Consider the following 67,458-nt stretch of genomic DNA (forward strand, 5'->3'; position numbering starts at 1 on the left):
GTATATATATGTATGTATGTATATATATATATATATATATATATATATATATTTATATATATATATATATATATATATATGAAAAGCCAAGTTTGAATTGCTGACTTGTGTATAATTTCAAGAAAATATTTGCTAATATTGGAGTCAGAGATGCCGTGTAACATAGGTAGTATAAACACTTTTGTGTTGCAACAAATGTGCACATATCCAGTGTAAAGCAGGATAATGAACAACAATGTAGAACAGTAATGAATGTGTTATATATCCAAACATTAACACGTCACAACATAATGCTTTTTGGTAACTGTTCACAAAAGCAAAAGCCTCCGTGTACCCGCTCTGCTCGGGTCATCATGGGTTTGGAAACTGGATTTAAGTTACATCATTGTGTCCTTGAGTACTTGTAGTCTAGGCAATGCAGATTTAAGGCTATAGATTAGATTTAGGGTGTAGCTCTTGAGGGGGGATTGGTTCTCACAGATCAAGTGTCTGTGATGAAGGGATACTGTATGTGCTTGTGTTCATTCTTAAGGAAAGTGACGTTTGGTTTGTATGAGCTTTTAAGCAAATTCGCTAAAACTGCAAATGCAAGTGATATGCATACGATGTGAAGACTGCTCTCGTAACATGTAGGCAAAGCTTTTGTGGAACATGACCCACAGGTGGAGTCCCAGCGGTTCAATACAAATGATGTCAAGGCAGCAGTAACACTGGAGTGAACAGCCTGAGGTAAATGCGTCATTGCTGAACACATTTGACTCTCAGTCTGACTTGATATGAATAATATGAAGGGGACAAAACGTGGACAATTCAGGAAAACAAGAACATTTTTAATCTCTTCAGTTTGAATGTAAAGAGAGAAAAAAGAAAAGAAAACAACTCAAGGCACAAACAAATACTGCAAAATGGAATACAGTTGTCTACTGGTGAACACTTCATATGAACTGTCTTAGATACTTTAAGATTTCAGATGAGAAAGGGATTGGTGGAAACAATCTCAGCTAACACTGGGACCCATTGGCCAGACAGTCAACATCTGTCAGAGGCGATTACAGAAACAAACACAAGATATCCAAGACAGGTTATTTCTCAGTTTATAGTATTTGGCATCTGGACCAGAGTTTTGGCTTTGGCCATGCAAACTAGACACTAAGCAGATCCATGAGAATAATGGAGTATAGCCTGATCTAAAGCGCTACATGCTGACCGCCCCTCCACCGAACACCTGCTGGAAAAACCTTCCTCGCATTTAAATGCATCAGTTTATCTCTGATGCTGCACTATGAATATGAATATGAACAGAACGATTCAATCACATACAAGTATATAAAAAAAAAGATGATATAGTCCGTTTGGGATATTTGATGGTTTTGCGTTGGACACATTTTTCGATTAACTCTTGACTGACCTGTTCCATCTAAAACCAGTTGATTTGCTATTATTTACACTCGTCCATCTTCCGTGGCTCATGTCATCAGTGTAACGATATCTTCTCAGGCTTGGAGACGACATAATCAGAACAGTTTGGATTACAAACTGGGAATCTCCATTTGCCAGGCACAGAGGACGTAACTGAAGACACGATGTTTGTGTTTATGGGCAACTGTTGGTTTCTGTATTTTTCAGCTTTGTGCCTATATTCTATTGTTCTCTCTGGCCCCGAATGTCTGTGGAGAAAAAAATTGGACTTGAAAACCTCTTCAATTATATTGCATCCCAAAATCTGAGACCTGTCTTGGGCCACATGTTCACTGTCAAAAGTAGCCGGAGTCTTTTTCGCATCTTACAGCTGTCACAGTTTAGACAAAGTTAAACTTCATTGGCACAGCAGTAGCATGAGTAAAGGTGAGAGGTAACATGCGGGTCATGCTCTTCAGAGTGTGGAGTGTGATGGGGTCTGGGAGTTGTGTGAGAAGGAACGTTAAAATGCACTTTACAGGATGATTCAGTCTCGTCCCTCATGGCGATATACGCTTTGAATAAAATACTTCATGACAAGCAGTAATTAATAATTAAGGCATTACTGCTGAATTGAATACTGTGGCAACAGAACGGGATGGCAGAGGGTGTGTGACAACATGGCACTGTCCTGTCAAGCTGAAGAGTCATGAATAGAATGGTATGACAAAAGTGAGTAGCCAGGCTACAAGAACCACTTCTCAACAACACTTAATCGTACTGCTACACAGCCAGTGTTCTAGAAACAGGGATGATTTCTTCTTCTCTTATGCAAAAAAATGTCGTATTAAGCTAAGAAAGGCAAAGCACAAGAGGATCATCCTCTGAACCAATACGACTTTGAGTCCCCCGTTCAGCAGAAAAGAAAAGCACGGCTGAAAGAGTGTGGACTTCAGCACAACATCAGACCGACGGAGAATTTCTCTCGTCTGTAATCTGAGCCACGTGCTGCTGCGTGTTAAAGCTGTGTGCCTGAACACTCGTTGGATTGGATTGTAGCCTAAGATTAAGTCATTTCTGCTTCTTTTGGAGGAAAAAAATAAACTCTGTAAACACAGATACAGGGCAACACTTGTGTTTTTTAGAGGGAGGGGGCTAGGTGGGACTTTAAAGGACAGTCCTTGCAGTGTTGAGACCCCTGGGTGTTCTGACTGAAATGAAATACCTTGAAACAACAGACAATAAATAAAAAAATATCACTCTGGCCATTTCAAACCAAAAGCTTATTTAACTCATCTTTCTCACATATTTAAAAAAAAAACAACTCAACTGCTTTGGCGTCAGGCTTTCAAAGTGCGCACCACTCCGAATGTGAGCAGCACGCAGACACTTTTTTAATGCCACTGAGGCACCTCTGTGAGAACTAGTGACAAGTCAACACTTTGGTTTCGAGGCTACTGGTGAACACGTCTCACTGCAGCGTGATTTGATCACTTTGAGAGAAAACATGCAGTTTGTAGAGACCCTTTGAGCAAATCAGGACTGCAAACTGCGTAATAGCAGACATCTGACACATAAGATGAGTCTAATATACTGTCTAGTTACCATTAGTGACTGTTTCATATCAATTTGGAGGAATGCCCAGTCAAATACAGCTTTAGAAATACTTCAAATGAACCCACAAAAACGTATGGCTGCAGGTAGATGTTTTTAGATTAGATTCTAAACTAGTGGGCACTTCCTCTTTGAAATTGCTGGCCTTTAAAATGACTATTTCACTGAGTTTGATATGTATTTAATTTGTTTGATTATCTTTTTAACCAACATTTAAACCATTTTTAAACTCACAACACTCCACAACAACCAGAGCCATTGGATGGACCATGGGGTGAGTCATTTTTTGAAGATTTAAAGGAAATGACACCTACAACAATAATGTTAACATACACTGCCTGTGTGGCATCTGTCCAGGAGGACAATGTGTTTCCAGTCTTGCCCTGATTCACTGGTTTATGAACGAGGGTCTTGTGGTTTTGATCACTAAAATCATCCCCTGTGGATGTGGGTCAAAAGTTTGTACAGAACTCCTAATGTTTGACATGGAGCAAGAGCCTCATCAAAAAGCCCTTAATGAAATTTAAAAGCCTGACAGGACAGGAAATAAGATCAAAGTCTAAAATGGCCAGAGTTCAGATTTAACATCTCAGTACAAACTGTATGTCAAAAGAATAAAAAAAACTTGCAAACATACAATTCAATGTCAAATTCAAACTAGAGTTATAGAGGAGAATTGTAACAGTGAACATCTGGTCAAAAATAATCTGCCTTCACGTTCCTCTCCGTCTTTATAGTGCTCAAAGCTTTAAGAAATTAAACTTTTCACAGCGCGTGCCATTCAAGAACAAGCCGCGACCAGCTGACGCTGAAGTTCTCTCATCATGGCCCTTCTGACTGACTCCATAGCTTAGAAAATAATTCATATTACACCACAGTCCAGACACACACAGCATCCAGCCCAAATCCTCGTGCTTCAGCGCACGGTACAGTACAATGAAGAGCTTTATCACATGGTCCAGCACTAAATCATTTGAATAAAAATCAGGAAAATAAAAAAAATACATCTGGGACAGAAAATATACACTCACATGAGACCATAAACCTGCACTTAAGCATGTTGCATGGACATACTCTCGCTGTAATGGCCAACCCTGCTCTCTGTACAAAGTCACAGAGGAGAGACTCAGTCTCCAACCCTCTTAGTAGAGCAGCTCTACTATTTTCACACAGTGCACCTCAAAAATGAAAAGAACAAAGGCAAATTAAAAATATACACATCTCCAAATGATGAAATAATTTATGTCTGAAAAGAACAAAATCTGGTAAACAAAATAAATTAAGGCATGCAAAGGATAATGTCAAATCTTGAGATTTGGATACTTCTTTTTTTAAAGCCAAACATCCTATATGTTAGAAGATCTTCCTGTTAGGAAGAGAACACTCACTCTTATTAAATCCTCAGAACGAAGGTAGCTGCCAAAATAAAATTCAAACCCACTGGAATATCACTGTAATATGCCCGAGCTCTAAAGGCCCATATTTACATATTTGTGTTCTGTGTTCGAGCTGTAAGAGGCCGATATTTACATACATGTTCATGCGTATTCAGCAGCAGTGCAGCAAAACAAACAGCAAACACTTGAGTGACACAGACAAGAGTGCTTCTTTGAACACCCTGACTCAGAGAAAATAAATACCACATATCAAATAATAAAATACCACAAACATTGATGACGACCTTGCTCAGATCCCTCCTTTTGAAAGGAATACTGTGGCCCAACGAAATGATATGTAGAAAATAAATGAAAGTAGAAAGTGAGACAAGATCTTGTCTGTTGGCTTGTAAGGTGACGGTGATACATCAGAAGTGAAGCAGTGCGGAGCCGAGCACAGGGAGCTGTGGTTCTGCCACATTAAGGCTTTGCAGTAAACATCAGAGCTGAGATGCTGCTGCTCCCCCCAACCTAAACCAAGACTCAGGTCAACTTGTAGTAGTTAAGCCGGCACGGACAAAAAAAACATGCAGCAACTCACCCATTCAACATACACACACACATTCACACACAGTTTCACTAACCTGACACACACACACAATCACACACACACACACGCACACACACACACACACACACACACACACACACACACATACATACATACACACACAATCAACAGTTCACTTTGAGAGGCTAGCCACTGCCTCTTCATTTTTTCCTCTTTTTTTTCGGTTTGTTTTTTTTTCCTCACTAAGATTTCTTGGCAGCATTACATGGTGCGCCTCTTCACCCCTCCCGGCCTGTGCCCCCCTCCTCTCCTCTCCTCTCATCTACTACATTGCCGCTCTGCCTTGGAGTGGCAAGGCCGGAGGGGAGCTGGGTCGAGATGGGGGTCTGGACCAGGGGGGCTGGGTTGGGGTCGGTGGGGGCAGTTCAGTAGTCTGCGATAGGGGCGAGCTCAGGGTACAGGTCCACTGTGATGTTCTTGTAGAGGTTACTGAGGGAGATCTGGGGGCTGTAATGGAGGTTGTTGAGGCCGTCCAGGTGTTGCCGCTCTTTGGAGTACCTCAGAAGTTTATACCTACAAAACACACAGTCAACACAGGCATGATCATCAGCATTCATCCACTCATTCTGTAGCACTGGTAAATTAAAGGGATAGTTCGGGTTTTTGAAGAAAGGTAGAACTGGGAAAGCCGTCTTACCTCCCAAGGAACTGCACCTCTCCTCTGTGGTGGTGAGGAATAGACTTGTACTTGCCGATCTCTCCCTCTGGTCGTGTGACATTCAGACCAGCATAGTGAACCCTGAGGGGTAAGCATATCGCATTTCCATTTACTGCATTACACCTGCAGGAGTTTTTTTTTTTTTTTTACATGTGTTTCAAATAGGGATGTAAGGATATGTCGCAGGAGGGTAAAAAATGGATACAAATAAGGGTGGATTAAAATCGATTCAACAAAATTTGTATCAGGATATTATTTTTAAACAGTAGAAGGCGCTATCTGCATTATACTCCGCTTGTTCAACATCATTAAGTCTCTTGCACTGCTCTCTCTTTGAATAGGTGTGTATGTGGTTTCTGGTGTTTCTACAGCCAGCCTCAAGCGGATTCTCGATGAATTGCAGTCTATAACACTTCCGCATGGGCTTTATATTTTGAGACCGGAGGTTTCTGCTTGTTTTAAACATAGTTTTTAAAGAAAATCTGAATGGGCCAAGATCAGAAACGGCAGGTCAGACCTTGAAAAAATTTGAAATTGCATTGAGCCAAAGAAACTGCAATTGGTGCATTGCTAATCTTGTCATCAAATCTAAAAATCATGACAATGTCAATGACTGCCACGATCTCTCTTTTTTTGTGGTTGATTACTCCATGCTTGAGATGTTATTGCTTGAACAAGCTTGTGTGGTGAAACTGTCCCCCCTCACTTCCCAAACAAAAACAACCAGTGGAGTAAAACATCCATTGTCAGTGCATTCAGGAACGGTTCCTACAATTATTTAGTATGTGACTAACCTGTTCCACAAGTCATCATCCTCTCCTCCCCAGCCCCAGAATGCATTGGGAAAGCCATTAATCTTGCGGAACTGCTCCACAGTGAGTCCACTGACACCACCAAAGAACTCGCTGTATGGAAGACTGCAACCAACAACAAACAGAGTTAAACATGGATCCAAGTGATCTTAAGTGTACATGTTTAAATATCAGAATGTTTCTAGATGTATATATTGTCAGAAACGTATCAGTATTTTGTCTGCCCACTTACATGTACATGTATTTGTCGAGCTTGGCAGCAAAGTGGCGTGGCATCTGACCACAGCCGTAGTAGTTTCGGTCGTTTTCGGGGATGTGGTCAACATCATGAAAGATCAAGCAGTCCCAGTCCAAGTCTTTCATGGCCTCCAGGAAGCCCACGTTAAACAGCATGGCTCTGTTGAAGGGCTGGCTCCCGCTCTAAACATTTGCAGGAACACAATCACACACGAGGTCAATCCCCCTTCTGTGTGTGGAGTTTAATATCAGGTTGAATGTTGGAATACCGTACCTGTTCTATGACATAGAAGGCAAACTGCAGCCGTTGTCTCTGCAGCATGGGGATGAGGTGTTGGAAGAGGATGGGGAGATGTTCATGGCGGTTTCTAAATGGAATCAAGATGGCCACCTACAGCAAACAAAAAACAGCGTAAGAATTAAGAAACTGACTTGAATCTTGGATTAGAATTGTACAGAAATGCTCAAATGCACCTTCCAGCGAGGTCTGCAGTCCTTTGGTTTCCAATGGCCTCCAAACTCAATGTCAAAAAACTTGGAGAACTTCAATTCTTTCTCTTCCATAGGGATCTCAGTCATGTTCACTTCCATAAGGCCCTCTGTGGAGAGTAATTACAAAGAAAGGCGTTACTTCACTGATTCACCAACATATCAATACAACAGTGACTTCACAGGAATAACAGGGCTGTATCACAACATGTTTTTCTTCTTTGCAGTAATGGTATTACATCACAGTAAAACCACATGTAAACTGATCACGCATGAGAACACATTCAACCACAATAACCCCCCCCCCCCCGCCCTCTTCCTTCAAAAAGCCTGCAATGTGATATTCAACTCTTATGTATTCTACGGCTGAAAACGCTGCCTTTCCTGTCACAGGTATTTCAACAACATCGCAACTGAGAACTTGTTTGTGAAAATGCCAAAAACAAAATGTATTTTTCATCAAGTCATCCGAGCTTTAGCAGATCTATATTTAGTGGGGACTGTCCGGTGTTACAGTATTTACAGTCACTCCTTTGATCACGCTTCTTCCAACAATCCTGAACTCATGGACTGAGTCATCATTGAAACACATCTTCCAGCAGGTAGAGCAGCTGTAACTGAGATGCAAATCCCTGCCGTGCTGTTACTTGCCGACATCAAACTTAGAGAGAAAAGAACACAAGGTTACCTGATTGATGAGCCACAACACACTTTCACTTGGTAAGTGATTGTGGCTCTGCTCACAAGTGTCAGAGTGGAACAGGGAGAAGGATCAATTCAAGTTGTTGTATGTTTCAACCTCTTCCCTTACACTACTTGTTTTCACTCACCGTTGGCCATGATTATATCAGCATAGGGGGAAGTAAATCTCCATCATGTGTGCATTAAAACCTAAACAACACCAAGACACGTGTTTATGGCGGTATTGCAAAAGCCATGAGGTTGCATAATGTGACACCAGTGACAGGGTTGAAACCAGTGCACCACCCACCCCTACTCTATGTGAGAAGAATTCCCTACCAGGACTAGAGATGTTGTGGGAACTTTGCAAAAGCTTTTCCAGTGTTGAACTTGGTTTATGGAAAGTAATGATTCACAATGGAGCTGGTAGCATAACCTTCCTCCTGTCATCTCATCAACAGAGCTGTATTCAGACACGCACACTGGAAAACTTCTAGAACATTTTGGGAACCGTGGCCCTCAAATTGAACTGACTTTGACTGTTCACACACCCTCTCACAGTGTGAAGTCTTCCCCGTCAGACATGGCAGATAACGGGTTTGTTGTAAAATCTAATCCAAGATTAAAATTGTCTAGCCTTTACTTTAGTCCTCCAAATGGTTTAGTTTCTAAGTGTTTCTCTTTATGTATGTTCCTCTCAACCACTGACAGATGTGTTTGTTGGTTTATTTCTTCAACTTCCAGCTTCTGCTAGTGATTCTGGAACGGTAGCATTTTTTTCACAAGGGAGCAAAACTCAACAGAACACTGGTAGCATGACACTACTGCACTACTCCTGAATGTTTCCTGCTGCGTTGGCTGAAGTTTGTTCAAAGATTGTTAACAGCCTTGAAAGAGACTGCGGCTAGACGTGTACCAAACGCAGATTAAGCAGGCCTTCCTGTGGACTCCTCTCGCAGCGACATCAGGATCCCGGCCATGTCCAACAAAGACGGCGATATTGGACAGGGATTATCACACCAGCGGTCTTGGTGAGATCTAAGCTGTTTTTTTTCCTGCTATACCAGACGTGATCCATCCTTTTTCTTTTGGATGGTTTCTTGTTTTTTTTTTCCATGATAAACTTCTGGGTGGTGGATTAATGGAGGACGGCTGCATCGGCGGACCGGAAACATCCGAAACGAACTTTAAATGACTGTTATTAATGAATTGATGTTTTGTTTCATATAGAATTCGTTAGGATCTGAATTTAAGTTGATTATGAATCTATAAACGTTTGATTTGGGGGCTTTGGGTGAACGTTATTGAAGTTTCATTTGCCGAGATGGGAAGGTTTACAACTTTCCAAAAGAACCCCCTGAATGTATAACATCGAAAAGAAGTCAAGTCTAGTCAATTGTTACATGGGAGCAGATGTTGTGTGGCAACAGTGCACTCACTCATAGAAGGTAATCGCTCTGGGCAGGGGAGATTCTGGGCATAGGTGAAGTTCTCGGGGAGGTATGTGGTGGGCTGGACCAGGTACTCACTGGAGTTACTGCCATCAGGATAGTCTGCAGGAACAAAACATATTACATTACACATAACAGCAGAATACTCCAATCCTCCAAACCACTTACCTACATCATATGATGTAGAAAGAGAGCCTGAATGCTGACAGGATTATGTGACACTCAAAATCACATCACTTTGATTATTCCAATTAATTACTGATGCAACAAACACAGGTCCTGCAGCCTCTATACTCTCCCTTAGTATGATAACTTTATTTCAAAATCTTCACAGTGCAATATAGAACAGTGATTAGGGTTGCAAAATTCTGGGAATTTTCAAAGTTGGAAACTTTCCATTGGAATTAACAGGAATTTACTAAATTGAAGGTTGGCTCCTCATAGGGAACTTACATATAGTTGAGTAAAATATATTTTAGCATAATCCTGACTGAAATAACCAGATTTCATGCATGTACAGTTGAATATCTATGCTTGGCTCAATCACATACACATAGCACACTGCTTACTGCAGGGTTATTGAGACCACACACCCTAAATGCACTGTGCATTCCTCCATCACATGCACAGATGATTTCTATTTTGGATGGATGTCTGCTTATAACAAAACAAATATTTATGCATGGATATGAGACCTTTCCATTAAATTACCCTCAATTCCCAGTCAATTCCCATAAATTCCCATGGACAGTTTCCAATTCGGAATATTTCCAAAATTCACCGGTTTAACTTCTCATGGAAATTTACCGGAAACTTTCCAGGAATTTACCAGAAAATTTCCACCCCATTGCAACCCTAACAGTGAGTACTGGGTACTCTTAATTAAATAACTATATACATTTCTACCAGTCCAGTTGCCTTTTGGATCAAGCTTTGGATTACCATGACCTGGATGACTGAGAACCTTCACAGACATACTCTAAATTAATATTCTCATGTCATGCTACTTGGCTTTGCTTACTTTGCTGGATTACATCATTCCTGCAGCTATCATGACGAGGTACCACGGGGGACAGGAGTCACATGACACCAAGGTGGTCAAATGAGATAAACGACTGCAGCAGTGCAGATATCTCGTTGGCATAATGCAACACTACAAATATGTCACACTTTTTTGTGAGCTAGTGGTTTACATTAGTTAAGTTATGTTGGAGTGATTGGTGTAATTTACATCTTTCTTATGCTCTTTAATTTCACAACTATCAACAATGCACATTCTTTTTTCTTTCTTTCTCCACCACCTTTGCTAAGCTAAGCTAACAGGTACACATCTTTGTCAAGTGTTAGATGTGTTCTTCTCTTCAACACGGGGGTCAATTGCACAGAATATAAACATTTTTAAATCAGACTCAAAACGTACCTTTGTATTCTCTCTTTTATAATTAACTTGTTACAATTTTAGTATATTTTAAAAGTCATACTGTCTTATTCCAATTTATCATAAATACATAGGTATTTTTTATTTTATTTAAATTATTTCATTTATTTAGTATTTTTGTATTTATTTTGGACTAATTTGTTATTTATGTAGTTATTTACTTATTCCAGTGATTTTTCTTGATTACTTATCACAATTAATTACATTATTATGATTTCTGTTATTATTTTAATGGGCTTTATTAACTTGTAGTGTAGCATCTTATTCTCTTGATATAATATTTAAGTATTTTATTGATTTATTTTATTATGGTTGGTTTAGTTTCTTATCTTCATGATAGCTTTCCTCATTTTGTCTTTTATTCATATCGTGTTCTTCACCCTGTTTATGGATTGTGGGGTGGGGTTGTGGTTGAGGGCGGTCTTGTTGTATGTTTACTTTATTCTATTCTATTATTATTATATTATTTTCATACTGTGTATAAAGAGCATTCTGTAACAACTGAATTTCCCCCGTGATAAATGAAGTATTTCTGATTCTGATTATAACTTTATATTTGTACAGCACTTTGTGTTACATTATTGTTGTATGAAAACTGCTTTACAAATAGTCTGATTTATTGATGACTCTAATAAACTTCAGTATATTAATAAATAATAATACATTTTATTTATATAGCACCTTTCAAAACATAGCTGCAAGGTGCTTTACAACAGGGGTTCCCAAAGTGTGAGTCGGGACCCCCTAAGGGTTCGCAAGACACAAACCAGGGGTCATGAGATGTCTTCCAAAATGTTTTAGTTTTTTTTAAAGTTATCTAGAAATATTTCTTCTTCTTCTTATTATTGTTTGTTTGTTTGTTTGTTTATAACCTTGTTTTCTTATGCTTATCTTACTATTTGTTTGTACTGTTAATTATTATTATTTGTTTATTATTATTTTTGTATTTTTTTGTATTTATTAATTTTTTCTTCTCTTTATTGGTTTTTTATTACTTATATATAATTTGTTAACTTGTGGTGAACAAAGAAATACTGAAAAAATGCAAAAAAAAAAGTTGAATGACAAAAATGATCTAAAAATAGTACATTTTACCAATTTATTGCATAAAAATATCAACAAAAATAGTAACTAAACATGAAATAAAACCTTGAAAATAGAAAATGTAATGAGTTTTCTGCCTTTCTTTTTGCCAGATGACTCCTAAGTTTAGGGTTAGTGAACTGTTAATCATCAAATGCATCAGTAGAAGTCAATCAATATTGATTCATCTGTTGCATACCTACACCATTACCACACTTCTCTCTGTAGCTGCTGCTCCTTATCTTTTCTGTATAAATAATCTAATTACCTTCTGAGCTCTGTATGAATAAAATATATTATTATGGCTGCTTAAAACTGTCACAATCATCTACAATTAAACTTGTTACCTGTTAGATTTGGAGGAAAAGTTAAAAATAGTTACATGTATGTGGCAGTAAGTGTGAATCATGTGCATCACTCACCTGTCCCATTGAGCGTATTGTTCTTGTTGGTGTATAATCGGATCATTTGGCCGATGGTCCTCACATTGTCCCTCAACATGATGCCCTGAGCCTGCACCATGAAGAAGTATGTGTTGGCTGGCAGAAAGACAGGAAAAACAGATGAGTTCAATAATATAAATGCACACACGTTACACTTACTTCATGTAGTTGACAGCTAGTCTAGAAGAACTATGGAACATGTTGAAGCTGCTGTTCTAGACACAACAAATGTGCCCCCAAAGCTGCAGCTCCAGTCTCTGAAAACACTGAATGTTTAAATAATTTATGACAACAACAGAGACAACACAGAGGTGGATTCTGAAACCAGCTGCCACAACACTCATTACGTAAATAATTCACTTTAAATAATCAACTGATGATACTGATAAGAGGATACAGGTGCACTGGAAGTGACAAATGTATTCTAAGTGTACTGGTGTTCTAAATAGACACAGGAGAATGGTCAATTTGCAACAACATCATCTGTTTTCTACCCTACAATTATGGTTTCTTTATATTTATGTTTTATTTTACAGATGTAGACATTGAAACTGCAGTGAAAGCTGTGATATAGCTGGTATTATGTCACCACTCTTCCCACAGAACACTTCCATAAAGAGATTTCGATGGGAACCTCACAGCATGTGGGAAAATAGGCAAGACACCTCTTCAATAAATCATGAGGCACTGCAGTTGCCTGTCTAGCGACTCCTATTAATATAGCAGCTAAAATTAAAAGCAAGAGGTTCCCCAAGATAACACATGCTTCTCAAGTATGCAGTTTGGTTAAGGCATTTTTGCTACAGACAGCTCAATTTCAACAAGATTACCTCACCAACAACAACAGAACACGGTCAGCATTAACTCAAATCAACAAACCCCAGACAGTGGAGTGGGAAACCCTTCTCTGTCTGTGTAGTGGGTATAAAGGATTTACCTACAAAGAAACCACATCATTACTCCAGCATTTCATCCTCAACACTGGAGTCCCCCAAGGCTGCCCCCTAAGTCCACTTCAAATCTCTTATTTCACCTTACAAGGATAAAGTGACAATACCACAGTGGTTCTGATAACCAAAAACAATGAAACACCCTACATGGAAAAGGCCCAGACACTGGCTGCAGGGTACAGGACACTGACTCCAACATCAAAGCAGATAACCTCCCAAAACTCAGTCATCTGATTGCCTAAGATAGTCATACAATATTATAAATACTAATGATATATGAGATGTTTTTTCTTCCCACAGCCATCAGCACAATAAAAATACAAAAACCTGCTAATGTGTAGTGCTGCTATTCTTACATCCATTAGGCACTTTGCTGCACTGAGACACTTTTATATTTTAATATTTATAAATGTATTAATGTATAGAATGCCTTATATTTATTTTACTAGGTGTTTCTGTGGTTTTATTGAATGTCCTGTGTGTTGTGTTTTTCATCCGTTTAAGCCTGAGAATACAGCACTCTAGTGTCAATATTAATTTCATTGTAGTCCTATACAATGACAAGAAAGGCTTTCTGATTTCTGACATTATTATTATCATTATTACTACTACTACTACTACTACCAATAATAATACAAATAATAATATTAATACTATACTATTACATGCACTTTTTATTTGCATTTTGAATGGGACTTTGTTGGGATTGCATTTTTGTTCATTTTTGAATGGGTTGGGTTGGGTGTGTAATATTTAACTCAACATTCATGTTTTTGTTCTTCAATGAAATAATTGATTGTTCAATAAAATATTTAAAACGTGATAAACTTCTACTTACAAATAAATTGGATGGATGTCTGCTTATAACATACCAACAGCAAAATCAAACTCACTTCCACACACTGTATATAAGTTATTTCAATTTGGGAGAGTCAATATAAATTGAGAGGTGTCTGTAAGTTTACTGTACAAAAATCTAAAAAGGTATTAAAAGAAGATGTGTCTCTATTGTTGGGGTTACATTTTGGAATGATGCCAGTATAAATTTAAAAACTTTTAGTTCACTTTTAGTTTTAGAAAAAAATGGTTTGCATAGCAGTCTTTGAAGGCTATAATTGTTCATGATTTACCTGTTTTTGTTTTGTTTTGTTTTGATTACACTTGGGAAGCTGGTAGCTTTATTTGAGAAAATCTAGGCTAGGCTTAAATAAGTATCATGCTTCTGCCTAGACCTTTTCAGTCATCGCTAGATGCACTACTGGTGCTTTATTTAAAGTGTCTGAACTTTAAAAAATAGTGTGTTATGTATGATGACTGAATAAAACACTACTACTACTACCAATAATAATAGTAATACTATAACTACTACTACAAATAATACTACTAATAATATTACTACTTATTATTACTATTAGTACTACTCATTATTACAACTATTACTATAATAATAAATCGTATTTGTATTCTTACAATTACTATTTATACAACTTTTAACCCTTTGTATAGGACCTACAGGGTTAGCCAACATATTGACAAACAGTGTTTCACAATCTGACTGTAACCACATCTGAGTTCCTCAATGATACACTGTACGTGGTCATACTATAATATCTTACAGCCACTCTTCCTATTGGCCAGTTAACTAGTTTGAATGTGAAAGGGAAACTAGACAGTTTTTTTTTATGTTCAGGGTCTTACCACACAGCTATGGAAGCATATGTACCAAAATTAATATGAAAAAGCAAATTAGAAAATTAACCAAATACTTATTTTCCACCATAATTTACAAATAAATTCTTTAAAAATCCTACAATGTGATTTCAGGGATTTTTTTCTAATTTTGTCTCTCATAGTTGAAGTGTACCTCTGATGAAAATTACAGACCTCTCTCATCTTACTAAGTAGGAGAACTTGCTAAATCAGTGGCTGACTAAATACTTTTTTGCCCCACTGTATATGCTTCCATACACAGCAGCCAGGCAGCATTCGTTGTTGTTCAAATGACAGGGTGAGGAAGACACATAGGTTACAGCAGATTATGTTACTTTATCTGCACGGTTTTAAAAAAAGCTGCTGACATTACATTATAACATCTTAAACAACCCTTAAAACATAACAGTGCTATGCCAAGCAAAGCATGGTTAAATCAAGGGCAGGTGCTTTTTAAAGATGAGCATTCCCCTCTTTATCTGCTGCCAAACACACACACACACACACACACGCACACAAGGCGCACACACACGCACACAAGGCGCACACACACACGCACGCACACACAAGTCAAAAGTCAAATCTGTCTTAAGGAAGGAAAACAAGCAATGCATGAAATGACTGTCCCAGATCCTCACAGTAATTCCTCAGCTGAAGGTTGAATGCAAACAATAAGTCATCAACAATCATCTACATATCATGTTAGCCCTTTAAAACACTAACATTATAAAAGAGGAGCAGCAGCCACAGACTGTTTTAACTACTTTGAAATAAGAATCAAAATGCTAGCAAAAGCCATGAACTACCTGCAATTCCAAACAAGATGCAATATAGAGAGTGAGAGAAAACAACAAAGACTTTCTATTAGAGGTGTAACGATTCATGTACTACATCAATGTATCGATTTATATTCCTATGATCAGACTACATCGATCTGTGCTCGTCAAGTTGGCCTTCCAGACGACATATATCCATCTAACACCGTTTTTAAAAGGTAATAAATCGATTGTATCAATTAGGAAATAAAGAATTGGATTTAAGCACGGCAGACTTTACATGGATGTGTTTTTTTTGCACTTTTAATGATAAAGACGTTATACATTACTCAATTCAGGCTGCCTGTCTGTGAAGTCATCGCCATGCTCCAGCATACAACAAAACATAGCATGGCGGATGGCCATGCTCAGGCGAAAAACATCACGGCAACAAGAGGAATCCAGAACTGTCCAGTCTCAAGGTATTTATTTCACTTTCATACTGGTTGAGTTTTTGGCTAAAAAGTTACTGAATCGATTTCAAGTCACTGAATCGTTTCGGATTGTATCGTTCTAAATGAACCAATATCGTACTTTAATCGTATCGGCAACTACGAATGGTGATGCGAATCGAAACGTTGTTAAAAAGAATCATTACACCCCTAGAAATAAACAACAAAGACTTTATAGGGTGTTGTGGCAGCATGAGTCTCCAGAATAACTTTGGACCATGTTTTTTTCCTGAGGATTCAAATAGAAAACCAGCTCCAAACACAGCGTCAGTCTGATTTGACACAATACACTATTAAAAACAGATATAGCTTTACAGTATTTTATAGAGAACACAAAACCATCTTGCTCTTGGCAACCTTATCACTTTACATCTACAGCCCTGCTGCTTGACTCCAGGCGATCCTGAGTCTTCAGTCAATTTTCCCAGAACGTCACTCCTCTCAGGCATGACTAGCACTGACTGCCAGTAAGCCTGCACTAAGAGCATATAATTCCTGTCGGCACACAGCCATTCCTCAAGCATGTGATCTTCAGAGAAATGACCCAGTAAGACTTTACATCATCAAAAGCAATTTACACAACAATAGAGCAACTGAAACCTGCCAGATACTCTATCACGCTGCACTGATGACGGAGAGGATGATGTTATATGTTATTTGATGACTACAGTGAGGATATATCAATGCAAAGAACTACAAAAACAGGACTGTTGTTTTGTACATCAGGAATGGGATCGTCATATTTTTTTATATATTATATATTTCTAATTATTAAAGCTGCTGTTGATAGTCACAGAGTAAACATCTGTTCAGAGAGAGGGACTTCGAATGTCAACACTTTCCTTCCTAACCAAGCGGCAACCTCTGGTCCCAAAATATGAAGCCCATGTGGAAGTGTTATAAACTGTAATTCATCGAGAATCCGCTTGAGGCTGGCTGCAGAAACACCGGAAACCACATACACACCAATTAAAAAAAGACGTTCTTTGCAGCATTAATAAACATGTTTACAGCCTGGTTCAAAAAACAGCTTGGCTCTACGTAGCTAATTTCTCTGTCGGCACACACTGTGCGGGGGGTGATTTTTTTTTCTAACGCAATGGTTCAGAAGATATTAAGATTCTGAGTTTTTTGCCCAAATAAGGTCGGGAACACATAGCTGTTGGCTAGGAGGCTCAAACCCCGCCCCTTTACGAGTCTTAGCTAGAGCCTGGACCCGCGACTCAAATTAAAAAGCCCAAATTGTATTCTTTCAGACAGGACTGGTTGAAATAATTTCCCTGGCTGAGGTAAGACAAAGGACAGAATGCAATGCACTGTGTTTATTGAATATGGCAGGTAGTAGTGCATTCGTAAGCGGGTCAACAACGTTTCATATCGAAACTTTAAAAAACAGGTCTAAAAAACATACTCTATGCCGTGACAAGTACAGAAAGTGGCCCCTCTCCAAGCTGCATTTCAGCGGCAGAGAGTAACGATCAGGTCATTGGCGGAGTCAGAGGGTGGCCATGGCCACCTCTGAAAACTAATTGGCCACCCTGAAATTCTTAAATATGATTGGCTATTTGCCATGTCAGATGCATTACTTATATTCAAATCAGTTATTGCGTTTCAGCGAGCTGCAGAGACAGTAGTTTCTGTGGATTTGAATTTTGTTTTTGTTGATGCTTTGACTTTGGACAATCATCTTCATTTTGAGTCCTAAAGAGTTTAGTTCAGCAGATTTAAATGTTGACACTCTGTCGAGTTCCATTTTTAATGTTAGCGTTAGAAATCTACAAAAATGTAACATTTGTTAAACTATTTTATAAAAGAAGTTAAAGTAGATGTGATTATTGGAAGTAACCCTCCTAGGTTTGGGAAAACGCAGAGATTTCACAATAGTCTCAAATTACTCCACTTACTGATGAGTACCGATGGGCATTATGACCTTTTCTCCAAACCCAGCAGAAAAAAAGTGACTTTTTTACACCATTCCTACCAACAGCAGCTTTAAGTTTACTTACATTAGTTTAAATGAGTCTCAAAATATAGTGAAACTGAATCATTTCAGAGGCAGACTCAGTCACAAAGTTGGCAAAACTCTACTTTTAAATGGGCATTTAAATAATCTAGAAAGACTTGGGTTGTTGTTGTACACTGTTAGGTTTTGGCTTACTGTTTAGTGAAAATATACTCTTATTAGGAGTCATTGATTGGTTCAGTCAATCTGAATCGCACTGATTTTCTCATACTGTGTATGTTTTTAATAACCTGGTGCATTATCTGTGCAATAACTTACATCATTATCTATTCATCAGATAGAAGTCAAAATAGTGTGTAGATATCTGTAATATTTGCCATATTTTGTTTCATCATTACTGTCATTATTGTTATTGCATTTTTAACTATATAAGTACATTGTTGTATCCCCCTGTACCGTGTTGTAAACTGTTGAAACAAAATAATTTCCCCCAATGGGAGATCAAATAAAGTATATCTTATCTTAAAGTATATCTTATCTTAAAGTATATCTTACCATAAATTATATCTTATCTTAAAGTATATCTTACCATAAATCATATCTTATCTTAAAGTATATCTTATCTTAAATTATATCTTATCTTAAATTATAGCTGTGAGGAATCCCTGGAATGAATATCAGCAGTGACGCTCACAGTTCATTCATTCACAAGTCTGCTGTATAATTCAAGCTAATGCGCAGATTACCTGTATATCAAACACTTACGGACATTGTTGTTATTAAATCAGTATACCTGGCTCATAGAGGAGGTTTCTCTCTTTAATACCACAGAAAGTGAGCTCTACCTGGACATGATGCCCGGGCTGGACCTCTCTGCTGTGAGCTATCTGTTCTAGCATTAGCATGGAGTGTGACAGCAGCTGGAGCTCATCGAGCTGCAGGCGATAATCCAGACATAATCTCATTAACTACAGCCGTGTGAGGCGTTTAGAGTAAATCTATGTCAACCCACCTATTCCAGGGGCCACGTAGATGAAGTAGAGACAAGTGGTGGACATGGAGAAGAAGAAGATGAAGGCCAGGAACGATCGGTTGGACACTCGCAGCAGCCGCCTCCAGTTCACCATTTTGGCTTAGGCCCGCTTCTCTTTCACCGATATGAATCCCATAAAACACGATTTGGAGTTAAAATGTCCTCGAATTGACAAAAAACAAGGTAGTCATGGAACACCCTGCACCATGAGAGCGCAGAGGTGCAGCACAGAGGAGGCTAACGCTGTGGCCTGCAGAGAAAGGTCCAGGTGGAGGAAAGCAGGCCGGTAACGTGAATATCAGAGCCGGGTGGAGCACCACCGGTCGGGCATACTGAAACCTTTAGACTGCGGGTCGAGGGCTTGGGATTGTCTCCATTACGGATCCTCGTGGTAGCCTTCCATGGTCGCCAGCGAGGCTTTTATCGCCAGCACTGCAGGTTGGTCCTTGAAGGGGGGCAGGACCAGCTCTGCCTTCTTCTTCTCCCACACACACTCTACTCTCGGCCGGGACGAGGTTTCCAAAACAGTCGGCGAACTACTTCATCAAACCCCGCACACGGAGGTCCAGTCCTGCCACCGAGGGTCTCCAGGCTGCTTCCGCACGGTTCAACCATTCAGCACACATAGGTGCAGGATGAGATATGACTATTAAACTCAATAAAAAAGGTATGAATTGTGCCTCCTTGCCATTTTCTGCTGGCACTGCAGAGACCGTTTCCGGTGGGTGTAACAGCACCCCTCCCCCGCGTCGTCATGGAAACATGTGTGCGCGGTGCAGCGGCGAGTCTTCACGTTTCTTTCATTTCACGGTTTTGATCCACTAAACATCTGGAGATAACAGTGGGAACCGGTTCGTCTAACCTGATGTTAATTTGTAGGAAAATACGCAGGTCATGATTCAAACTGCAAATTCTACGGTGGCCCTGAAGTGCAAATCAGAAAACACAAAACCAGAAAACAAATACAGAAAACAATACTAGACCTCCGGTCTAAAAATATGATTCCAATGCAGATGTGTTAAAAACTGCAGTTCATCAAGTGTCTGCTTGAGGCTGGCTCCGGAATTACCAAAAACCAGTCAGTACAATCAGTACAAACACTTTCAAGAAAGCAACAGTAATGTATTAAGTGATGATTGAAAATGCAGAAGCAAAATGCTTGTTTTTCCTACATTTTCTATCTCTGCAAGCTAACAGCTTCCAAAGTACAAAGTAAAACAACAAAAACAAAACAAAAACAAGTAATCTGATTTGCATACCTTTATTTTTAAAAACCCAAAGTGAATCACAAGCTTTTAACCCCCAATTATAAACAAGACATAGCTTTATTACCACATACGTGACAACCTACATGTGTTATCCTTACATTGCCCCAGAAAACTGCTCGTGGTCTAAGGTTATGGTAGATGCAGAGGCAGGTTGAGACCATTTCATGTTAGCAGGAATGTTATTCAGTACGACTTGGCACAAAGGGAGAACTTTGTGGTCTGATGACTTCTATGCAAGCACAGAACGCATTGGAATTTGCTTAAAAAAGACAAATACGAAGGAAAAAGAATCCCCTTAGGCTTAATCAGTAGTGTATGCAGCTTTGTGTTGTTTAACAAAGACCCAACCGCATGGGGGGGGGGTTGTTTTGGGCATAGGGCGTCAACCTTGGGTTGTGGTGGGTTGCGCCCCAACCGGAGGCATGCAGGTCTTTGTGTTAGGGGCAGGGGGAGTCTCACATTGTTACACACACGCTGAGCAGAGAGACACCACTTCAACAACAATCAGACAACTACATTCAGAGTTTGACTGTCGTACAAATTCACAAACTCAAATATTACATTGCAATCACTAACGTCTGTCCTTATCAAGTCTCAATCTCAATTTCTCCCAGTTGGTGTGTTTTAAAAACAGGAAAGGATAGCCTGAAACTCATTCCGCCTTTGGCTCTGGTGAGATGGAATACAAAGATTTAGGACAGGGATTTAGGACAGGGGTTCCCAAAGTGTGGGTCGGGACCCCCTGAGGGGTCGCGGGACACAAATGGGGGGTCGTGAGATGTCTTCTAGAATTTTTTTTCTTAATTATCTAAAAATGTGTACATTTTACCCATTAAAGTAAAACATTTTGACATAAATAGTTGTTAAACTTGAAATAAAACCTTGAAAATAGAAAATGTAATGGTTTTCTGTCTTTCTTTGTTTATGATGACTCCTAAGTTTAGGGTTAGTGAACAGTTAATTATCAGGAGCAGCAGGTTAATTCATAACGGCACAGGAAACAGCCACAGGTTCATATAGGTAGGGTCATTTTCTGCAGACCAGCTAACTGAACATTAAATCACTTGGAGGGACAGTGTGGGTTATGAGTCTTTGGCACCAATATTTTGGGAGTTGCGGGCTGAAAAGTTTGGGAACCCCTGCTTTAGGAGATAAGTCAGGTATGAAGGGCCCTACCCATTTTAAAATGGTTTTGATCATCTGAAGTATTTAATGTCTGTTCAGTGACATGGGTAGATAGCATTTAGAAGCAGGTTCAATATTTTATTTTAATTCTGGCATTCTGATCCATTTGAAATCAATAAATAGGGTCTCTGTATTAACCATGACCAGAAAGGAACCAATTCATGCTCTGTCGCTTCAGTAAACAAAGGCATGTGGTGGTCAAAAAGCAGGGGCTCCAAAACGTTTCAGCACGACCCCCAAAAATGATTCCAGAGAGAGGCGACCCCCAATGTTCCTCGAGGTGTTTAAAAACTGCTCACTTCCCTTCACACACGGTTTTAGGCCAATACAAAAACATTACAAAGACCAGCGAACAACAAAAATGAATCCATAATATTACATATTACATACCTTTAAAAAATGGTAGACCTAAAAATAAAGTATTCTTTATGCTTAGGCTGTAGCAATAAATACGGAATAATAGCCTTTAACTACCAATTTTACACTATACTCTTTTTGTATCATAATTGATACAATGTTAAATTTGTTAAATTTACATTTTTGTTTTTTCTGAAGTCATCTCGCAACCCTTCTGTCATTGTCTCATGACCCCCCCGGGGTCCCAACCCCCACTTTGGGAACCACAAAGTCCCCATTCAACAATGCTGAATGAGTAGCAACAAGGTCTAGAATGGCAGTTGATTGGTCAAGTGGTACTACATTAAATGATCGGAGTCACTGGCCATTTAAGAAGTTATTTATAATTGATAGAGATTTTTTTGTGCATATAGCCTTTAATGAGTTTACTTAAATGTCTAGTTAAGAGGGCGACTTAAACATGAGTCACATTGAGAAATACAGATCAAGAAACATGACTGTTGGTATGAAAATATTGGCGCCTTTCTTATAATAGTTGCTGAAGACTTGAGGAAGGCCCGGAAAAAAGCTCTTTAGGCGCATTTCGACAAAGAGTTCCGGGGTCTTTAGCCCCCTTGAACTACTTTACCCTGAACTAAAAGGTTCCTGTGCACCCATTGTTGTCTGCATTTCCTCCGCGGGCTGAAGTCCCGGGTATTGTGCAAATCAGGGCAGAGACGTATGGAGGGTAAAAAAGTAAATGCACTAAACAAACAGACCAATAGAGAGCAGTAAAACAAAGACAAATGCCATTCATCAAAGATGACACCATAGAAGCAGATGGACAGGCAGGTATCATTATGAGCAACACAACAGTTAGCCTGTTAGCATGGAAGAGACTCAGCTCGCGCTGTTTTAGATCGTGTTATATTTCATCACAGATGGATTCACTTAATCAACATGTGAGAGGAGATAAGCGCGAGTAACAAAGACGTTTCAACACGGCTTTAAAATAGTTTATAACTCAAAAAGCTGTGGCAGAGATCGGCCGGTGTTTTGGTTTAAACAGCTAGCTGTTCCCTTATAAACGTCTTTAGACAATCTTTAAATATCTGATGAGGATATTTTAAATCTTAATAAAAAAAAAATAGTTTGCATTCCTAGGAACTCCCTCTGTGATTCAACAGCTGTGGAAACTCCACAAACACTGTTACGTTCAGCTGAAGGTCCCAATTTACAGGGTCACTTTTAAAATCGTAACACCGGGAGAGATGCATTCGCGGTGGGCTGAGAGAAGACTACTGTTACAAGCTGCTAAATCAAGTGAATCACAGCTTCTTCTTTTGAAAAGTACACACACATACAAAAAAGATAGAACAAATTAAAGGAAGAGAAATCAAGTGAATCACAGTTGTGTGTGATGTTATCATGGACGACGGGCCAAATAAAAGCACTGCAGTTAATCTACCAATAAGACACGTTCAGCATTGCAGGCCCCCCCCCCGAAAGCCCGGGACCTTTGAAAAGTACTACCCCTCCTTTTTAAGGGGGAGATTATCTACCCCTGAACTAAATTTAAACCCTGGGCCACTGGTTGAAACGCACGTAGTTCAGGGGTAAAGTCCCTAGTTCCAGGGTAAAGTTCTTCTGGTCGAAAAACGCCTTTTGAATATAGTGGCGAATGGTATATTGAATTACTGAAGCTTCTTTTGTTGTGAATTTAGAGTATGTCCTAATCATAAACAACTTCAAAGAAACAAATACTGAAAAGACAAAATCTATTTATTATTTTCCAAAATGCAAAACTGTACAAAGATCTGTTGGTAAGTGAAGTAAATGAGAAGAAATACAGATGCATGTGCTTGGTTTTTCAACAGTAGCGGAGGTTTGGACAGCATGTTCACTTAGCTTTCAAGTGCTTCTTCTAGAGTAGAGGGATACATCAAATTACAGAAAGAGACACCCATTAGTTCTTTCTGACAGCAAACATCACTGCCATCCTGGATTCACAGAAGGAAGTCTTAAACAGCAGCTGTGAACAAACCCAGAAGGATCTGAGGGAAGTGCTAATGTCTCAGTGAGGCTGCTGGTCCCACTGGAGGTGATGTTGTCATTCTCTCAGAGAATTTTTAGTTGTTCTGGGAGGCCTGCTGCATGATGACTGAGCACAGACTCAACATCTGCAGGTACTCGTCTGCACCGTCCGACAGGCATTTCGCCACAACCTGAAGCAGAGAGGACAAGAAACGACCATTGAGGAATCCATATGAACAGCACTAACTTTTAAACAACAGATCAGAGGATATTAAGACTCTCTAGTTTTGATGTCTTCAGTATTAATCTACAATGTTGAAAATTATAAAAATAAATAAAAACCATTGAATGAGAAGGTGAGTACAAACTTTTGAATGGTAGAGTATATCTGTTTAATTATAAAGCACTTTTAGAGGAAACTAGTGAAGAAAAGCAAGGGAAAGGTGACTGAAGAAGTTTATAAGTGTACACAAAAAGAAGGTTGAAAATAGAGTCAGAATAGTGATAAAAGAAACCCTTCACTTGAAATAAGGTCATGATTTATTTTAAATATTCCTACATGTAAATGTGCGCTCGAGATGTCCTTAGCTGATCCTACAAATCTGTATGGAGCTCGCCCAGGACAATTTGCTGTGTTTATATTGGCCGAGATATACCTTGAACAAATGCCAAAGGCTTCCTTACAGAAAAGATTTCTACTTTGTCCTCCTCTTCCTGCTAGTGTTGCAAAACAATTCCACTTCACTTTAGCCAAGACATCATGGGATCGTTTGGTAATGAAGAGGATTAGGGCGACTGAAAAACAGTTTGGGGAATTTTGGCGAGACTTCTTAAAAAAACTCCAAAAAAATGGACCTAACCTCCAAACTATTCTTTTTCAGTGGCACTAATCCTCTTCAGTGATTTTGTCAGTATTTGCGTTTGAAAAATTAATTGGATTACTTGTGTGAGTGACAAAACAAACACTGAGGTTGTCATAATCCACAGATAAACAAGTACAAACTTGAACTCTCTCTTTCTCATCAGTGATAATCAATGTCAAATATCAATACTTAACAAAGACGCAATGTTAACTGAACAAAAAGAATGTTCCTAGGACTGGATCTAGGCTCATGATCATGTCACTATAGATCATTATTAGAGTGGTCTAGACCTGCTATGTGTGTAAAAGCATTGTGAGATAACGTTTGTTGTGATTTGGCGCTATACAAATAAAGATTGATTGATTATTACAACATTGTGACTCTTACGTGACTCCACACAACTCAATCAGAATACATCTGATTTCAAATTTTCCTCTTCTTTTCCAACATCTCGTTTCAAGTGAGTGAAAACATCTTACATTTAAAGCTAGGGTTGGTAGTCAGATTTAGATACACTTTTTGTTATACTGGTTAAAATGATCTTTATGTCCCGATGGCAATCAATACATAATGTGTTCTTAAAAAAGAGTGAAAAAAAAGCTGCTCTCTACAGTGGGAAAACACCAGCCAATCCCTGCCATCAGGAGCCAATTTATGAAACCATTCAAATCCCGTTCTGCCCGCTTCCTGCGCGTACATTTCCCCGGCGTTCCCTCCCCGTCCCCTGTCTGTATTTACTGCCCCTCTGGCTCCACTTCAGGCCTATCCCCTCTGACCCGATGAGGTGCTTTGCTCAGGACTGTAGTCCGGATCAGAGTCTAAAAAGCTCTCACCACGGGGGCTCTGATAAGCAAAGGAATTAATGACATTTAGTAAGTCCTACAGAAAATGTAGATGTACTATATGTATCATAGCTTTTCTCCTGATATCTTGTCACCAGTAAAACGGGATAAAGCTAGCATGACAGTTGTGAGTTTTAACAGTAGCCAAGTTTGTTTGTGTTTTTAACTTTCACTATGATAATGTTTTGGTGTTTTCTTACCGCTGAGTGAGACATGAGTTGATGTAGTGGAAAACACAAACGATGTGCTGGGGACCGGTTTTGAATCAGTCACGATCATATGGTTGCGAATCAGCGGCACTCGTGCATGTGAGCCGGGGCATTAGACGGAGTCCCGAGGAAATGCTACATTCAAATTCATGCTAGTTTTCCGTGACTACCAACCCTGGCTTTAATAGGTGGTGTGAAATAACTCTTCATTCATGAGGTCATATTTATCTGTAGTATAATAATCCCTTTCAAAAGAAGTTAGAAACTAAGAGTCTAACTAAGGCTCACTTACCGCCATCTTCTCTGCGATGGCTGACTTCTGCTTGTCACTCATGTCGTGCTCTATGATTTCCTCGTGGAGCTGACTCAGGATCTGTGTGGCTGCATAGCCTTCATCCACCATGTTCTAATAGAGGAGAAGTACAGGGATTGAGGAGAAAGCCATTACTACACACACTCACTACATCACAGATATCAAACTGTTTTTTTTTGGCCCATTTTGAAAAGGTCTTTACTTTTCCAAGGTCAGAAAACTTACCCTGACTGCAACCTCTAGTTTCTCAAACGTCCCTTTGAAGCAGATCTGGAGCAAGCTGTCGATCATTTTTTGAGGAACGACCTGAAACAGAGCGAAACAACAGGTTGACACGTATTGAAGTGAGTAAAACAAGGGGTTACGGCAGTTCCACAGTTCCTGCGTGTGCAGTGTGTGACAGCTGTGGGATGGCTTCCTTTTCATATCAGTGTGCAACTTGGTCGAGGCAGATGTGTGTCTAACATGAGTCTGGTCCTGTTGGAGGTTTCTGCCTGTTAAAAGGAAGTTTTTCCTTGCTGCTGTAACTTGATAAATGCTGCAAAGTGCTCTGCTCATGATGGATTAATAATAATTAACAATGACAGCCCAGAACATAACACCACCACCGCTTTGTAGACATCGTAGTCAAGTTGGAGCAGCATGGCCACTTGATATCAGATGCTCACCCATCAGGTCCTTAAGGGTTGCCCGGCACCCATCAGTGAACATAACTTTGAAAAAGTCTGTTTTCATGTATTCTTGAGCCCATTCTAGTGGTTTTTCATTATGTATTTTCTTCAGTGGAGGTTTTTTCTTTGCCTTTTGGACCTTAGCCACTCGTCTTAGCGTCCTACATGGAGTAGACCTGGGTCCCACCATCGAGCCCCACAGCTTCAAAAATGGCCTGACTTGTAGATAAGGGTCTTTTAGCAACCTCTCGTTTGATTCTTGACAGTTCTCAACTTGTAACGTTCGACAGGCCTTTTCTCCTCTGGGTTTTTCTCCTCTGGGGTTTCTCCCATCCTGACTATTCTGAACAGATCTTTTTATGGTTCTGTGGTCACGCTGTAATTTCTTGGCTATATCATTGGTAGATTCCCTCTTACTCAGACTCTTGACAATTTGACTCTTTTTTCCTCTTTGGTCAAGTTGCTTTTCTTGTCAAAGTTAAATAGGACTTGCATAGTAATGTGGCACACCTATATACACGTAGTCTGTGATAAAGAACATTAGAAAGCTTTGTAGATTCAAACAAAAAAGGATTTGCTAAAGCACAAGGCCTTGAATACATCATACTAAAACCCTTTTTTTTCTGATCATCAGTCTTTCAGATTTTCAAGAAAAGGTTACCTGCATAACAATTTGGAACACAGTGTATATGTAAATAAGACTTTGCTCCAGTAAGACCAACACCTGAAACCTGTTTAACGACTGAAAACACCTGACATGGCAAGAAAACATAGACATGTATACAAAACATAGCTCAAATGCTGTTACATCTGTTTAATAACTTCATACCAGCAGGTCACAGACAAAATGTCTTATAATGCTGATTCTCTTCCTTTCCGTTCAATTTTCACCACATTTACAAAGTCTGGAAATTTCAATCACAGATACTTTATGGCCTTAATTTGGGTAAAACCTATGAAGAGCTATCCGCAGTAACTCAGAGAGTCACACTCACACACAGCCGGAGTGAATACAATTGCCATACTGTATAAAACTAAGGAATTCTTGAATCAAAAGTCATTGTACACTCTCTACTGTTCCCTCATTGTTACATACATGTCTTACTGTGTGGAGGTATGAGGTAGCACTTATAAAACAAACACCGACTCCATCTTTAAGTTACAGAAAAGATGTATAAGAATCATGACAAAATCTAACTACCTTGAACCTACCAACGCATTATTGATTAGTTTAAAGGCCCTTAAATTTAATGATTTAGTGGAACGCAAAACTTCACAGGTAATGTACAAAGCAAAACATAACTTACTTCCTAACTCTGTTCAGAGGTCAGAGGATGTTTGAAATCAGAGAAAGCAGGTATGACTTAAGAGGAACAGGTATTTAAAAAACAAAACAAAGACAAAGACAAATCTCAAATAGAGGTGTGTATCTGTTAGAGGGGTAAACATTTGGAACAGCTGTGATGAGGAATTAAAAATGTGTAACTCCCTTTGTGTATTTAAAAAAATGCTTAACAACAAACAGATAAATAAATATATGAATGAAGTATAGACTGTTAATTTAAATTAGATTTCTCTAAGATTTCTGAACTGCTGCTTGTTGAGATTGAAATGTTTTGGGATTTTGTTTTTTGTTTGATAGTTTTTGTCTGAATGAAACATTTAAATATTGCTTTGTTATAAGTTGACATAATTACTTGCACAATGTTGCCTATACGGTATAAGTTATATTAAAGCATAGGCAGGATAAGCCTTGGCTTCAGCCTACACCTTTTTTGGTCAGCATGTGATTGACTAAAATAAATGTGGATGTGTATGCATGTTTATATGTATGCATGAGTGTACTTGTGTATGTATGCATGTGTATATGTCCGTATCTATATATATTTTCTTGATGAATCCCTCAGTGATTGTTTTGTTTTTGCTTTTATTAGTGATTTTTACATGGCTCTTATGTTGTGGAGGGAAGTATTGGTTGTTGATGCAGACACAAATAAACCTAATAAACCTAATACCATCATGGCACAAGCCAGGGCGGCTGCACAGCCAACATGCAGGTTTATGTGGAACTGGCCTTCAGTTTGCAGAATATTTCAACTACTGTTAATACATCACCCGTCATCAGATCCTCTTGTGTCGCTTATTTTCAAACATAAGAATGACTCACCCCAGCGATCTCAGTGATGCAGCGCTCTGTGATCTCCTTGTCCACGTTGAGGCGTGCAGCACTCTGAAGGAAGGTGATGGCTTTCCGCAAGTCTCCCTCGGACACCCTCACCAATGCTGCTATACTCTGGATGCAAACAGTGATGACGCATTTTAAATACCATAAGGGCACAAACTCAGCTGCAGTTCTTTAGATAATTTATATCTTACTTTCAAAATACAGAAATGAAAAGAAAGAAGAAAGAAAATAGACAAGTTCTAAAGAAACAACCACACCCCCATCTGCTAACATCAGAGACCCCTGGTGGCCTTTGTTTGCATAACAAGCTTCACATGTCTGACATCAAGGAGAGGTGTTTGAATTAGTCAAACATACAACACACTGAAATGTAACTGAGATGCTTTTTAATGTGAAGAACTTTGCTTCATAGTGACATGTTTCTTTTGAGCCCTTCTACAGTGGAACATCACTGAGGTTCTTTGTGGAAACTGGCTGCCTTCTCAAACAGGGGCTGTGCTGACTCATCCACTTTACGTTGTATGTTACTACACTCAGGTTCTGCTTAGGTTTCATCCCCTAAGTATCACATTCATGGCACACTTTTAACACTTTTCTTGGTTTACATTTCCATCCACTTTCACATCACTACAATATTTGATTCTCAAGTCGCCGCTTTGTAGAAATGCTCTTAACCCTCCTGTTACGTTGTACATGTCAAATTGACCCATTTAAAAGTTCAAAAATCTAAAAAAAAAAATGTTAAAACTATTATTTTGCCTTTCTAATGTCACAGTGGATGAAAGGCCAGCGGTATTCAGAGGTTCCTCCCATCTTAGGTAATATATGCCTTCGAAACAAGCTTAATGCAGCATAAAAATCTGGGCTGCATATGATACAAGAGGTGTCTCTTGTTAATTTATCAACATCACTTCATAAAAAAAATTAATTAAAATGTAAAATAACATAAACAAAAATCTATGTCATGTAAAAGTATTGTATTTATATTTAAGTCTTTTCAATGTACATTAAAAAATGTTTTAACATGAATTTAATAAAAAAACAAGTGAGTTATCCTCATTGAACCATGATCTATGAGAATTAAAGAACACCATTGCACTAAATATTGATTTAAATGGTTAGTAATGGAGTTAATGGAGATTTTTAAAAATGTATTGGGTTCGGACACTTTTGGATCATTAAATATGCCCAGGTCAAGTTGACCGAGGAACATTATTGCTGTCCCTAAGAAACAAACATAATAGGAGGGTTAAAAAGCACTTGTGGGAGTGGTGAAAGACAGCTTCGAAATTCAGCTTTTGAGTGCTGCCCGATGTGTAAACCTGTTGATTGATTTCTCTTTTACCTCTGTAGTGAACTTAAGATTCTCCTTTTCACAGATCTGCAGCAGGCGCTCCTCTTGGATCTTATTGGCTAGTGGTTTGAATCGAAACTTGGAACATCTGGAGGTCAGAGGCTCAATGATCCTAAAGAGACACACAGCAGTGTAAGTAGATTTCATTTATTACCAGTAGGAATGTCATTTTTAAGTATTCTCCCTGATCAATTATCGATTAATTATTACAAAAAATTAGACGTTTCCTATGCCAAAAGCGTTTTTTTTCCCCTCCATCAAATTTTCCTTAGCGACAAGATTCATATAACTGACGGTATTGAATAGCTACAGATCATATTGAGGTGTAAAACAATGTTAAACACGCTGAATATCATCCCTTACATAGTGTGTGTTTGTGGGTTGATGATTGTAATAGGCTTGCTGACCTGCTGATGTAGTTACAAATTAGGCAGAAGCGAGTGGTTCGGGACTCCTTCTCCATCGTCCGTCTGAGAGCAGCCTGAGCCGGTCCCGTCATTGAGTCCGCCTCATCCAGGATGATGATTTTGAACGGAGGACAAGACTTTCCACTACATACACAGAAAAAATGTTCTTTCAATGTCAAGGTTGCGTTGGTTTTTACTGAAGTCTTGTATTGAAGTATTCTGTACATGTGATGCAAGGAATGCTGACTCACTCTGAGCGAGTGCCAGCCACAGTGAGCTGAGCAAAGGTTTTGACCTTCTGTCTGACAACCTGGATACCTCGTTCATCAGAGGCATTGAGCTCCAGCACCCTCTGCCTGTACAGTTCCGGACTGCAGGCGGGACAGTGAAGGAGAACAGGATCAGTAACAGAGCAAAAAAACATGAACAGAAAACAGACAAAGTTAAAAAGAGATACACATGCTAGAACTTAACATTAAAATAATCTCTGCTTCTTTCTCAAAACACCACAAACTGCAGACTAACCCATAAAGTTCTCTGGCAGCAGCTAAGATGGTCGAGGTTTTTCCTGTTCCAGGAGGTCCATAAAAAAGCAAGTTTGGAAGCTGTAATTAAAACAAACAAACAAACAAGAAAACTTTGAGTTTGCTTTTTTATTCCTGGTAAAACAACACAGAATGACTGCATGATTTAGCTGATATGACTAGATTGTCTTTTTTCATGCACTGTTTTTATAAGTATCGCCTTCCTCAGAGCCTCTGAGCTCATTTACTGTCTAGGGCCCGTATGCACGTCCAGCCATTAGCGATGAAAACGGGCCGTTTGTACTAATGGTGAAAAAAAATGGATTAGTGGTATGCATGAGCCAGGTTAATGCCCCAACAAAGCACTACATTTAATGGCGGTAGACCCCACCATTACAGGTGCTAACGGCAGGATTACCACACCTGTTAGGCTGTTTAATTTTACTGTGCGCTCAGAAACACCACACGCATTTACCTGGCTCAAGATCTGAAGCCAAACTTTCCCTTTATCCTTGTTTGTTATAAAAAAAAAGTGTTTTTTTTTATCGAAACTTGTATCTTGGAAGTAGGAGTGGTTCTAAATTGTGACACTAAAAGCCATTACAGGGCCTGATACTTACATCTGCTCCTTCCAGAGACTTCTTCAACACTGCTACCACCTCCTCCTGAAAGGCCACTTCATCAACACACTTTGGCCTGCTGGAGTTTGAAACACACTGAGTTAATATTCAATTAACATAAAAAGTGTTCTAATCATACAGATACAGACAGACTGAATACAGCTCGGGATCGTGTAACCATAAAGGGGAAAAAATAATATGCACTAAAGGCCTTGATAAGCTCAATCTGTATAATCTAATACAACTGTTCTGCTGATTAATCTTTCCATCTTTATCTCAAACCTTTGTCCATCTTTTCAACACACATGAATTTGCTTGTTTTGGCATATTTTTAAATAAAGTTAGCTCCTTCAGTTAGAGTTTGTTTCTCACAAGTTCATCTTTAAAGCTTGTGTTTTACTGTACATCATTATACTGAGGTGTTTCTTTTTCTTGTCCTCATTTAAGAATATTGGAAACATCTCCCCATATGAAATGAATGTAGTCCAGTTCAGCATCACGATTGATTATGACTCGAGTACTAGGACATAACTCAATATATTAATATGGAATCAGATTTCTGTTGTGATCGAACTCATATCGTAAAAATGTAAAAAGTAAGAATTTAGGTCAGAATAACTTACTGAAGCAATAAAAGTAAAACCTGATAACAAATCATTTTATTAAATGTGTATTCATGTTTATGTTCTCCTGATTTTTAAAGGATTTTCTGCTTTTTTCTCATTGGTGTGTCTTTTGTTCCTTCTATGCCCTCGCCTTTAAGATACCATCGACCATGGATTCTTTTTTTTACCCTTTACACGTATTTTACCACCATACAGTGTGTGCTTTTTGCGTCAGTGAATAAAATGTCCATTAATGAAATGCAAAAATCCTTAAATGCATTGATGCAACACATCATTGCACAATTTGGCACAGTATTTCAAGTCAAATCATAATGTTGTAACATAACAATGTACCAATAAGTGCTATAAGTACAAAGTGCTTATAGCACTTACTGTTTTTCTCTGTTTTTCACATGGCTTTTGGACGACAAGTGGTCTTCACACGTATTTTTACGTTTCCATTCAACAGTATGTTGGCAGAATTTGCAAAAAAGCATGTCACCTGACTCATAGAAGTCATGTGGGAACTGTTCAGCTCTGTATTTTGGAGTAAGAGATGAGTTTCGTAGTTTTTTTGCAGACCGGTGTTTCTGGTAGCCGCTTTCGACATGTTGTTTATTTCGGGAGGGGGCGAGTGAGTGTTTGTGAGGAGATGCACGGGTGGTGCCACGAATGAGCAGTCCCTTGAAACATTTCCCCAGACAAACGTTCCTTCTTCTCATGATGACAGCATTTCAGTCACATTATGCCAATTTCCACAATATTCCGCGTTTAACAGTGGATTCCGTTTTTATTGGGCAATTCCACGAACGCGGAAATCATTGGGCCCTACAATTGTATCAGTGTGGTGACCCGTCTGTTTTGTATGTGATGATGTTGGCACTGCCCTCATAATATTACATTTAAAATAAACTTGTAAACATACATAACCATGTATTTATGTCCCTGCACATTGTCCAAAATGTTTGTTTCCAAGCTTGAAAATGATCGAGGTATAACACAGTATCATTATATCAATACAAGTCAACTTTGTATCCAGTGCCTGTGAATCGGTGGATTTGAGCTACAGATAAATAAATGAACAATACTTTGACTTCACACTTACTATTTCTCTACCCAGGGAACTGCCTTGGCTTTCTTCTCTGAGCTGGTCCCTGCTGCTGACTTGTCTTTCTGAGGTCTGGTCGACTGGACAGTTGTTCCTTTCAGAAACGCCTGCATGATCTCTTGGATTTGGTCAGAGCAGCAGAAACACCTGGAGATGAACAAAGACATATATGAGCAGTCACACACATAAGATAACTATTACCTTAAAATAACGTGTGTTTTTTCATTTCATATCAAAAATAACTTTGGCTTTATAGTGGTTAAACTACTTGATTATCAGGGACTAAGTATTGAACAAAACCCCTACTGGTTTGGAGTTGGCTGATACTGAAAAGAAGAGTTAACAGAGTTGACATCAGGGTGCAAAGTCAAAACTGCAAGCCATCCTGGACAACCCCTCTCACCCTCTCCATGATGAGCTGTGGCTGATGGGGAGCTCGATCAGTCAACACATCATCCCACTACGATGCAAGACTGAACGCTTCAGGCGCTCCTTTGTGCCCACCACCATCAGACTGTTAAACAGTAATGGAGTCCACAGACTGCATCACGCTCATCATCTCATCCTGTACTAACTCTCTGACTGCTGATGACATTATAATGCATATTGCATGATATCATATAATTATATTTGTTATATTACATATTGTTATATAACATTATTATTGTAAACTACAACTTACTTATTATATCATATACCCATATCTATTGATTGTATTGCTTAATCTGTCATAACCAAACCATAATCACACCATGTCAACCTGTCACTACTACTACTACTACTACTACTGCTAATTATAATAACAATAACAATAATAATAATAATAATAATAATAATAATAACTCATTTTATTATTCAATACACTACTGAAACATTTTCAATACTCCTGTAATTACTGATATTTAATCCATTTGTAACATTTGTATTTATCTAAATTTTATTCTATCTTTATTTATCTATTTTTATTTTTACTTATTTTATTCTAATAATTGAAACTGGATCTTAATTGTGCTTATGTCTGGGTAGCTGCAACAACTGAATTTCTCCCCCGGGATCAATAAAGTAATATCTTAAGCCATGTAATGGTGAAGAGAACTTCAAGTGAGTAGTCGTCTTAAAGTGAATAGAGTATGTATGAGCTTATTTGTAAGATTATTTGATTTAAATCATTGTGTGCGCCGTTGCTGCGTGTTTAGTTGCAATGCAAACATGACTTTTCTTCATTCAACAGTAACTCTAACTTTAAGCAGAGTTAGCTAGCACATTTAGCAAGTGCTCTTCTGTTTACTGTTAGCTAGCATCTCGCAGCAGATACACGCATTAAACTTACCCTGTGCAACAACAGCTGTTAACACGAACTCAGTCACAATACGATATCCCAAAGCTGGAGCAACAGCGTGCAGAAATGCTAAAAGATATCCTTTATAGATTCGTCTTGTTAGGCAGGGTCCGGTTGTTGACATGCGCTACATCAGGAGGGTCTTCCCGCCATGGCTAAGGAATACACTTCCGCCGGCGTCATGTTGGGGCATCCAATCAGGTGCTGCGGATGCTGGAGTTGGCCCCGCCCCCGTATTCTACCGTCACGCCTCGGCTGTCCTCTTGTTCTTGCTTCTCCCCTCCTCCCATCTCTTGTTCATGCTTCTCCCCTCCTCCCATCTCTACTTAAACCATGTTTTCTTCTCATGCCAAACTGTGAAAACCCTCTGGACTGAAATCCATGAATTGTTAAAAGTAAAAAATCAATCCGTTCCAATTTCCTTTTCAATAAATGACATCACTTTTGGTTGGATTTGGTAAGTAAACCATTAAAGACTCCTGTGATACATCACATACATGTGCAATCCTAGAGTTCCAGTGCAATATCTTAACAACAGCGTGCAATATTGTAATTTATTCTATAACATATTTTATTATTATATTCATCCATTAAAATTTCCACTCTGGCTTAGGCTAATTCATTTATTTATGTCTTAAAAGTACTTTTTATTTAGAATTTTTAAGGTTAGTTTTTAGGTTTCTATATTTATTGTCCTTACTGTCTTGTTGTGTCCCTACTGTCTTGAGGTTAAGTACCAGTGTTCCATTCACTACGTCAAATTTCTTCTGTGTGCAAGCTCACTTGGCAATAAAGATTTCTTGATCTGGATTCTTGATATTAAAAAGTAAAAGTGATGAAGTCTGCTGTAACATAATCCTGTGCCTCTCAAAATTCTTTATTCATAAAAACAGGATTATGAAATCTCCCCCCAAATTTGTTGTTTTTCTAAATGAATTCCACATATACCCTAAAATCATTGAAAATAATGAAAGGACCAAGAACACTTAAAATATATGATTATGTATTTTCTATGTATGTATAATTTTCTCATTTACCTTAAATTAACAACTGAAGCTGTATTGTTTCTATATATTTAATGATTGTTTATGTATGGTGCTCCTTCTGAATGTACCCATTGTTTGTTATGTACATCTTTAATAAAGTAAAAAAAATAAAGAAAATCTCTTGTTCTTGTATCATCTCTCTTTTTGTTGCTTCTCATTGGTTTTGGAATTAGTTTTATAATTCAAAACAAATGGATGTATGATTTAAAAAAAAAAAAAAAACTGTATTTTTTTTCTGAAATATTTTGAATTCGGGGTTTATATCACAAACTAAAGCCAGGTAATGATGGTGCACATGTGAACATAGTCATCCTTTATTTAATGAATCATAATTCTGCATATATCACACTCTGTTCAGGATTATGCCCTGCTTTGTTTCTGCTCGTGGAAAGCCTCCAGTTGGGCCTGTAATTGGCTAAGCATGCTGAAGATGAGTGAGAGGCAGGGTGAGGCTGAGTGCAGCTGTCTCAAGCTAATGGCTGTCTCTCAGGGAATCTCCACAGTCCCAGGAGCCATTGGCTCATGGAGAGATGCTAATGCCCCTGTCTGGCATTGTTTGCTTGATTCAAAACATGGAGCAGGATCATAAGAGCGGCCTCTCATAACACTGAATGAACCCAGGCAGCCAGAGCATGAATGACAAATAATGGGTGGGGGCTATTGATTTGTTTTGTTTGAGGCAGTCCTTGTGTGACAATGATGGTGAAATCAGAGATGCCTAGTGATAATAATGTTTTTTAAATGACATATAAACACAATTCATGTTTTGAAATGATTTTGTTTCATTTCCCCTGCCTGAGATCTAGTACACATCAGAAATATATATTGCCAAGAAGCAGTTGCTGACTCCAATCCATTCACAGCCCAGCTCCAGGCACCAGGATTTATCTCACGGACCTATTAACCCCCACCCTCCCTTCTGTTTCCGTTTCTCCCTCCGCCCTGCAGGCAGGTATAGCAGCCCTCTGATTCGTTTTCTCTCATTGTGACTCAGCTTCTTTATTAGAGCAAACAGAGCATCATCAAAGCAGCAGCCGTGCTTTCCTATACAGAGCCAAGAGGAGTGTCCCCATCAGTGGCGTGGACCCACAAAATATATACAGGTTCATTTCTTTTCTCTTCTGAAGGAGCACACTTTTACCAATTATTTTTTTCTTTTTTCTCTCATGTGGAATATTCTATTTTGGAGGTGGAGTCTTCTTTTGCAATTTGGATCTTTTTCTTTCCAGCATCACAAAAAGGACTGAATACCTAGGTGACTGTGTTTTGCTGACTTGAAGCTTTGTTTAGTCAGATTTTTTTTCCCTTGCTTACATAATTTTAAACAAAATTTCCCGTCTTTTCTTCTACTACTGTTTAATTTGCTGACTGACAGGCTGACAAAGTAATTGTCCCTTTTGTTCTCTGACTTATTGACTGGCTGCTGTGTAAACTGGCAGACAAATTAACATACTATTTGTTCACTAAACCCTGGTCGACTGCTGATTTTATTGTTTGATTGGATGACTCAATTACTGGCTGCTTTATTCCCTGATCGGCTGTCTTGATTATTTTTACCTGTGCTGGGGAAACAAACTGACTATTTTATTCCCAAGCGTGCTGTTTCAGACTGACTGACTGGGAGTGGCATCATCACTGTCATCACCTTGCTTCCTGATTTGTTTGGATTTGGAGGAGATATGATTGAGAAGAGAAACAGCTTCAAATAAGAGAAATAAAAGAAGAAAGAAAAATAAGACAAAAGGCACAGTAAGAAAAAAACCCAACAACATTTGATTATCAAGCATAAGCGAAAGAGATTGTCCCCGGAAGCAGGGGTGAGGAGAGGAGGCGTGGCAGCCGAGAGAGAGAGTGCGCGGAGAGAGAGAGACGTGGAAGAGAGTGGATGCGACCTACACTGTGAGATGCTGTGCTGGCTGAGGGAAGACGAGATGTCGGTCCAGGAGCTGCTACAGAGGGTGCAGTGTGTCATCACTCATGTCGGTGAGTCCTCGCATACCTCCTGTTTCCTCATCTACCCTCCTACGCATTCACTTGTTCAGAGGGTTGGGAGCTTTTATTTTCTAGAGATCACTTCCTCTGAAGTATCTCCCATGTTGTTGCTGAAGGAGTACAGTGGAGAATAAGCTTGTGTCTCTTATCTCTTTGGGATAGCCTTGAGTAAGTGTAATTTGTGCTGGGAAGCAGAGCAGATGAATGAGAGGCAGGGGATCTCCATCCTCTCATCAGGAACGCTGAGGGATGCAGAGGGATGCTCTGCACATGGGCAGAGAAGTGTATGTCGTCAGGATACTAAAGGGGGTCGCTGAGTCCGATCAGTGTTTGTGGTTATCACATTATTAAAACATAAATCAAATGTTAAAGAAACCGTCTATCAGGTGATTCTCTGTTCTGTAGTATTCCTGGATTTGTAATGAGATTAGCTTGTGTCTGTGTGTGGTGGTGCATTTGAGTGCATATTTGCTGGGACCAAGGTTGGATTATCTTTGTTTTTATTTTAATTAAAGACAAGACTTTTACAAAATCCTAAGCATACTGCACACAAGAGGACTTTGGTATAATTAGGGCTTTCATTAGTTGTAATTGTGTGTCTTCATTATGCTGATAAATGGCTTCCAATCCCATAACCTTTAAATTACAGGATTTACAGGATCTATATTTGATGCGTTTACAGTCTTACTCCACTTCCTTTTCCTCTACAGTATCACCTTCTCTCCTTTTCTTTCACCTTGTCTTCCCATTTGTCCTTTGCTTTTTCCTTTACCTTCATTCCCTTAATCAATTATCCTCTCCTCTCCATCTCCACTGCATCTCCATTATTCCTCCCTTTCGGTCCCTTCTTCCCTTCCTTTCTGCTGTCCCATCACCACCCTTCTCTTTGTTCTCTTCCTTGTCCTCTCCTCCATTCATCCTCCCTTCTTTCCTCTCTTTCTCTCTCTTCTTTCTCGTACTGCGTCCGGGTTAGTTTCCTGGTCTGGTGAGGAAGTAGGTTAATGTGCCACGCTGGAGACTATCGCACGGCATCCTCCATCACTGCACTTCCTGCATCGCATAGAGCAGTGAGAGGTTGGGGGGGGGGGGGGGGGGCAGAGGAGGGCCTGTGAGGAATGTTTCTATGGAAACTGAGCTAGCTTCTGCCATGCTAGGCGCTCTACATTGATATATTAGTAGGAAGGATCACAGGGGATGCTTCCAACAGTGTTTGCAGCTCATGTTGCTAGAGGTCATAATTAAGGTGGATGTTTTTCCTCATGTGTTGGGATTTGGGTCTTTATTGCTTATATTACACTCCTGTCAAACCCATTCTCTCTTATTCATACTTGTATTTCACAAAACACAAGTGCCTCATTTGTCAAGGATTGTGCTCAACCAAAAAATCAAAACTGAGTGATTTGGTGGAGTAGAAACAAAACATTTCAAGAAACCCTTTTTAGGGTAATGCCAAGATTATGATCTATAATCTACCCTTATAGTAAAACTTATATCTTTACACTTTGCCTTTTTATTTCTTATTTTAACCCTCATTATGCTCTTTTCATAGAGTCTTCATTACAATGCCAACATATTTCACAACACACATTACTTTTTTAACCCTGCTGTTACCCTCAAATTTAGTAACATCTTTTATCCTTGGGGATATTGACCCCAGAAATTTAAACCTCCAGAAACTGATTGTTACCCAGATATATGTGTCAGGTACTTTATGTTGCTTTTAGGTTATACAAATGTATGTTACAGTGACCTCAATATCATCCAAAACAACTAAAACAAATGTGTGTAAAATGCTGAAATTTCTTATGTTTTATACAGCTAAAACAGCATGGGGTCAAATTGACCCCAAGGAACATTGATGCATGATTTTTTTTCACAGGAAATTGGAACATCTCAGCATTTTTATTTTAATTTAGAAACATTAATGCGGTCCAATTGACCCCAAGGATAATAGGAGGGTTAAGAGACAGTTAGATGCCATAAAATTTTGATCATGTGTCATGGGATGACACATGTACAAATATACCATATTCCCTTTATTTCCTTTACCATGTTGGATTAAAAGATGATTTAACACTTTGAGATTTGCGCCACATGTACATGTGTTCTTAATAAAATGTGTTATTATCATTATTATCATTATTATCATTATTATTATTATTATTATTATTATTATTATTATTATTATTATGATTATGATTATTATTAGTTCATTTTGATATTCAGAACTGAACTTCACACAAAATGTTACCACAAGCTTTACAACGGCCACTAAATGGATGTAATGAATTTAAACTTGTATTTTTGTTACTAAATTATTAACAAATCCCCTTTCAACCTGCTGGTTTCATCTCAAGTTTGGAAAACATGGTTCATATTCCGTATAATTATCGGGTCCTAACCTTTATTAAAGCCTTTTACAGTTCTTCATGGAAGCTACATTCATTTTACATAGAGTAAAATATTTAGACTGTAGCAAATTTTGAATATGTTTTCGGCATTGAAAAAAAAAGAAGATAATATATAATGTTATCGTCCTTGTGGGGAAGTTTTTTCTCGGCATATTAAGGACAATAAATAGAGTGAAGCAGTGAGTAATTCCCCATGAATCACATGCACAATGCACATATTGTGTATGCACATGCACAAAATGGCAAATCTACACAGTGTGAAGTTGTCCTTGTGAAAGTCTACTGCACAGCAAACAGACTTGTATTTATTCCTCACATGGCACATATTGCACTGTCCTAACAAAATCACTGTCCATATATAACATACTGTAGTATCCTTGTGATCACCTTGTGTTATAACCATAGACTGTATATTGGAATGGAAACCATGAGTGTTCACTGGCTGTGAAACCAGAAGATTTAGAGCCCCCCTGCTAACTGACTGCAGTATAGGTCATAAACCCGTCATCTCTCATATTAACAGATGGAATTTGGGTCAAACTGTAATATTAAAAAACATCCATAGACTGTATAAAATATGGACGTAGTATCCGTGACGTCACCCATCTGTTTCTGAAGAGCTGTTTTGAGGCCAATTGTCGGCGGCAGCCATATTGCTGCTGTCGAGCAATTGTGAGGTAAAGAGGCGGGCTTTGAGCCTCCTAGCCAACAGCTACAGTGTTCCCGCCTGTCAATCAAGTCAGCTGTGCCTCTCATTGGAAGACTTGTAATCTCAATATCTTCGAAATTGCCACGTTAAAAAATTTTTTTTTTGAATTGGTGTGTATGTGGTTTCCGGTACTTCGGAGCCAGCCTCAAGCGGATCCTCGATGAATTCCAGTTTTTGGCACTTCCGCATTGGACTCATATTTTTAGACCAGAGTTTGCCGCTTGAATACATCTCAAATACTTTTTTATCAAACATTGTTTATGTCATTACAGTTTGTTCTTATCATGCTGATATGCGAAAAGTTTTAGTCTATTTTCATTAACAATTTCATTTAAAAAAAAATGTCTGACTTACGGCTATGTTGACAAATGCAGTGTTCTAATCAGAATAGAGAAGGAACATCTAGGAACACAAACGCAAGCCATAACACTTATGTAAGAGTCATTGAACTTTCCATAGCCTTAAGTGTCTGCTTCAAATTATCATGAGAAGCTGTGGACTGTACCCACCTGAGCGATATGTAATGTTTATCAGTAAGGTAAATGTGAGCTTGGGTTAGTGGAAAGCTTGCAACGGTGGTCCTTGGCTCCAGGTTGCTTATGTGCATGTCTTAGCACAATATACTACTGCAGGTAGTTTATTGGCTTTACATTTCACAATGGGAAGAAATGAAGGCATGTTGTCTATTCTGTATACAGTCAATGGTTATAAGTCACTGAGGAGTTTAATGGACATTGGCAGGAATGAGTGTTTTTAACAGTTCAGCGTGCTCATAGTGACCGTAAACCTCTTGCCAGGGGGTAAAAGTTGGAAGTCTTGGTGTGGGATATGGATTGGATCTGACACTATTTTCTGTGCCAGTCTGATAACAAACTGCTCACAAAGCATCTGGAAGAGCAAGCGCTCTGTCTTAAACTTCCATCATTTTTAACAATGTTTGGCTGTAGATCTTGACAATGTTCAGTACAATGGTAAGGTTTATCAGTTTGTAACTGTAGTAATGGTGCTCTACATCTCTAAAAGAGTCATATGTTTCTTTTTAATGGTTATAATAATAATAATAATAATAATAATAATAATAATAATCATCATCAGTAAACAACAGTAAACATGTGGGTCTTCAGCTTTGTTTTAAATACATCAACCGACATGCTAACCTAATGTCGACAGGGAAACTGTTCCATAAAGTGGGTGCACGGAAGGAAAAGGTCCGTTCACTAGTAGTCGTTTTTCAGACCTTAGGGACACTTAAAAGGCCAGTCCCCTGAGAGCGGAGTGCCCGAGCAGGCACGTATGGGTCCACCAGGTCGGTGAGATAAGAGGGTGCAGAGCCATTTACAATTTTAAAATATATTTATAAACAAAAGTTATAGATGTCTCAGAAAGCCTAGGAGCATCAGATCAGAGAATACATGTCATTTGGAGATCACTGGCAAATTTTGAACGTTCAGTAAAAAGGTCTGCCAATGAAGGACTCAGGGATCAGTTATTTACCAGAACTATAAACCCTGCATGATATACATTGGAAAAAAACAAGGGTGGATGACGAAATTGATCGTATTTACCGTAACAGTAGTTGGGGATGTCTTAAATTGTTAGACAACCAAAGTATGTCAAGTGTTTGTCCAGCTTCTTTCCATTCCACCAGCACCGTGTTGGAGTCCACCAGCAGGGAGCTCACTTGTTCCTGTTTTGACCATCCTGGCATTTCTTAGCTATAAAGACCACAGCACAACTACAGGAAGGGGTTATATTATTACACTCTTCATGCATAATGGAACTCTTCCTCCCCTTTATTGATTTTGAAGCAATACACGCTCACTCTGTTCTCTCTGATGTCTCTGCCCTGTCCTTTCAAGACAGTCACCAAACAGCTTGTCATGTTGGATCGTCATTAGTGCCATACAAGAAAGAGAAGGAGGAGCAAACGGCTCAAATGATGGGTCATAATTGATATAAGTTGACCTCAGCTCTCCTTGCTGTGTGTTTAATCTCTGGTGTGTGATCAGAGGGAGCTTGCAATGTCTCACGACTGTCACATCAAGTAATCATCCGATGCCCCAATTTGCCAGCTAATCATCAGCTCTTGTCAGATTCAGTCAGGTGTGACTTACTGACAACTTTAAAGCAAAGAGGTCCGGCATGTCCTCTTCTTATACTCCAATTTCTATTATTGCATTCATTAAAAGATGAATTAAAACAGGAGACATGGTTCTGTAACAAGTCAGTTTAAGAGCTGCCTTCAGGCGTATTGGTAGCTCAAAGGAGATGTTCCCAGAACATGTTTGCAGTCCCACGCTTGAGCTAAGTTAAAACATTGTATTGTAGTTACCACACAGCCATAAGATCCATACCACAATGAGAAGTGAAAGAAGCATAGTGAAAGTTAAAGAGAATACAGTGAAATAAATAATAAGAACACTGAATAAAGACACGGATTGATACTCTGCTCAAATGTGTGCTCAGGTAATATACTTTATAAAAGTGCTGCAAGCTGACGTCCTGTAGAGCAGGGTGCTGAAAAGAAACTGTAAAGTGCTGTGTGGGAGTTTATGACTAGCCTTTTGTGTGTTCAGGTCAATGCTGTTGCAGTAAGAGATTACTCAGACAGTCAGGAATATAACACCAGACAACACTTTTTATGTGAAAACACAAAAGATGAAGCCTGCTGCTCATCTGGGTCTAACCTGATGTATTTATTTGGAAGAGTTAGACAGAAGAAGGTATTCAAAGATTGTTGGATATTATATCTGTGTTTGAGCAGTCCTGGAACCTTTTTCATATGCTCATGTAAATAGATTTAGAATTAATTCAGAGCGTTGTGATGGTTGTCTTTTACAGTGCAGAACATAGTTAGCATGCATCTCATCTTAAAATGGCATGTATCATAATAATAATAGTATAGATAGCAAGTAGTACCACGGTCCCAATCATAACCCCTTAACAATACATTCTCCTAATGAAATTGCTATTACTAGCAAGAAGGTGTATTCTGTTTCGATGGATTAAAGACAAACCACCAACAGTAACACAGTGGTACAGAGAACTATACAAGGTTATACCAATGGAAAGCCTCTCTGCAAAGTTAAAAGGGAACAACCGATATTAGTTTTAGCTTATTTACCTTATGAAATTAAAGACTTGTTACAGAAAGGTGGATTGCCTCCCAATTTGAACCTTATTTCATAAACATTGGGCTGAATTGGAATTTCTTATCCCCTTCTTCTGCTTTTAGATATCGTTTGCCCTTTCCTTCTCTTAGGAGGGTTTGTGGCATGGTGCCAGATATCTGTTGATCTCTTTCCCAATGTGTGTTTCACTAATTTTGCAGCATATGCCATATGATGTTGTTATCTGGTTGTGAGTCATGATCTGGGGGCTGTTGGGTCATTATATTCTTGTTTTGCTTTGTTAATTATTTTAATGCTTTGTCTTTGTTGGTGTTCTTTTTGTCTCGCACTGATTTTTACTGTTATTTTCTTTGTTGATGTCTACTTTGAAAATGAATAAAATATATATAAACAGCAAGCAATACCACTTATTAGACTTAGTCTACTGGTGACTTTTAGAGGTGTTTTTTTTTTATCTTTAGCCTCTTACACATTGCAATTCTGCAGCAGTGTTAGAGCAAAGTCCAACCATTACTATACCTTTGTACTAATAATTGCACCAAGAAGCAGTTTAATATTGGCGACCCAGTGTGTATTCACATCCCATTGCAGCGCTGCGAGAGTGCAAAAGACATAGCGTGCATACACACACTCAGACATGCATACACATACAGTGCTGTTCTGCCCTGCTACATATGGCAACCGTCTTCACCCTATTCTGCCTCTGTTACTACCATTGAAGACGGACCATAATAAGGGCATTAATATCCCAACCTTTAAATTGCAGTATGAAAGAGCTATGTAGAGCCAAGTTAGCCGTTTACTTTGACTCTGAGTGATTATTCAAAGTTCATCTGACCATGTAATGATTCTTTTTATGTAATTCACAAACTCAACTCAACTTTATTTATTTAGTACCTTTCGTACATACAAGCATGCAGTCCTATGTGCTTCACAAAAGAACAAAGACAGAAAACAACAGAAAAATAATAATGGTTAAATGGTTAATGGGTAAAATAATAAAAGACAAATCACAGACAAAATACTTAAAAATAAAAATAAATCAATACGGTGAAATTAATAAAATAACAAAGAGTAGAAAGCAAAGTTAAAAATCAGTTAAAGTTAAAAAAACCATATAAATACAATAATTAAATAGATGAATAAATAAATCAATGTTGTTGAAACAATAATAATAATAATAATAATAATAATAATAATAATAATAATAATAATAATAATAATGCATTCCAGTGATAAAAATAAATTACTATAAATAAAAAGCCATATTAAAAAGCAAAGTCTTAACTTTACTTTTAAAAACCTTCAGAGAGCTCTCCATTCTGATGTCCTGAGGTAGAGAGAGCCACAGTTTTGGTGCATAAAATCAGAAAGCTCTCTAACTAGCTGGTGCCATGTGGAACATTTAAAAGAGAAGCATTCCAGGACCTCAGTGATCATGGTGGAACATAAAATGACAGGAGATCTGTCATGTATGGAGGAGCAAGGCTGTTAAGAGCTTTAAAAACAACTAAAAGTACTTTAAAATCAATTCTAAAAAAAACAGGTAACCAGTGCAGAGTTTCTAAAGAGGAGTTATTTGATCAGTTTTTTTCTGGCAGCAACGTCTTGAACAAGCTGCAGTTTTCTGAGAGATTTTTGGGGCGAACTAGTAAAACAGGAGATCCGGTAGTCGATACGGCTGGTAATAAACAGACATGATCTTTAATAAAATAATCCCTGTAAAATGATGTCAGTCAAATCACGATCTGTCCATCATCAAAACTGGTTGATTATCCCATGCAATATCTCAAGCATCACACAATGCATGATACATGTGACGATGATATGTTCACATCTTTCACTTACAGTATAGCATGAGGCTAAAAAACATATTTGCCTGATCAGCAGTTCTCATACAATGGTTTTTCTGAGATGGTTTTCTGTGTAGTAGGGGACTGATGAGCTGTTTTGATCATCATGGTCATGCTCAGTGGTCAGGTCTTAAGGTTTCTGTTGATTCCTTTAAGGTTCCTTTAATTCTGTTTCTACTTCTGGGTCTTGGTGTGAAATCTGTTGTCTATGATGTAGGTCTATTGCAGGAAATCTTCAGTGTTATGATGACATCATACTCTATTCCACCACCCACACATGTTCACACCTACAACACACAAACGCCCCCCTCTCTGTCCCTCATTGCCTGTACACCACGTGACAATGCGAGTCACGGTGTATTGGTGGCTGATGACATCACAGCAGCAGCAGGATGTGTAATTTACCGTAACGTCTGCCTTCGCCTCATGCGTTATTCATGAACGCACATGCTGCTTTATAGAAGCATGATCTAAAATGGCTCCTCCCGTCCCAGTGAGGAGAGCTGTCAGGATGATTAGTGCTGAGGCCAGCAGATAACAGCTCACTGATCTCAACACAATCAGATTCTTGTTCAATTTAAAGCTCTCTTGAACTGAACCCCCCAAGCCGAGCTCCGTCTGTGAGCTCCTCCAGAGCTGATGCTCTATCAAAGGAGGGTGTGTTACAAGGACCTTATGAGTGACCTGCAGAGTTTCCAGTGTAAAAGGTCAGACTGTAGGAAGAGAAGATGCTGAATGTTGCTGTGTTTTGTTGCTCCAGGCAACAAGAGGGAGCAGAAAGGAGAACAATATGGCTTTGAGCCTGCAGGGAAACACTTGCAGTATAATTCCGGATAATATTACATGTGAAGCAGGACTCTTGGAGATTGCCACAAGGTAGAGGAAGACTTTTGGAAGCTTGAGTAGGACTGCTGATACAGTTTCTGCACTGACAGATTCACTTTATTGTCTTTATTTCATCTCCAGAAAATATTTTCTCAAGATACAGGTCAAGATTTTTGATTCCTCGCAGAGCAGTTGGTTATTTTTTGTGCTCAGTGTGAGTCAAGAGCAGAGAGGCAATTTTTTTTTTGCACTACGTGGTTATTATTTTTTTTTTTTACCACTTTATCAAACAGTGGAGGGTTTCCAATTTCACAAATATCTTGGAATGATAATTAACAGTACTTGTAACTGCAACATCAGTGCTGTTTGAGAAAGCTCTCTTCTTTTTACATTAATAAAACCTCAGTATTTTTGTAGAATCTCATGTATCATTTCCGTGTCAGGGTTTAAAAACCTGTCTTTAAAAATTAGAGAATGATTAAATCAAATTGTGAAATGCTCGTGGTGGCTGATTGGAAGGGGATATTCTGGACAACCTGATCACACTAATATCAAACCAATTCGTGGAAAGGAGTTACAGCACATCTGGTATATAGTTTATGGTTTCACCTCTTCCTGTTGACAAGCTGAAAAAAACATTTCCTGATAGCATCAGTAAACAACTTGGAGGACATTTTCAATATTACTCTCGAAATATCTGAAGGGCACAAATGTTTAGATTGGTGGTTAAAGGCTGACACGTCAACAGCAGAAAAAAGAAGAGACAACAGGACACAGCAAGAGGTGTTTAAACATACAAGGAGCTGAGAGAAAGAGACAATCTGATCAAAGTGAAGAAAACAGACACAAAGTAAAGCATGCACTGCTTATACTTTGTCCATCATCATATTGCAGTTATTATGCTTACATTTTGTCAAATAGACACTACAAGGAGCAAATTAATGCCTCTCTAAGACGTGGTGTACTGTTAACAATCTATTTGGTAGAATTAAATATTGTAAAATTACAGGAAGCACCTATGTAGCTGATCAGTCACTTGGTAATGAAGCAAAGAGGATTTTGGCCTCAAGTGACTGGGTTGTTCGTACCTGAAACTTTTCTCTTACATAGTTCATCTATATTGAACCACTCTGTAATCTGCAGGTTTAGTTACAGGGCAGAACACAATCAACATCTGTGAGAAGTACACAGAGAAACAGGGGGTACTTTGGGGGGTGGGAAGACTGGATAAAACATTAACATGTCTGAGTAATGGATACAATATGTCAGCATCAAAGGCTTAAAGTACCAAGCATATTTTTCACAGATGTGTTTCAGCTGTTGTTGACAGCGCAGAGCAGCAGTGTCGGTTCTTGTCTGTCTGACAGATTGTTGGCACGATCAGATGACTTACTGAGATCCTTTGAGAGAACTTCATGGAAAGGGTACAGTGAGGAGTTGAGTTTTGGGGCTGACTGCATTGATTTTTGTGATGTATAAACAGTTTTACGTCTACCCACGCCAATAGAAGAAATTATTGTACTATTTTTTGACATGTCTCATTGAGAATACTTGTTCCTGAAATAGACTTTTCAGAGGTAAGGCCCCGAAGATGTTTCTATAGACAGCTGCTTTTCATTCTATAACTGTTTTTGATACAGGTTTAACTCTCACCTCTATTCAAGGTGATGACCTTCTGCCAGTTAGCATTTAGGCCTATCTTTATATATATATATATATGTATTATATATATATATATACAAATCACAACAAACGTTATCCCGAGACTCTTTTACAAACATAGCAGGTCTAGACCACTCTATGTTAAATCATTAACAAAGACCCAACATCAAGACAGGATAAGATCCAGTCCCCGCTTACTGGCAGTCTTATCTTATCTTAATCCACCATGAGCATTACACCTTGCAGTCTTTAGCTAGTCACAGCGGCAAGGAAAAACGTTCTTTTGCAGGCAGAAACCTCGAGCAGAACCAGACTCATGTTAGACAGCTATCTGCCTTGACCGAGTTGGGGCTGGAAAGAGGGATAGAGGAGAATAAGAGAGAGAGAGAAAGAGAGAGATGATTAAAGGGGTAGTAGTAGTAGCTGTTGCCGCTGTAGTCCGGCACGACCGTAGCATCTGAAGTCTGGAACGTCCACAGCAGCAGGCTGTCTACAGCAGCAACTCAGAGGAACCTACAAGACAAGGGAGCTCAGGGACTCCAGAAAGGTCTATGGTTATTCACCTCACAAGTCTTGATAAACGTCTTATTTGAAATTACAAGCCAAAGTAAGACCTGAATTGCTTCTAATTGGTAAAATGATCTGCTGATGGGATAAGAAAAATGTGATTGTGAAGTTTCTTGAAATAAGAATACTGTTTTAATACTGTATATGAGATATTTTTCCAACAAATGTGTTATGTATTTTCAGACTCCTTTTCCTCCTTTTTTTTTCAAGTTATATTTTTGGGGCATTTTTGCCTTTATTGGATGGGACAGCTGAAAAGAGACAGGAAACGCTGAGAGTAGAGAGTGGGGAGTTGAACCAGCAACCTCTGCAACAAGGACTATAGACTCTGTATATGGTTCGTGCGCTTGGCGTGGCCAATGGCACCCCAAGTATTTTCAGACTTGTCAAAGATCTTTCAGAAATTGTATGCAAATGGAAGTGTCAGTTCTACTGAGTATTACATCAGCCGCTAGCCTGGATGGGATTTACATCACTGTTCCTGACCATGGATTGTATAAAACATGGACCTGGTAACCGTGACGTCACCCATCAATTTCTGATGCGCTGTTTTGAGGCCAATCATGGGCGGCAGCCATATTGCTGCTGTCCAGCAATTGTGACGTAAAGAGGCGGGCTTTGAGTCTCCCAGCCAACGGCTACAGTGTTCCCGCCTGTCAACCAAACCAGCTGTGCCTCTCATTGGAAGACACTCGTCTTTTGTACCAGGCTGTAAACATATTTATTTCTACTGTAAAGATCGGCTTCTTTGAATTGGTGTGTATGTGGTTTCCAGTACTTCAGGAGCCAGCCTCAAGCCGATCATCGATGAACTGCAGTTTTTAGCACTTCTGCATTGGACTCATATTTTTAGACTGGAGGTTGCCGCTTGTTCCTGACACGTAATGTCTAATGATGCTCTGCTTTTTTTTTTCCTTCCATGGAAGGGAACATTTAATACAAAAGAGCCAAAGGACTCTGAAGAGCAATAAAGTTGACTACGTGTTCCGTCACAGTCACACAGAAGTGAAGATGTCATGCCCTGGAACTAAGGAAGGTGAAGGAGTTTATGTCCCGACACAGTGTGAGGTGAAAACTGGGAAGGTCAGAGGTCACGGTTTGGACAGATGGTTTCCTTTTAAGTGTTCCTGCAAACTTTCTGATCCCCTGGTTACATCATGATGGAGGGAATTTGGGCTGTTTGGGATTTTTTTCCCCCTCTTGTTTTCTTCAGTAGGTCATCCACCATGTAATGGTTCAAGTGCAAAAATTTCATCCAAGCAGACACTGTTGGTCATCATGCAATTTTGTGGAGGGATTAAAGCAAAAAAATCACCACATGGTATTTAAGAGAGCTTTTGAGGTGCTGGTGGCTGTGTGTTGGATGGACAGAAGCTCATTAATTTATCTCCATCAAATGTTTAATTACACCAATACAAATAATCTGGAAATAATTAGATATTTGATATGGTTAATGCTTGAATAACCACTTAGCTCACTATGGTAATTCTCAAATTGCCCCATGTAATACTGTTATGGTCATGCTTAGAAAACAACATATAGAGGTTAAGAGGTTTACAGGTTTAGGTCTATAATAGCTGCTCAGGGTTGATGGTATTACCCAGAGGCCCCCTGTACCAGTCCCCCAAACCTTTGTTGTCATGACGTCAGAGTTGCATTCTCCCTGCTTCCTCTTCCTGCCTCTTATACGGGGATGTTGTGGTGGAGCGGGGTGGGAAACCACATCCTTTGGAAAGCATTTGTCTTTATTTCTGTCAGCTGGACTGAAGCCAGCTGACCAGACCTGTTCATGACAACACAGCTGAACAATAGAAAATATAGCTACAAGCAGCGTTGTATGGAACTTTACATCCCCTAACATATCTGGGGAGCAGGAGCTGTTATGGCGGATGGGTCTGCCCAGCTCTGGCTGTGGATAACTGAAAGATGGTCTTAAATCTTATTTCTGGTGTTCAATACAGGGTCTAGAAATCACACATATTTTGCATAATGTTGCTTCAGACCAAACAATGTGCGGTCCTACATTGCTGGGTTATTCACCCACTATCTGTTTTTTAAGGTATCTGACATGGCAACTCTATTTTGGGTCTTTCTTAATAATATAACATACAGTACAGTCATGACCTGCTATGTTTGTAAAAGCGTCTTGTCATAATGTGTATTGTGATTTGGCACTATACAAATAAAGATTGGTTGATGACTGAAAATTGGCTAGCTTTTGATTTATCTATTTCCTCTTATATATACGTTTTTTGTCTTTCTTTTTTTCTTTCTTCAAATCGTATGACCTGCAAATTGCCAGTGGTATTAGTAAGTTAACACTCAATTCAAATAGCTGTCATCCTTGAGTGTGTAAGGAAAGGCTACAAGAGTTTGTCTTACCTCTAAGGGGAATTGGCATGTGCCTAATAAGATTTGTACCTCTAGGTGTAATATTCCCTAACACCTCTTCGATGTTGCATGCGGCACTGTTTGAGCCAGCAATACAGAACTATGTAGAAATATGTAAAATATGTAAGCTGTTATAAGTAGGTCTTCAGAGGAAACACACAGGCCTGGGGCTGAGTGCCAGAACCAGAGCATAGAGGCCAAGGTATTAAGAGACTGTGTAAGTAAGAATAAGTAAAAATCATGTCATCCTTTTCCTTGAGCAGTGCAGTTAAATGTATTTACTTATTAGTAAGATCAGCGTCTACCTGTTAATTGTAGTGTGATTAAGGAAAAATGAGCACTTTTTAATTTTTTTTAAAGACGTGCTATTTTTATCCCCTTCGGCACACCATCGTTAAGCCGGCACAGCAGCTTCCTTCTATCACCGTGAGAGAAAAATTCTAACACAATTTGCTAGAGAATGACATATTTCACTTTAAAATCTCTCAAACATCTCAGTTGACAGGTCTGATAAGTAATATGCACTCTGTGATCTGATGACATCAGTCAACCTCATCACAAAAGAAGGCACAGCACTGTTTTGGTGTGTTGAGTGCGGCAGACCTGTGGATAGAACTATATCAAATTCCTACCTCAAGGTCGTGGTTCCAAGAAAAACACTGGTGTAGCAGTCAAGATTAGAAAGTATATTCAACTGCGTCCGATACCAAATCAAGACACTGGTAGGAACTACTTTTTATTGTTATTTTGAAGGCGGGTTGTATGAGTTTTTATGTCACTAGGGATTGTAGCAGCCACAACGTATACCGCTCAGCTCGACCCCTTTAATGCCAAACTCCAGGGAGAAACAGCAAATAGGCGAGGCAATTTCTGCAGACAGGGCCAGATTTACCGCATAATTTAGCTAATTTTGAACAACGCCTACCCATGTACTCATCTCGGTTAAAGTGTACGCTCTACTTAGGAATTTTTCAGCACTTTAAATTAGCTAAATTACTTGGCAGAACCGGCCCAGTCTGCAGAAATATGTAGCCTAGCTTGCGTGCGTTTTCTCACTGCAGCTTCTCATTAAAGGGGCTGAGCTAAATGGCATCTATTGTGGTTAGCACAATTACTAATGCATACCTGCCAACATTGGACTGTAAAAAATAGGGAGATTTTCTGGCGTATCATAAAATCAGCCTGTATCCAGCAACCCCGTCCATATATAAGCCTAAACTGCAGATTAATATATTTAATAAACAGATATGTAAGTCAAATACTTAATGTCTCTTAATGTCAAGGTTTGCAGGAACATATGGCAATGAAAACATACAAAATTAAAAAAAATCCATGTCTTACAAATGTGACAAAATTCATTAACATGTTGAAGAGTGAGAGCAGAGTGAGCCACTGCAGTGAGGAGTAACACACATATTCCAGGTAGGGGCTTAGGTTAACACCATATGTTGAGTGTAATATTATTATAGTATTATTTCAATACAGTTTTGAATGAAGGAGTCTCTGTTACATGAATCTACATCTCTATGTGCTTTTTAAAGTCATTTATCTGGTTCCTTTAAATCATACTTATTACCTACAGCTAAATGTGATCTGACCTACAGTAACCTCTGCATCCAGCAAGAGATTTCCTGTGCATCTCCGCCTGAGGTTATCAGGTAGAGTTTAGTGATTTAATATTCATCAGTGATATTGTGATATTGACAAGTCAGCACTCTGTCATCAGATTCACACAGCTCTAAACTCTCCTTATGAACTTTAAAGAGGATGCTGCGTTATTGCACGCCATAATTTAAGTCAGCTAGCAAGAACAGAGAGAACCCACTTTAATGAAGGATGGATCAAATCTTTACACAGTGCAGAAGTTTGTTTTACTCATAACAATTCCTCTAATGAACACTTCAGCTACCGGTGTCACAGATCTACCTGTCGCTCGGTGTCTGTGTATCTGTGTTTACCTACTGTCAGAAACAATCTCATGAAGCGTCTATAGGGAGAGGAGGGGTGGATGTTTTTGAGGTTTGAATATAAGGCTCAAGTAGAGGACTTCTTGTAAAACGGTTAGATATTAGAGGATCCTATTAAAAAATATAGTATAAAATGTAATTACGTTTTTTTTTAAATTAAGGTATATCTGATGGGGCACGTGCCATATAAGTTGAGGGACACTCATTTGATTGACATCAACGTGAAATAGGGAGATTATCGGGAGAAATAACAACTCAAGAGTACAGCGGGAGAAGGGGTTAAAAAGCGGTAGACTCCCGCCTAAATCGGGAGTGTTGGCAGGTCTGCTAATGACATGTAACTCAAACAACCCCTTTTCAAAAAACTAAAATATCCCTTTAAGGATATGGATTTCCTAATACACTGAATTACTGTTGGTTTGCATGAAAACACAGGAAGTGACTGTAGAGCAATATGCTAGAAGCAGTAAACATTTCCCACTTTAGGAAAGCATTAAGACAGCTCAAGCTGTATTGGCACCTTCCGTTGCCACTGTTGCTTTGGGTCAGCCTAAGCATGAGACGTTATTCTGGATGGAGATACAATAAAATCAGCCTGTTGAAAAGAAGAAGTGTGACTAAACAGAGAGCAGAAAACAACAGCTGCTCCTGGTAGTCGTGGGACTGTTTGGAACACGCTACACATCAATTATTTAAAGTGCTGAAGGTAGTAACAGCATCGACTGGTGGCAGACGCATTCAGTGAGTCATTTCTTACTCATGTGCTCATTGAAGGACTGCTGACTTCAAATGTTTGGCCTTGTTCTGGCCTGTGGTGTTTTACTGGTTCTAACAGGAGAAGGTCAATCCCAGTGAGGTAGTCAAGGCTTGACATGATGTAATCCATGATGTAATGAAGCCTCCTCCCTGCAGCTGAATATTATAACACGCAGATAGGACAGTTGTTGGTAGATAAAGAGAGGAATCTTGTGTCTGGGGTTGATGTGGAGAGGAAAAACTAATATCTCTCCTTAACTTCTTCTAGTCTTTTACTTCATTTTCACTCACGGTCATGCAGTCTGCAATTCTGAAATGCAAAGTGAGGAAATCTGTTTTCTGCCTGTTGACTGCAGTAATTTTGGCTTCTATGCTATTTACTATGCAAACTAATTGCCCATTTGGCTCTGTGTAAACTGACTTTTCCAGGTTACAGTAGCGTGGTTAAAAATATCATGTTACAACTGCCTTTAAATAGACTACAGTAAGAGGATTAAGTGGAGCCTCTGACTTGTGCGAAGATCAGAGCACACCTGATGAGAGTGTGATGGTGTCCCTTGTGTGCTTGGGAATCTTTGTCCTGCTGCTTCCTTTACACTTGTTTCTCACACAAACATACACATGACACCTTCACAACAAAGCCATGTAGACATGTGAATTTATTGAGGAAGAGATCTATTTTCAGTGAGCGGGCCTGTGACGCAAGTTTGCTTGAGGAGAGAGGTGGAAGGAAAAGGGAGGACGTTTAAGGAAGGGGGGTGTTGTTCTTTGGCCCACTGTAGATCTGAGATGGTGACACAAGTGGTCGAGACATACATGTAAGGCTCGAGAAAGAATCCTCAGATTGGGGACACAGTGAAACCAATTTTATTCCAACAACTCAAAATAAATATGATGACAAGTCCCTATAAAGGAGGTCTGGATTCAGGAAAAAAAAGAACTTGTGTGACATGGTGATAAAAGCACTCCCCTGATTTACTGAAGATCTGACCATTCAAACGTAACAGTGTGCATACATAATGGGTACAAAAGTGTGTGGGGGGGGAGAGAAGCAATACTTTTTGGCATGTACACCTCATGAGAAATCACAAGCTGTTTAATTTTTTTTTTTACTATATCTCAGTGACATCGCCCAATGGTTTTTGAAGACTCATTATGCAGCCCAAAATGGCGGTCATATTGGAAATGGTAGCTCCAACTATTTTCGAATTACTCTAGAACTAGCAAAGAGATGCAGTTGAGGCCATCAGCTACAATGCAACAAGTCAATTCAGGCGCACCCCTAATTATGCTGAATGATGCAAAACTCTTAGCCATAATACAGACAAAAGTGATGTGTTTAAAAATGTCATCCCCCTTACATTTGGAACTTACGAAGAAATGTGAAATGTTTTTTGTGTCAGGCTTCAAACATATTCAATTCTGCTTTTAAATGGGCATTTTGATGTGGGTGTTAATGGGGTCTCCTTGGCTTTTGGAGCGAGCCTCAAGTGGAAAGTCAAGGAACTGCAGGTTTTAGACTTTAAGCCTGGTTTATACTTCTATGTTGAATAAAACGTAGCGGGGCTGCTGATTGGTAACTGATTGTTACCCAGGTTTATGTGTCAGGTACTTTATGTTTCTTTGATGGCTACCTAAATAGCCCTTTAAACAAAATATATTTTAACCATAAACACAATTTAAAGCATTCAGAAGGACTTTATTATAAAACAAAACATCAAACTGCTGTGAGTTTGTCATGCTCTCGTTGGCCCTGCCTTCTCTCTATGTTATCAAAACGTCTGACACAGGACACATCATTGAATGTCTTTCGAAACATGTTGGCTGGAAATATATCTCAACATAAAGGTTTGTGGTTCAATCCCAGCTCCTGCAGTCACATGCTGAAGTGTCCTTGGTTATAGTGACCTCAATATCATCCAAAACAACCAAAACAAATGTGTGTAAAATGTTGATATTTCTTATGCTATATACAGCTAAAACAGCCTGGGTCAAATTGACCCTGAGGAACACCGATGTGTCAATGTTTTTTACAGGAAATTGGAACGTATCAACATTTTAATTTTACGCTTTCCCAGTTGTCCCCATTAAATCAGGAAAAGTCATGAAATATGAAGCCCCAAAAAATGATGGTAGTCATTAATTTAGAGGCGTTAAACATTGAATGGGGTCCAATTGACCCAAAGGATAATAGGAGGGTTAAAGTGGACTCAGAGCACCGTCAAACACTCCTGATGCATACAGTTCAGTGGAAGAACACATCCGGTTAACACTGTCAGGCGCTACTGTTGATCTGCTCCCTCTACAAAGTGCTGACAAAGTATAAAAAGACAGAATGAAAGAGGGAGAAAGGAAAGTTTTTTTTTTTTTCTAAAATTAAAAAGCAACAAAAAATATAATAAGAAAACAACATAAGGGTCAGAAAAGGGCACAGGGGCAACTTGTTGCAGGAGTAGAATAAGAGTGGAGGAGGATATTCTGAGGAAAACTACTAAAACCTGTCACTCTCTCTCTCTCTCTCTCTCTCTCTCTCTCTCTCTCTCTCTCTCTCTCTCGCTTTCTCTCTGTTAAGAGTGACAAAACAGAAAAAACCCCAACTCAAATTAAAGGGGAACACAGAGGGAGGATGAGGGGGAAGGAGGGGAAGGGAAGTCCCTGCTGCCTGGTGGGAGTATTTTTGAGGATATTTGTGTAAAAAACTCTGCAGCTCAGCCGGTCACAAGGCTGCCAGGAGAGGCTCAGACCCCTGCTCTGAAGAAAACACACACACCCACACACACATATACACACACACATTCCCCTGTCTCTCTCTCTCCCTTGCTCTCTCTCTCTCTCTTACACAAAAGAGGAGGGCTTGTCCTGCTGTTTTGAAGGAGAACAGACAGTTTGGAGAACTGGACATTAGTCTCACTGGATCCTTGTGTGTGTGTGTTTGGGATGATACATTGTGGTGGATGACGGACTGGATGCTGACTTAGTGGAGTGGCTCGGACCCTTCTGTCTGTGTGGACTGTCAAAGAGCAAGAACAGCAGCATGGGATCAGTAATGTGTAAGCAAATATTCACTGTTTCAACATCTTTACGGGAGTATGCGTTGGGTTGACATTCCATCTAGAATGACTGATGAAGGGTTTGTACTTGGACCACATTTTGTACCATACTTCTGCTAATTTGCATGGTTTCACTTTGGTGTTTAAACGATGACGACTGGACCCCCTAACCTAACCTAACCTATGCTATCTTGACAACCAGTCACATGTGAGAGTGTGTTGTTCGGGGCGAGTGTAAGTGCAATGATAGGACTGTTTTATCTAGGGTGCTTGCTGATAAGTCCTGGTGTTAATTTTTAAGTTTCTCACCACCCCTCAGGAGGATGGCAGCTAAAATAAGTAAATTAAATTAAATTAAATTAAAAAACAAAACAAATATGAAAAATAAAATGAAAAATATAATGAAATAAACTTAAGTTAAAAATAAGATTAGATTAAAATAATAATAATAATTATAATAATAAAATAAGTCCCCAGTCCTTCTATGTATCAGTACTAATAACTGAGCCAGAGCACAGACCAAATTAATGATGAGGTTTGTTTACATAACATGCCTCCTTACAGAAAAGTGAGCTTTTTTTTTGTTATGCTCAGAGTTTCGTACCAGGTTCTGAACTATGTTTACAACACTTATTCTCCTTTTAACTTGCAGTTCTCCCACTCAGAGAATGGTGGCAGCTAGATTGAACTTTAATTCAGTTTGATGGTTAAGATAATTAAGCTGAAAACAGAAACGTTGTGCTTATATGTCTTTTTTGAATGGTTTTAGATTGGCAGAGAGTAAAACATGAGAACCATGATTAAGTAATGGCTTTGATAAAATGTGGTTTATTTATTATTGTTTATGTATTATTTTAACTTCAATTTAGATAAGACTTTAATATTTTAATGGAATTATCAAAACCTAGATCTGGATCTTATCTTCTTGTGGTTCTTGGTGCTACAACAAATTAATTATACACCTAGTTTATCTCTGCAAAATTATTTAATGTCAAACAAAGGATAAACAAATACATTTCTCTGAGCCAAACTTTGATATAAAATGATGGAGGCCACTCATTGTTAGCTTAATAACTACAGAGACAACGTAACTGTCACACTCGTCTTTACTCGAACACTTCTTCCGTACAGCCACCAGCAGTAACAACGCTTTCACAATATTAGTGCGCCCCCTCTCTCATAAAACAGGAACAGGTCATAGCACTTAACAAACTCCCCTTCTTCTTTAAAGAAAACAGTCCAGAACTTTTCTAAATAATAAAGCATTTCTGTTTTCTAAACAACAGGTGAACATAGATTCATGGTTTTTATAACACCACAGTCATAACTTTAATAATAAGCAACTTTCAGTGAATGAAATAGTCTTGTGTTGTTCTGTGTCCATTTAGCCTTTAAGCTGCCATACACCTTCCCTGAGAGCCTTCAGCAGAATGAGTGCTGATGTCCCCTTTTTTGTTAAGCAGTCAGCAAGCTGATCCTTTGTAGCTGCCCACATGATCTGCTGGATGACTTTAGAGTGGATGAGCTCCTTGATGCTGCTGATTTCGAGGCGCAGTCTTTTCTCTGTAACTGATTTGGTGGATTTGACAGCATCCAGAAGGGAGTGGTTATCAGTTACACACACAATAGGCAAGCTTTTTTGTGTGCAATCACCTGTGGTAAGTTCTGAAAAAAGTGTGGCTAAGAAAACAGAACTGTCGATGCCATCTGCAAGTGCTAAAGTTTCTCCAGCCAGAGTACTGCGAACAACTCTCCTGATTCTCTTTGATTGCCAGCATAATGGCGAGAATCTTCCTTTCTCTCCCATCAGCATAATGAGATGTCCGCCTTGGGTCCCTCCATCAGGAAGGTTTCCCAGCGAGGAATCACTGAACACCACAAGCTTAAGATTGCTATCTTCTCCGAGGTGTTGAAATCTCAAGGTCACTTCATCTGATTTTAGTTTTCTGATGACTTTGTTTGCACAGTGCAGGGTCTGAACAGTGGCATTCTTTGTACCAGATGCCAGCATGGAGATGTCACACATGATGTCTGGTCTACTCTGCCTTGCCACCCACAATATTTGACCAATCTTTGACTTTAGCATCTCAGCTTCAGTTTCTGTTAAAGGAGCTTCTCTGTCTGTTGCTCGGACAGGGTCCACAGGAATGGGTTGCAGATTTTTTATGTACATACTTTGGTGTACCTGTATCTCATCCTTCTGAGACTGTATTTCCATTCCGATGTAGCTGAAGCTGTTGTGTTCCTCTCGTCCAACTTGAAAAACAGCTTTCAAGTGAGGAATGATTGTTGAGGAGAATTTTGCAGTACCACCCCAAATAAAATCATCCACATGACAAGCAAGAACCCCGATCACATTGCAGGAGTCATCCAGCCAGTAAAACACTGCTGGATCAACTTGTGAAATTGTGGCTCCCAACTTCTGCATGGTGTCTTTAACTCTGTTATACCAATACAGAGAAGCATCTGCAAGACCATAAACACACTTCTTTAGCTTCCATAGATGGCCTGGACTCTGGGCTTCTGTGGGAGGCCTAATGTACACATTTCGAGTGAGCTCTTTTCCTTGAAGAAAAGCTGCTTTAATGTCCATTGAATTCAACTGCCACTTCTTTTGACATATGACAGCCATGAGCATTTTCAGGGACTCTGAGGCACAGGTAGGAGAGTCTTTTTGGAGTTCCTGAGTGTTCATTTCTTCAAAGCCTCTTGCAACTAATCTAGCTTTCGGTACCACACCATCAGCTGTGTCTTTGATTGTGCACACCCACCTTGTTGATATGCATTTCTGTCCTTCATCCTTCACCTCTTCAAACACCTCATTCTTTCTCCAGTTGTTGAGTTCAGCATGTTTGGCAGACATGAAAACGTCATCGACAACAAGTATTTCATCTTTGTGGTTGTCAATGCAAAGCTCTGCTTGCTCCACTGTAACTACTTGAAGATCAGATACCTGTCCCAAGTTAACCGTGTCTGTTGTGCCAGCAAGTTCCTCAGGCTCCGTGTACTGCAGATTGTACCAGTTCTTGTAGTTTCCTGTTGCTTTTCCTGCCCGGCTGAGGATTTTTCCAGTTTGCATTTGGCCACTATCTTTGTCCGTGAAGTTGATGACTTGTCCAACTTTGAGCTTCAGGCTTTCAGAAGTCTTGATGGGGTGTGTTCTTATTGTTTCAGAGCTTCCTTGTTCATCCCCACTAAGTTGTTCGGTTATCTGAGAGGGTTCATTATTATTCTCTGCATCAAGGGGTGCAGTACTTGTAGTAGTTTTATCCAGACTTTCATTTTCAGTGTCAAAGTTATCACTGAGCCCAGTTTCTGGTGATGTGTTTCCATTGACAGCTCTCTCCATCTGGCAGCCCTCATCTCCTAGCACTACCTGGGGAGCATTTACCTTTCGAAGTCTGGAGTGATGTACACGAACATAGGTGCCCCCATGCCTTACAAATATAACTGCTCCGTCTTGGCCAATGACCACACCAGGACCTTTCCATTCACTGCAATCGACCCGCTTGTAGTAGACTTTATTCCCTGTTTCATATCGGTCATCATTTGGCCGCAGTTGTTTACGAAGGGCTCTTCTGATTCTCTCGGAGCATTCTGCCTCTGCAAATGCTTTCCTTGCAGCATGTAACACTGTAATGTTCTGGGATATCCAAGTGCCCATGTTGCTGCTCTCGAGAGCTGGGGGCTCATCAGTAAGCACTGATGGTAGATTTGGGTTCTGTCCAAATACCAACTGATAGGGACTGTAGCCATGAACATTGTGCATAGAGTTCTTTGCCATCAGGGCCCAGTCCAAGGCTGTCTTCCAGTCACATCCGTCGTCTCTTTTGACTTTCAGTAGGATTTCAGTGAGTGTTTGATTATGCCTTTCCAAGAGGCCATTGCTCCATGGGCTGTACGCTGCAGTTGTTTTCACTTCAATGTTAAACTTCTCAGCCATGTCTCTCATCTCCTCACTGTTGAATTCCCCTCCATTGTCACTGAATAGTCTGCGTGGAGGGCCATGAACACTTATCCAACAGTGAATGAAGTGTTTCATAATCTCTCTGGGCTTCTTGGAGGTGACAATGCTTCCTGCACTGAAACGTGTAAAATGGTCAATAACATGCAGATACCATAGTCCTGGCTCAAGTTCATGCAAGTCCATAGCTACAGTTTCGTTATAGGTGGAGGCCATTGGCAAACCTACCGCTGGCTTTGTCTGTGGTTTACTGTGTCTGATGCATGTTTCACAGTTTTTTACAATGTCTTTGAGAATGGTGCTGCATTCATCATCAGTATTACCTGAGCAGGCCAATAGTTTCTGAAGTCTGTCAGCTGAGGCATGTCCAAATTGCTTGTGCAACTTTAACAAAACTCTCTTTTTGTCCTGTGTTGTCATGTTTTCTGTCACTGTCAGGACTTCATTCTCCTCTGAGGTCTCGCTTTCATCCAACTTGACATCTTTTATCTTTACACAATAATGTCCTGAAGATGTTAGTTCCAGTTTGACTGGTTGCTTGAACATTGTGGCTTTATCATTTTCAATGTCCAAAACTGCACTTGCTCTTTTTAGAGAAGTTTTGCTCAAAAGCAATGGGATATCAACTGGGACAACTTCTGTTTCTATTTTACATTTGGTCTGTCCTATCACAGCTGGGATTGACACTTTCTTTGTGGAATACACAACTCTCCCATCCCCAAACTTGAACGACCGTGCACTCTTTGTGTCCTGAATTTTTTGTAAGTCACTCGGTTTTAGTCCGTTGAGGTAGTCATTCAGCCATTTTTCTCCACACACAGTTCTGGTGCAGGCTGTATCAATTACAGCTGACCCTAAGGACTCTACCATGAAGATTTCTGTGTCTGATAATGAGTCTTTGGACAACAAAGTAATATTACATTCTTCAACAACATTTGTCATCCGCTCATCTTCTGTCAGCTTGACCTGTTCATTTTTATGTGGACAATCTTTTGCCCAGTGATAAGTGCTTTGGCAGACTGCACATCTAGTTCGCCTCCCATATCTGTCGAGTGGGTTTGTGCCCTGCACGGTCCCTTGTTGACTTTGTTTACTCTCTCTTTTGCCGGTAAATCTTGTGTAGTATGCAGAGTCAGCATCTCCACTCATGCGTTGTTCACTGGCGCCCTCTTGTGGTGCGTTATCGCCGAAGATTCTTTTCAAAGCTGACTTCATGTAATCGAATGAGAGGTCTGCACAAGCGGTAAGCGCCAGCTGTTTGTCTTTAACGCTAAGTCCCGCTGTGTCAAGTAGCTTGAAAGCTAAAACTGCATCTGGAAGCTGCATGTTGAACTTACTGAGTCTGTTGTATCGACGTTCAAATTCAACGATGTAATCCGCCATCGGAGCGCCCTTTTCCCTTGTTATCCGGTCAAAGTCCGTGTATGCCTCGTACTGGCGATCTTTCTCCTCTTTTAGGAACACAGAGTCTAATTTTGTCAAAAGTTTAGTCATTCCATCATCCTTATTCAGGTCTCCCGCGGCTATTTCCAGCACGCAATCCCTCGCTCTTCCTGTTAGCGACAAGGCGACTGCCAATGCCTGCTTCTTCTTCTCCAAGTCGGTAACTAGCCTCCAAATTTCAACCTCATTTTTCCAGCTTTCGTACGACTTCTTCTCGTCAAACGGTGGTGGAACTTTGTAATTGCCAGCGGCCATCCTCTGCTACCAATGTTAGCTTAATAACTACAGAGACAACGTAACTGTCACACTCGTCTTTACTCGAACACTTCTTCCGTACAGCCACCAGCAGTAACAACGCTTTCACAATATTAGTGCGCCCCCTCTCTCATAAAACAGGAACAGGTCATAGCACTTAACACTCATTACTATTTATGTTTACCAAAACAAACAACTGTTGTCTATTGCAAATTTTGTAACCATAGAATAAATTGATTGGCTCTATCGCTTGAATACAGGCAAACACAAAATATGATCATGCTATTATATAGAACTTCAGTCGATTAAAACGTCTTCTTTTTCTCAGTTTGTGTCTCAAAATCATACGTCAGGACATTAGCTGATGTAAAGTGCAATAATTTTGTGGTGCAGCATTGATCCCTGTTAAATGCACCCTGTCCTATGAGTGTCCAAGACCACACACACTTCTGTTGACTTGGTGGCCATGCTTCACTGTGGTGCATTTTAGATACTTGTAGGATCAGAAATTATATATTATCACATGCTACATTGGGGATCATGGCCAGTAAAATACGCTCCTCTTATCCTTTTACTGGGATCGTTTTTGTTGTTGTTGTTTGTATGTCTTTGGAAGTCGGGTTGCATGAAGTACTTGACAATCATTAGTGGATTACCCACAAGGGATCCTGGTCAGTCCAGCCCATTTGTCGACAAACTGGCATGCAAGCAAGGCTATCAACCGCTAAAGACTATTCACTGACATGCACAATGTGTTCCTCCATGCAACACTGATGTAAAGTTATTAGTTATAAGTTATATTATCATGATTCATTCTTCCCATTGAGCAGCTACCACAGTGAATTTTGATAAGGTAAAAACATGGATGGACTATGGGTTTTGTCATTAAGCAGTGAAAGACAGTAATAGCTGAGAAGTTATTCAACTTTACTCATTGTCCGGTTTAACTTCTGAAAAATGAAAAAATAGTTGGTAGAACAGCTGTATTCATTAAGGCAGAGACTGGGGATGGCGAGTGATGTAGACCGCAGCTGTATGTGAGCTGCTGGTATCCTCTGATCTAGCCTTGAAGTACTGTTATACCAAGTCCCACTCGTGGCAGCAGTAGCTCTTTGGATTTGCGGGCATATGCTCATAGTTTACACATCTGCACGGCCAATTTACTTTGGATCTCCTCTGCTTTCCAGTGCTAAAACGTTTCCAAATATAGAGTGCACACTTACACCAACATCAATCACTATCATCTCTCTCTCTCTATCTCTTATTCTCCTCTGTCCCTCTGTCATACCCCAACTCAGTCGAGGCAGATGTCTGTCTAACAAGAGTCTGGTTCTGCTTGAGGTTTCTGCCTGTTAAAAGGAAGTTTTTCCTTGCCACTATAACTTGCTAAATACTGCTAAGTGCTCTGCTCATGGTGGATTAATATGACACAAGACTGAGTCTTACCCTCTCTTGATGTTGGGTCTTTGTTGATCATTTAATAAAGAGTAGGTCAAGACCTGGTATGTTTGTAAAAGGATCTTGAGATAACGTTTGTTGTGATTTGGTGCTACATCAATAAAGATAGGTTGATGACTGAAAATTGGCAAGCTTATGTAGTGGTTGATAACTTAGCTCTGGTTCCAGTTCTACTGTCTGTTTCCAAACAAAGGGCCTGACCCTGTGGGTAATAAACAAGTATATCATACAACCCAACTTGAAGAAATAAAAAGTGAACTATCCCTTTAAATACAGTGTGGTTCCTCTTACGTTACACTTAAAAAAGTTCAGTCATGAATAAACACATAAAACCATGTTTTTGATAAGATGAAAAATGTAAAATACATCTTTGCAAGTTTTTTTTCTATTTTTTCTGAAATCATTTTTTAAAGTTGATTTTTGAAATGCAGTAAGTCTCTCAAAAAGTGTGCCTCCAAATCAGTTACTCACTGTGAGGAGTTAAAAAAAAGCTGTGGCCTGACAGTGATGACTGCATTACTGTAATGTTGATGCAGTGCTGCTTAAAATAAAACCTCTGCAATGGGATAGAGCACACAGAGGTGAAGTAAAGCACCTCAGAGAGGAGTCCCTCCTTCACTGGTGAGGAGGCGGACTTATGCAAATCACCGTTAATAGGCTTTATTCTAACTCGGAGATTATGATGGGGAGACAGATGGGAAATGATGCAGAGAAGTTAGAGGCATCGTGTCAGACACCGCCACATGGAAAAGGAGCTGCAGTAGAACTGCTGTAGGAGAAAAAAAACTGTGTTAGTGGGAGAGTGTGTGTGTGAGTGTGTGTGAGTGTGTGTAAGAGACAGCAGCAGCATCGAGCAAGCATGGATTTTTCCATCGTCTCTGCTGCAGAGCCAGTATGCAGGCTAATGGAGAGATACAGTAGATAGGAGCACACATATGCTCATGCCAGGTGAGCTTAGGGTGAGTGATGACCTGAGATGGACACTCTCTGCAGGCAGAGACGCCAGACCCCCCTGTCTCGCTGTCCACACTGTGGTGAATATGGACAGGCTTATTCCACTGTACGGATCTCCACAGCTGAGATGGAGTCATACTTCAACTTCCTGGAGGTGTGTCAGGAGACTGAATCAGCCACACAAAAAAGTATGTCTCATTTATCCACCCTTCATTCCATCTTTCTTTAAATATTTCTATTTGTGTCTGTAGTCATTTTCATGCCTCCGATTAGATGCTAGTAAGTAGAAGACACTAGGTTTTCTAGTAAATGTGTTCATCACATTTTTGTTGTTGTGACACCTTAAGGGACTTTGGATCTTTGAATTAGGCATTCAGAATCTATTTGGACTTAAGAGAACAAAGGTCAATGTCACGGTCATCTCACTAATGTCATACGTATCCATGTGTCAGCAACATCTTGGCAAAATTTTAAACCTGGTTTATACTTCTGCGTTGAATCGACGCCACAGTCTACGCCATAGTCTACGCCATAGGTTCTTGTAGCCCTGTTTCAATGCAGAAGCCAACACAGACAGTCTGATGTGCACCTCCTCCAAAATGTAGCTAATTGTTGAAATGATGTGGACCCCAAGCCCTGTGATTGGTCTGTTGGGCAGCATGGTATTTTCTGCATTTACAACAATTTCCAGAATTGCTGTATATCGGCCATACATTCCTCCTACTCTCTCTTCCTCTTTGTAATAATTGCTTTATCATCCATGGCAACATTTATAAACTGCTATTTAACAAAGTCACCATGCTTCCCTGTAAACAAGCAAGCAGAAAACATAGCAGGACCAGACACAGGCGAGCATAGAAATCACACTGCCTACAAGCATTTTAGTCGAGTAATGCGGAGCACAGACACATTAACAAACAAGTATGTAGTGCTGACTTTGGCATAGGCCACTACGGAGTAGAGTCAACGCAGAAGTATAAACTCAGCTTTTGCTGACAATAACCTCTTACTCTACCCCTTGTACACCCATTTTTTGCTGTTACATGCTTTGTGTCTCTAAGTGGTTGGAATATAACCTCTCACGAAGGCCTTTTTCTTTTTATTACTGTATTCCTTGCAATGCTCCATGATATCAAACTTCACAGCCACTCTTAAAGTCATTCTGTGGAATACTCTGATGGCATAAATTCTAACTTGGCTGGCTGCTGAGGCCTTCAACCACAAAGAGCCTATTCTAGTTTTGCTTGAGATCCAGTAATAGCTTTGCAGGTGCATCATAGATGCTCTTGAATGGCTTGAAACTAAACTCTTGGCTAGAAGTGAGGTTTCTTATTGGGCTCCTGTGTCGGCGTAGTCACTGACTTGACTTATTTGACTTTGCTTTAGGATTATATTTCAGCAGTTGAAAGTAGTAATGGGACCATGGAAAGAAAAAAGGACAAGGAGATTTAATAGACTTTAAAAAATGAGTTAAGTGTTGTGCTGTACAGTATACAGGGATGCAGTTGTTGTGCTCTGTGCTTGGTGGACTGCATGAGTTTTTCTAAAGATACTAAAGAAATTGAAATATGTTGTAAAAGCTTATTTATTATTTGGTGTTTTATTCATGTTGATTCAAATAGCGGTTCATGAGTGTGTCATCAAAATCTCAGAAGACACTGAACTGAAATTGCAACCAGTCGAGCAAACTGGTGTCCTTGGCGAACAGATACAAATCAACATGTTTTGCATAAACCCAATACTGTTTAAAGATGCACTGAATGCCTGTGATGCATCAGCAATGTTTGCTTTGTATGATTTATTACCACAAGCCCCCACAAAGCCACAGCACCTGAGCAGGCTCCTTATTGCACAAGCAACAGTGATTGTGTTCCTTGGTAAACACACATGAATAATGCATTATTGTCTCTTACAAAAATGTGAAATT

The 67,458-nt window shown here is 39.4% G+C and overlaps 2 protein-coding genes across 2 annotated transcripts; both read right to left on the bottom strand.

Moving 5' to 3' along the window:
* Positions 1 to 809: 809 nt before the first annotated feature.
* On the bottom strand, positions 810 to 20,149 carry b4galt6 (UDP-Gal:betaGlcNAc beta 1,4- galactosyltransferase, polypeptide 6). Its single transcript, XM_034701738.1, has 9 exons — positions 19,214 to 20,149; positions 12,291 to 12,407; positions 9,336 to 9,449; positions 7,201 to 7,325; positions 7,001 to 7,117; positions 6,722 to 6,909; positions 6,472 to 6,594; positions 5,657 to 5,758; positions 810 to 5,532 (listed from the first exon to the last, which is right to left on the bottom strand). The coding sequence occupies exons 1-9, from the start codon at positions 19,326 to 19,328 to the stop codon at positions 5,385 to 5,387; spliced, it is 1,149 nt and encodes a 382-aa protein (XP_034557629.1). The 5' UTR covers positions 19,329 to 20,149; the 3' UTR covers positions 810 to 5,384.
* Positions 20,150 to 23,787: 3,638 nt separating this feature from the next.
* Positions 23,788 to 35,278, bottom strand: rfc4 (replication factor C (activator 1) 4). Its single transcript, XM_034701751.1, has 11 exons — positions 35,089 to 35,278; positions 33,756 to 33,905; positions 32,046 to 32,124; positions 31,427 to 31,506; positions 31,153 to 31,272; positions 30,902 to 31,045; positions 30,486 to 30,606; positions 29,123 to 29,248; positions 26,510 to 26,590; positions 26,264 to 26,377; positions 23,788 to 24,248 (listed from the first exon to the last, which is right to left on the bottom strand). Exons 2-11 carry the CDS (start codon positions 33,869 to 33,871, stop codon positions 24,153 to 24,155), a joined length of 1,077 nt encoding a protein of 358 aa, XP_034557642.1. The 5' UTR covers positions 33,872 to 33,905; positions 35,089 to 35,278; the 3' UTR covers positions 23,788 to 24,152.
* Between the last annotated feature and the right edge of the window lie 32,180 nt (positions 35,279 to 67,458).

Source organism: Notolabrus celidotus, chromosome 2, assembly GCF_009762535.1.
Source record: "Notolabrus celidotus isolate fNotCel1 chromosome 2, fNotCel1.pri, whole genome shotgun sequence".
NCBI classification, from domain to species: Eukaryota; Metazoa; Chordata; class Actinopteri; order Labriformes; family Labridae; genus Notolabrus; species Notolabrus celidotus.

Coding starts and splice junctions, on each gene's coding strand:
- b4galt6 (XM_034701738.1), bottom strand. CDS start 19,328: ATGGTGAACTGGAGGCGGCTGCTGCGAGTGTCCAACCGATCGTTCCTG. Junction 12,408..19,213: donor CTACGTGGCCCCTGGAATAG/GTGGGTTGACAT, acceptor TCTTTCTGCCAG/CCAACACATACTTCTTCATG. Junction 5,759..6,471: donor GATGATGACTTGTGGAACAG/GTTAGTCACATA, acceptor CTTACCCCTCAG/GGTTCACTATGCTGGTCTGA.
- rfc4 (XM_034701751.1), bottom strand. CDS start 33,871: ATGCAGGCGTTTCTGAAAGGAACAACTGTCCAGTCGACCAGACCTCAG. Junction 32,125..33,755: donor GTTCCCTGGGTAGAGAAATA/GTAAGTGTGAAG, acceptor TTCAAACTCCAG/CAGGCCAAAGTGTGTTGATG. Junction 31,507..32,045: donor AGTCTCTGGAAGGAGCAGAT/GTAAGTATCAGG, acceptor TTTTAATTACAG/CTTCCAAACTTGCTTTTTTA.